The sequence below is a fragment of the Ovis canadensis genome, chromosome 5, assembly GCF_042477335.2.
Source record: "Ovis canadensis isolate MfBH-ARS-UI-01 breed Bighorn chromosome 5, ARS-UI_OviCan_v2, whole genome shotgun sequence".
Lineage (NCBI taxonomy): Eukaryota > Metazoa > Chordata > Mammalia > Artiodactyla > Bovidae > Ovis > Ovis canadensis.
In genome coordinates this window covers 54,902,575-54,974,663 of record NC_091249.1, presented here as the reverse complement: position 1 = coordinate 54,974,663, position 72,089 = coordinate 54,902,575, and the positions used below count along the sequence as shown (strand labels likewise).

At 37.7% G+C, this 72,089-nt stretch overlaps 4 protein-coding genes across 4 annotated transcripts; 1 reads left to right on the top strand and 3 right to left on the bottom strand.

Moving 5' to 3' along the window:
- The first annotated feature begins 21,277 nt into the window (after positions 1–21,277).
- Positions 21,278–22,249, top strand: LOC138441594 (olfactory receptor 2H1-like). The gene has a single exon (XM_069592715.1). The coding sequence runs from the start codon at positions 21,278–21,280 to the stop codon at positions 22,247–22,249; it is 972 nt and encodes a 323-aa protein (XP_069448816.1).
- A 15,229-nt stretch (positions 22,250–37,478) lies between these two features.
- LOC138441801 (olfactory receptor 2T11) lies at positions 37,479–38,414 on the bottom strand. The gene has a single exon (XM_069592865.1). The coding sequence runs from the start codon at positions 38,412–38,414 to the stop codon at positions 37,479–37,481; it is 936 nt and encodes a 311-aa protein (XP_069448966.1).
- Positions 38,415–39,502: 1,088 nt separating this feature from the next.
- On the bottom strand, positions 39,503–48,180 carry LOC138441593 (olfactory receptor 2T11-like). The gene is made up of 3 exons (XM_069592714.1): positions 47,301–48,180; positions 40,934–40,947; positions 39,503–39,619 (listed from the first exon to the last, which is right to left on the bottom strand). The coding sequence occupies exons 1-3, from the start codon at positions 48,178–48,180 to the stop codon at positions 39,503–39,505; spliced, it is 1,011 nt and encodes a 336-aa protein (XP_069448815.1).
- A 13,112-nt stretch (positions 48,181–61,292) lies between these two features.
- Positions 61,293–62,261, bottom strand: LOC138441592 (olfactory receptor 2T2). The gene has a single exon (XM_069592713.1). It carries the CDS (start codon positions 62,259–62,261, stop codon positions 61,293–61,295), a length of 969 nt encoding a protein of 322 aa, XP_069448814.1.
- Positions 62,262–72,089: the final 9,828 nt, after the last annotated feature.

Sequence of the window (72,089 nt, the reverse complement as noted above, 5' to 3'; positions counted from 1 at the left end):
TCCTTGCAGTCCAAGGGACCTCAACAGTCTTCTCTTCACATTTGTAGTCTGTTTATTGTTATATATTGATAAGGCACTTTAAAAATATATGTATATTTTATTGAAATATAGTTGACTTACAGTGTTTCAGGTGCAGAGTAAGGTGATTCAATTATACATATCAGTTCAGTTCAGTTCAGTCACTCAGTCGTGTCTGATTCTTTGCGACCCCATAAATCGCAGCACGCCAGGACTCCCTGTCCATCACCAACTCCCGGAGTTCACTCAGACTCATGTCCATCGAGTCTGTGATGCCATCCAGCCACCTCATCCTCTGTCATCCCCTTCTCCTCCTGCCCCCAATCCCTCCCAGCATCAGAGTCTTTTCCAGTGAGTCAACTCTTTGCATAAGGTGGCCAAAGTACTGGAGTTTCAGCTTTAGCATCATTCCTTCCAAAGAACAACCAGAACTGATCTTTAGAGTGAACTGGTTGGATCTCCTTGCAGTCCAAGGGACTCTCAAGAGTTTTCTCCAACACCACAGTTCAAAAGCATCAATTCTTCAGTGCTCAGCTTTCTTCACAGTCCAACTCTCACATCCATACATATATATGTATATTATTTTGAGATTATTTTCAGTAATAGGTTATTATAAAATATTAACTAAGGTTTCTCATGCTGTAAAGTAAACCTTTGTTGCTTGTTGCATATATATTTTTAAGTAAATATCTAGCATTTTATTCATACTAAGTCAAACATGTGGATTCAAAATGTCATAAATTTTTTAGTTAGGCAAAAATTCTTGAGTTTTAGAAAATGTATATATTACACACACACACACACACATATATATACAGAAACTTTTCTATTACACTTGATACAGGCTTGAGAAAGAACATCAAAATAAAGAGACAGATTGGAGAATGTAAGCAAAATGAAATGGGATTATTGAATATGAAATAGAAAATGTGAAATAAACTAAATAAAAGTAAAAGATCATCACATAATGCAGTTGTTTTTAAACATGAATACTCATTAGAAACATATCTGGAAGTCTGGAGAAAGAAGGCAATACTTGAGCATTTGTATTTTTCAAAAAATTCCAAGAGAATTCTGGTATGCATCTGGACTTTAAAAAGTGATTACAGGTTTTTCTATGAAATGGTAGTTTTGGTGATATAGAGTTCTATTATTTTTTTTTATTGACCAGCCTGGCGTGCTACAGTCCATGCAGTCACAAAGAGTCAGACACAACTGAGCAACTGAACTGAAATGAATCATGATATGACACTGTTAAGTAACAGTTACACAATCACAATAGTAATATATGTTTATCAGTTCTCACAATCAATAGCCAGATAAAACATAAAAGGTAATTACAATTGTAAGCCATAATGGGAACACAATTCAGTTCAGTTCAGTTCAGTTGCTCAGTCACATCTGACTCTTTGTGACCCCATGGACTGCAGCACGCCAGGCTTCCCTGTCCGTCACCAATTCCTGGAGCTTGCTCAAACTTGTGTCCGTTGAGTTGGTGATGCCATCCAACCATCTCATCTCTATAGTCCCCTTCTCCTCCTGCCTTCAATCTTTTCCAGCATCAGGGTCTTTTCCAATGAGTCATTTCTTCATATCAGGTGACCGAAGTATTGGAGCGTCAGCTTCAGCATCAGTCCTTCCAATGAATATTCATGACTGATTTCCTTTAGGATGGACTGGTTGGATCTCCTTGCAGTCCAAGGGACTCTCAAGAGTCTTCTCCAACACCACAGTTCAAAAGCATCAATTCTTCAGTGCTCAGCTTTCTTTATAGTCCAACTCTCACATCCATACATGACTACTGGAAAAACCACAGCTTTGACTAGACAGATCTTTGTCGGTAATGTCTCTGCTTTTAAATATGCTGTCTAGATTGATCATAGCTTTTCTTCCAAGAAGCAAGCATCTTTTAATTTTATGGCTGCAGTCACCATCCACAATGATTTTGGAGCCCAAGAAAAGAAAGTCTGTCACTGTTTCCATTGTTTCTCCATCTATTTGCCATGTAGTGATGGGACCAGATGCCATGATCTTAGTTTTTGGAATGTTGAGTTTTAAGTGAGCTTTTTCATTTTCTTGGCCACCTGATGCGAAGAGCTGACTCACTGGAAAAGACCCTGATGCTGGGAAAGATAAAGGGCAGGAGGAGAAGGGGACAACAGAGGATGAGATGGTTGGATAGCATCACCGACTCGATGGACATGGATTTGGGTGGACTCCGGGAGTTGGTGATGGACAGGGAAGCCTGGTGTACTGCGATTCATGGGGTTACAAAGAGTCAGACATGACTGAGTGACTGAACTGAACTTGCACTCTCTGCTTTCACTTTCATCAAGAGGCTCTTTAGTTTCTTTTCTCTTGTAAGGGTGGTGTCATCTGCATATCTGAGGTTATTGATATTTCTCCAAGTAATCTTGATTCAAGCTTATACTTCATCCAGCCAGCATTCCACACGATGTACTCTGTATATAAGTTAAATGATCAGGGTGACAATATACAGCCTTGATGTACTCCTTTCCCAACTTGGAACCAGTCCATGATTAACTGAACAATATAAAATAATTGCATACAATTTGGGAGGGTCAAACAGAGTTATGTGGTAAGTGGAAGTACATATATGCATATGTATTCCACCCAGGAAATCTATGTCTTTTGGTTGGTGCATTTAATCCATTTACATTTAAGATAATTATTGCTATTCATGATCCTATTGCCATTTTCTTAGTTTTTGGAGTTTTATTTTCTGTAGGTCTTTTCCTACCCTTGTGTTTCCTGCCTAGAGACATTGTTTTAGCTTCTGTTGTAAAGCTGGTTTGGTGGTGCTGAATTCTGTTAATCTTTGCTTGTCAGGAAAGCTGTTTATTTACCTATCACATCTGAAGGAGAGTCTTGCTGGGAAAAGTATTCTTTTTTGGAGGGTCTTCTCTTTCATCACTTTAAATATATCATGCCATTCCCTTGTGGCTTGTAGAGTTTCTGTCGAGAAATCAGCTGATAGCCTGTTGGAAGTTCCTTCTTATGTTGTCGCTTTTCCCTTGTTGCTTTTAATATTTTATCTCTGTATTTAATTTTTGTCAGTTTGATTACTATGTGTCTCAGTGTGCTCCTCCTTAGGTTTATCCTTTCTGGGACTCTCTGTGCTTTCTGGACTTGGTTAACTATTTCCTTTCCCATGTTTGGGAAGTTCTCAAGCTATTATCTTTTCGAATATTTTCTCAGGTCCTTTCTTTCTCTGTTATGTGAATATTGATGTGTTTAATGTTTTCCAAGCAGTCTCTTAGGCTGTCTTCATTTCTTTTTATTCTTTTTTTAATATTCTGTTCTGTGGCAGTGAGTTCCACCATTCTGTCCTCCAGGTCATTTATCTGTTCTGCCTCAGTTATTCTGCTATTGATTCCTCCCAGTGTATTATTAATCTCTGTTTGTTTTTCAGTTCTTCTAGGTCTTTGGTAAACATTTTGAGCATCTTCTTGATCTTTCCCTTCATTCTTTTTCCTAGATCCTGGATCATCTTCACTATCATTATTTTGAATTCTTTTTCTGGAAGGATGCCTATCTCCATTTAGTTGTTATTCTGGGATTTTATCTTGTCCCTTCATCTGGGGCATAACTTTATGCTTTATTGTTGTTATTAATTCTCTGCAATATGGTTTTTATTTTGGCCACTGTGAGCTGTGAGACTGCGCTTTTTCTTGCTTCTTCTGTCTGCCCTCTGATGGATGAGGCTAAGAGGCTTTGTAAACTTTCTGATGGGAGGGACTGGTGATAGGGAAAACTGAGTCTTGCTCTTGTGGTCAGGGCCTTGCTCAGTAAAGCTTTAATCCAATTATCTGCTGCTGGGTGGATTTTCACTCCCTTCCTGGTAGTTGTTTGACCTAAGTTGACCCAGCTGTGGGGTCTATGGGTTTTATGGTAGAGTTAGTGACAAACTCCAAGAGGGTTTATGCCAAGGTGTACCCTCCAGTGCCCCAGTTCCTGCAGTAAGCCCCCGCCAAGTTATGTCTCCACAGGAGACCCTCCAACACTAACAGGTAGTTTTGGTTCAGTCTCTTGTGGGGTCACTGTGCCTCTCCTTTAGATCTTGTTATGCATAAAATTTTGTTTGTTCCTTCCAAGACTGGGGTCTCTGTTTCCATCAGTCCTCTGGAAGGATAATCTAATCCTGCTGGCCCTCAAGGACAGATTCCTTAGGGGTTCCCAGTCCCTTTGTCAGATTTCCAGGCTGTGAAGTCTGATGTGGGGTTCAGAACCTTCACAATACTGTGAGAACTTCTTTGGTATTATTGTTCTCCAGTCTGTGGGTCACCTACTTGGCAGGTATGGGGTTTGATTTGATCATCATGTGCCCCTTCCACCATCTTGGTGAGGATTCTTCTTTGTATTTGGGCATGAGTATCTTTTTTTGGTGGGTTCCAGCATCCTCCTGTCAATGGTTGTTCTACAGCTAGTTGAAATTTTGGTGCTCTAGCAGGAGGAGATGAATGCACATTCTTCTACTCCTCCATGTTGAACAGGAATTGGTAAGACACTTTTAGAAATGCAATTGTCAATAACAAAGACACATAAGTAGATTTACATACATTACCAATTTATTTTCCAATTTTATTTCCATTCTAGCCCCATGGAAGGGGCAATCTTGCCTATCTCTGTGATAATTACATATTGAAATTGCTTTTAACCTGTACAATAAAAAGGGCATAATGAACAAATAGTTCCAACATCCTTCCATGAAGCAAGAGATGTACTTTTTAGAATAATTTTTTAAAAAGCTACATATATTGGAAATACTGAAGAATTTAAGGGAAAGAGAAATATAGGATAAGATTTAAAAAAAAAATTGAGGGAAACCATAGCACAAACCTAGCCTAAATATTAAGTCAAAAAATGGAAACATTTTGAAGTTTATAGATACAGATGCAGGAATTATTAAGCAATTCATCCAGGATAATTTGTAGAGGAGCTGAGGATCATGATGACTTCCATCCCAAATATGTACCCCTCCTCCCCCCACCCCCCACAAAAGCTGTTTAAGGAATAAAAAAGAAAAGAAAAAAAATTATCATGATGCTCAGGAGATAAACTGTAGTTATGCCTTCATATGACACAAAGAGTCTCAGAAACAATAGAGGAAAGAAAATAATACTACTACATATAAAAAAAGAATAAACAATTTCCTCATATTTAAGCAGAACCAAACTCACCAAAGAAATTAAAATAAGAAAAATAATGAAATGAGGAAGATAAAAGAAAAAGAATCATTAAATACCAAAAAAAGAGTCTAAATACAGTAAAAAATTTTTTTAAAATACCTTCAAAAGTAGTGGGAAAAATAAAAAATAACTAAACACCTGACTTTCAAAAATATTAAATTTAGAAAACATAGTAATAGGACTCAATAGAAGGAACACAGATGAGGAAATGTTTATCAAATGGAAGATAAAGTCTATAAATGTTCCCTGAATATTTTGAAAAAGGAAACACATATATATGTATATAATAAAAATAAGTAAACATAGATAATATATGTTATATATAAATAATGTATAAATTATATATAGATAACATGAGCTTCCTCCATGGCTCAGTGGTAAAGAATCCACCTGTACTGCAGGAGACACAAGAGACTTGGGTACGATCCCTGGTTCAGAAAGATCCCCTGGAGGAGGGCATGGCAACCCACTCCAGTATTCTTGCTGGGAGAATTCCATTGAATTTCATGGATGGAGGACTCTGGCAGGTAATAATCCATAGGTTCACAAAGAGTCAGACACCACTGAAGCTACTGACCACACATATACATAACATATATATTTACATGATATATATAATAAATGTTGAAGAAGCAGTAGTGTTGATCATCTCTCTCTTAAAAGAAAACTACACTAAAAATAATTCTGCTTATTTGTGTGACTTTTATTTGCAAATTTCTATGGTCTAAATATTTCCACCATGGTAAACTCAAGTTGCCAATGCAATATCACTGACTACAGAATTAGGAAAAGATGTATCAAGTTACATCTCACAAGAAAGTGCAATCTTTCTCTAGCACACTGATGAACAAATACTATACATCAAATTACATTTCCAAAACACACGAAACGAAGAAAGCTAACAGGACAGAATGATAGAAACTGATTTCCCTGAAATGTGTAAAGATACCCATCTTTCTGGACTGGGGGATTAAACACAAGTACTAAAAATTTCCACACCATATATATCATATTAAACTATACATATCATATTGCTTTTGTTCAGTTAATAAGTCCCATCCACTCTTTGCAACCCCATGGACTGCAGCATGCCTGGCTTCCCTGTCCTTCACTATCTCCCAGTTTGCTTAAATCCATATCCATTGAGTTGGTGATACTATTTAACCATTTCATCTTCTACCACCTGCTTTTCATTTTGCCTTCATTCGTTCCCAGGATCAGGGTCTTTTCTAACGAGTCAGCTTTTCACATTCAGGTGGCCAAAGTATTGGAGCTTCAACTTCAGCATCAATTCTTCCAATGAATATTAAGGGTTCCAATCGTAAAGAATTGGGATTGGCTGGTTTGATCTCTTTGCAGTCCAAGGGACCCTCAAGAGTCTTCAGTACCAGAATTTAAAAGCATCAATTCTTTAATGCTCAGTCTTCTTTATGGCCCAACTTTCACATCTGCACATGACTAGTGGAAAAGCTATAGGTTTGACTGTATGGACCTTTGTCGGCAAAGTGATATCTCTGCTTTTTAATACACTGTCTAGGTTTGTCATAGTTTTCCTTTCAAAGAGAAAGTGTCTTTTAATTTCATGGCTACAATCACCATCCACAGTAATTTTGGAACCCCCTCCCCACCCCCCCAAAAAATCTGTCACCATTTCCACTCTTTCCTCATTTACTTGCCATGAAGTGATGGGACCAGATGCCATGATCTTAGTTTTTTAAAATATTGCATTTCAAGCCATCATTTTCACTCTCCTCTTTCTCATTCATCAAGAGGCTTTTTAGTTCCTCTTCTCTTTCTGCCATTGGAGTCGTTTCATCTTCATATCTGAGGTTGCTGATATTTCTTCTGGCAGTTTTGATTCTAGGTTGTGATTCATCCAGCTTGCATTTTGTATGATGTACACTGTGTATAAGTTATATAAGCATAGATTTTATATATCCTTATGACTTTATCTTTGTATATTATAGTTTTCTAAGAATGTACTTATTTATTTTAGGTTATCTAATTTGTTGGGATATACCTATTCATAGCAGTCAATATAGTAAAAAATATGAATCTTTGCATCTTGTGGTATCAGTTGTAATGACTCCTCTTTAATTTGTGATTTTATTTAATGTATTTCCCCATTACTTCTTAATTTTTCTAGTCGGAAATGTTGTCAAATTTATTTGTCTTTTCAAATTTATTTGTCTTTATTTGTTCTTAATCTTTCAAAATATCTCTTTTATTTTTCTAATCTCTGTTTTATTTCTGTCTGATTTTTATTTCTTTCCATTAGTAGGGCTTAGTTACTTTTCTAGTTCCCTGAGGTGTAAAGTTAAGTTGCTGAATTAAATTCTCTCTTTTTATTCCTAACACAGTTGTATATTACTAAACATTTTCCAGGTTTCCTTCTACTTTTGATTCTAGTTTTATACCATTGTGGTTGAAAAATATACCTGGTGTAATTTCAATCTCTTAAATATGTAAGAGTTCTTTGCTGATCTAATGAACTATGTTTGAAAATGTTACATGTGTTTATGAGAAGAATGTGTATATTGTTGCTATTTTATGGAATGTTCTGTGTATGTCTATTAGTTTTATATAGTGTATGGCATAGTCCTAGTCTAAAGTTTCTTTGCTGATTTTCTTTCCTGATGATATTCACTTTTGAAAGTGGGTTACTGGAAATCCCTATAATTATTGCATTGCTGCCCATTTCTCCCTTAAGATTTGCTAATATTTGAACACTCCAATATTAAGTGCAGATATATTTATGAATGTTATGTCTTCTTGATGACTTAATCTTGTTTATCATTATATATCAGTTTAGTTCAGTCACTCAGTTGTGTCCGACTCTTTGTGCCCCCCAAAATTGCAGCACGCCAGGCCTCCCTGTCCATCACCAACTCCCGGAGCTCACTCAGACTCATGTCCATCGAGTCAGTGATGCCATCCAGCCATCTCATCCTCTGTCGTCCCCTTCTCCTCCTGCCCCCAATCCCTCCCAGCATCAGAGTCTTTTCCAATGAGTCAACACTTTGCACGAGGTGGCCAAAGTACTGGAGTTTCAGCTTTAACATCATCCTTTCCAAAGAAATCCCAGGGCTGATCTCCTTCAGAATGGACTGGTTGGATCTCCTTGCAGTCCAAGGGACTCTCAAGAGTCTTCTCCAACACCACAGTTCAAAAGCATCAATTCTTCGGTGCTCAGCCTTCTTCATAGTCCAACTTTCACATCCATACATGACCACAGGAAAAGCCATAGCCTTGACTAAATGGACCTTAGACGGCAAAGTAATGTCTCTGCTTTTGAATATACTATCTAGGTTGGTCATAACTTTTCTTCCAAGGAGTAAGCGTCTTTTAATTTCATGGCTGCAATCACCATCTGCAGTGATTTTGGAGTCCCCCAAAATAAAGTCTGACACTGTTTCCACTGTTTCCCCATCTATTTGCCAAGAAGTGATGGGACCAGATGCCATGATCTTTGTTTTCTGAATGTTGAGCTTTAAGCCAACTTTTTCATTCTCCACTTTCACTTTCATCAAGAGGCTTTATAGACCTTGTCTTTAGTTACCATTTTTGGATGAAAGCCTATTTTGTCGAAAGTGAGTAGAATTACTCTATCTTTTGAGTCTCAATTGTATGAGACATCTTTTTTTCCCCATCTATTAACGTTGAACCTTCATATATATTTAAAGTTGAAGTGAGTCTTTTATTTTATTTTATTTTTATTATTTATTTATTTTTTAATTTTTATTTTTACTTTATTTTACTTTACAATACTGTATTGGTTTTGCCATACATTGACATGAATCCACCACGAGTGTACATGAGTTCCCAAACATGAACCCCCCCTCCCACCTCCCACCCCATATCATCTCTCTGGATCATCCCCATGCACCAGCCCCAAGCATCCTGTATTCTGCATCGAACATAGACTGGCGATTCGTTTCTTACATGATAGTATACATGGTTCAATGCCATTCTCCCAAATCATCCCACCCTTTCCCTCTCCCTCAGAGTCCAAAAGTCCGCTCTACACATCTGTGTCTCTTTTGCTGTCTCACATACAGGGCCATCATTGCCATCTTTCTAAATTCCATATATATGTGTTAGTATACTGTATTGGTGTTTTTCTTTCTGGCTTACTTCACTCTGTATAATCGGCTCCAGTTTCATCCATCTCATTAGAACTGATTCAAATGTATTCTTTTTCATGGCCAAGTAATACTCCATTGTGTATATGTCCCACAGCTTTCTTATCCATTCATCTGCTGATGGACATCTAGGTTGTTTCCATGTCCTGGCTATTATAAACAGTGCTGTGATGAACATTGGGGTACACGTGTCTCTTTCAATTCTGGTTTCCTCAGTGTGTATGCCCAGCAGTGGGATTGCTAGGTCATAAGGCAGTTCTATGTGCAATTTTTTAAGGAATCTCCACACTGTTTTCCATAGTGGCTGTACTAGTTTGCATTCCCACCAACAGTGTAGGAGGGTTCCCTTTTCTCCAAACCCTCTCCAGCATTTATTGCTTGTAGACTTTTGGATCGCAGCCATTCTGACTGGTGCGATGTGGTACCTCATTGTGGTCTTGATTTGCATTTCTCTAATAATGTTGAGCATCTTTTCATGTATTTGTTAGCCATCTGTATGTCTTCTTTGGAGAAATGTCTATTTAGTTCTTTGGCCCATTTTTTGATTGGGTCATTTATTTTTCTGGAATTGAGCTGCATAAGTTGCTTGTATATTTTTGAGGTTAGTTGTTTGTCAGTTGCTTCATTTGCTATTATTTTCTCCCATTCTGAAGGCTGCCTTTTCACCTTGCTTATATTTTCCTTTGTTGTGCAGAAGCTTTTAATTTTAATTAGATCCCATTTGTTTATTTTTGCTTTTATTTAAGCAACATAGACTAGTTTCATTTTTTTTTTTCTCTAGTTTATCTATCCATTTAATGCCTTCTGTTTGGAGAATTCAATCAACTTATATGTAGTATAACTGTTGATAAGTAAGGACTTAATAATGATAACAACGTCTTGTGGTTTTCTAGGTGTCTTGTAGTTGCCATATTCTTTTCCTCCTCTATTGTTTCTTTCCTTTTAAAATTGATAATTTTCTGTAACGGTGCACTGATTCCGTTTGCTTTCCCTTTTGTAAATCGTTTGTAGATTTTTTTTTTTTTGGTGGTTACTATGAGGCTTATATAAATCATGTCATAGATATAACAATATGCCCTACACTGATAAATGGTCTATCAAAACTATGTTTCTCTCCAGCTTATTTTTAATTTTGCTATATTTATTAATGAATTATTTTACCTATAGTTAGTTTTAATACTCTTGTCCTTTAACCTTTATATTAGAGTTAAACTATTAATATATTACCATGTTAAAGTATTAATATTTGGATTTGACTATATTACCAGTACATTGAATTTTTCACATGCTTTCACGGCACAAATTAACTTTATTTAATAAGTATTTGAAAGACTGTTTTCATATTTTTTCTAAAGCAGTTGTAATGGTGATGAATTCCCTCTCTCTCTCTCTTTTTTTTTTTTGCCTGGGAATGTCTTCATCTCTTTTTCGTATATGAAGGACTGTTTTTCTGTGAATAATCTGCTTCATTAACAGCTTAGTTTGGTTTATTGCACTGAATATATCATCCCAATCTCTTCTGGTCTTTAAGAAACCCATTGATATTGGTAAGTAAACGTCTTTGTATGTTACAAACATTTTCTTATGTATCAATGAAAATTCACTCTTTGTCTTTGATTTTTAACAATTTTATTTTAACAAGGCTTGGAGAGAATCTCTTTATTTGATCTTAATTGGTAACCTATGAACATCATGAACTTGAATACTTATGTCCTTGCCATATTTGAGAGCTTTTAGCCATTATTATTTTTTAAAAATAAACTTTCTGTCCTTTTATCACTCTCTTCTCTTTCTAGAATTCAAATTATTCTCAGTTTCACCCTTTTAGTTGTAATTTATGCACCATAAGCTTTCTTTCAAAGAAGACAATGGCATCTCACTCCAGCACTCTTGACTGGAAAATCCCATGGACGGAGGAGCCTGGTAGGCTGCAGTCCATGGGGTCGCTAAGAGCCAGACATGACTGAGCGACTTCACTTTCACTTCACTTTTATGCATTAGAGAAGGAAATGGCAACCCACTCCAGTATTCTTGCCTGGAGAATCCCAGGGACAGTGGAGCCTGATGGGCTGCCATCTATGGGGTTGCACAGAGTCAGACACAACTGAAGTGGCTTAGCAGCAGCAGCAACAGCAACAGCAGCAGCAGCAGCAGCAGCAGCAGCAGCAGCAGCAGCAGCAGCAGCAGCAAGCTTTCTTTATAATTTTTTATTATTTTCTCATCTTTTAAAATTATTTTAGTTTGCTCTATTATAATGGATAATTTCAAAGTTCCTGTCTTCAATTTCAGCAATTTATTTCTTCTGCTTGACCACATCAGCTTTTGATGCTGTCTTTAGTATTTATCATTTCATGCATTATATTCTTCAATTCCAGAATATTTTAAAGACTTCTACTTCTTTTTAAAGTTTATTTGTTCATGTGTTGTTCCCTTATTTTGCTGAACTGTCTTTCTGTATTCTCTTGTAGAGCTTCTCTGTTGTCTCAGGTAGAGAATCTGCCTACCAATGCAGGAGACACAGGTTCAGTTCTTGGATTGGGAAGATCCCCTGGAGAAGGAAATGCAACCCACTCTAGTATTCTTGCCTGAGAAATCCCGTGGACAGAGAAGCCTGGTGGGCTACAGTCCATGGGCTTGCAAACAGTTGGACATGACTTAGCAACTGAGCATGCATGCAAGATATCTTATAACTCATTGAATTCCCTTATAGCAGGTGTTTTAAATTGTTTATCTGATAAGTCGAAGACCTCTGTGTCTTTCGGTTTGACTAACAAGATGATTATTGTGATCCTTTGTTGGTGTATGTTGCCTTAAACTTTTCATATTTCTTATTATTTTTATTTGATCCCTTTGCATTTAAAGTAACAGGTATCTCTTCTAGATTTTACTGCTTGTCTTAAGAGGGGAAACACTGTGTGATATACAGAGAGTCTGAAGTTTTCTCAACCTTCTATTGATATACCTGTTCCATGCTTCTTGCTCTATACTGGGGCAGAGCTCCTAAGCTTGTATGCCTTCTCTGGATCATGCAACTCACCAGTTTGAATTTTGGCAATCTCTCTTTTGTTTTCCCAAATATAACTCTAGAACTTGTGTTTGTAATATTTCCCTGGCCTCCAGATTTGATGAATACTCTTTGTACATTCACTGCTATCTGCCAAAGCCTGCTTATGCAATCCTTGTGAGTGCATACAGGAAGATGTCCACAAAGTGGGGGGAGGGGATATGTCGGTGAGGCGGTGTGTTGGCATGCCCATGGGCCAGGTATGGAAATTAATGGAAAGCACATTTCCAGTGGCTTGTGATTAGATTTCTCATTGGAATCTGTGATGTGGTTCATATCCATGTCTCTTTAATACCTTCTGCTATTCCTGTCTGTTGCTCTTCCACAGTTTCCAATCCCCAGTAACAGAGCACTTGATTTAGTTCTCTGAAAGAGGTGAGAAAAATGAACCCCTTTGTCCCGTTCCATATAACTGGTGAGGTTAGGTATTCACTGGCGCATTCTTTCTCCTCTGGGGATAAAATACCGAACAACAAAAAAAATTTCATGGATGGGCCACTTTGGGGATGGATAATATGGATAAGGTAAACTGTTCTTCTTACACACTCAAATGTGTGTGGATGATTGCACAAGAATGTTCTCCAGGGAATCCTAGAATGCAGCTAAGAGTTCCTGAGCCTAGTTCATTGGCCACATCAGGAATTATAGTCAGAACTGAGGTATGTCTGCCTATTACTCAATGTGTAAATGTGCAAGACCCTTCCAGAATCCCCTGGCATATGGATATGAAAAAAGTTTTATCAAAAATATTTTTGTCCATGGAAGTATGGTGTTTTTTTTTTTAAATGTGTGTGTGTTTCTTTGTTTGCTTATGGGGGTACAAAATCAAGGAGCCTCTTCTGTCAATATAATGTTGATGTCAGTCTTGGTTTTGTGATTCTTTTTTGTCATATCATATTTTTTCTTTTTAGGTGTTGTCTAAGTTTTACTTTTTCATGTGTTTCTATCTTAGCTATCAATATATTTTATTCAGAATTTGATTTTGAAATATGTTTTTTAACTTATTTCTTAGAATTTATTTTCGTATAGTTGATTTACAATGTTGTGTTAATTTCTGATGCATGGCAATGTGACTCAGTAATACATATATATTCTTTTTCATTTCTTTTCCATTAGGATTTTTAAAATTAATTAATTTTAATTGCAGGATAATTACTTTACAACATTGTGATGATGTTTGCCATATATCGACATGAATTGGCCACAGGAATACATGTGTCCCCCCCCATCTTGAACACCCTTCCTACCTCCCTCCCAACGCTTATCCCATTAGGATGTCCCAGAGCACAGGTTTTGTGTGCCTTACTTCAATCACTGAACTTGCACTGGTTGTCTATTTTACGTATGGCAATGCATACGTTTCAATGCTATTCTCTTAAACTGTCCTACTCTTGTCTTCTCCCACTGAGCCTGAAAGTCGTTCTTTATGTCTGTGTCTCCTTTGCTGCCCTGCATGTAGGATCATTGGTACCATTTTCCAGATTTCATATATATGTGTTAGTGTGTCTCTTTCAGTTCTGGTTTTCTTGGGGTATATGACCAGCAGTGGGATTGCTGGGTTGTATGGCAGTTCTAGTCCCAGTTTTTCAAGGAATCTCCACACAGTTCTCCATTATCAGTTTTCATCCCACCAACATTGTAAAAGGGTTCCCTTTTCTCCACACAATCGCTGTCATTTATTATTTGTAGTCTTTTTGTTGATGGCCATCCTGACCAGTATGAGATGATACCTCATTGTGGCTTTGATTTACATTTCTCTAATAATAAGTGAGGTTGAACATCATTTCATATATTTATTAGCAATCGGTATGTCTTTGGAGTAATGTTTGTTTAGGTCTTTTGCCCATTTTTGATTGGGTTGTTTATTTTTCTGGTATTGAGCTGCATGAGGTGCTTGTGAAAGTTAGTAGATGGAAAGAAACCTTAAAAATCAGAGGAGAAATAAATGAAAAAGAATTGAAGGAGACTATAGCAAAGATCAGTAAAACTAAAACCTGGTTCTTTGAGAAGATAATCAAAATAGACAAATTCTATTAGCCAGACTCATTAAAAGAAAAAAAGGGAGAAGACTCAAATCAATAAAATTAGAAATGAAAATGGAGGAACTGTGACAATACAGAAATTTTAACGATCATAAGAGACTACTGTGGGCAACTGTATGCCAAAACAACAACAACAACAACAACAAAAACGGACAACTTGGAAGAAATGGACAAATTCTTAGAAAAAGGTAACCTTCCAAAACTGAACCATGATGAAATAGAAAATTTGAACAGACCAGTCACAAGCATAGACATTGAAATGGTAATTAAAAAATCTTCCAACAAATAAAAGCCCAGGACCAGACGACTTCACAGGTGAATTCTACAAAAAGTTTAGAGAAGAGCTAACACCTTCCTACTCAAACTCTTCCAGAAAATTGCAGAGGAAGGAAAAGTCCCAAAGTTATTCTATGAGGCCACCATCACCCTGATACCAAAACCAGAGAAAGATGCCACAGAAAAAGAAAACTACAGGCCAATATCATTGATGAACATAGATGCAAAAATTCTCAACAAAATCCTAGCAAGCAGAATCCAACAACATATTAAAAAGATCATACATCATGATCAAGTGGGCTTTATTCCAGAGATGCAAGGATTCTTCAATATTTACAAATCAATCAATGTGATACACCATATTAACAAATTGAGAGATTAAAAACCATATGCTTATTTCAATAGATGCAGAGAAAGCCTTTGGCAAAATTCAACATCTACTTATGATAAAAACTCTCCAGAAAGTGACATAGAAGGAACATACCTCAACATAATAAAAACTATATACAACAAACCCAGAGCAAACATTATCCTCAATGGTAAAAGATTGAAAGCATTTCCTCTAAAATCAGGAACAAGACAAGAATGCTCACTCTCAATAGAATGCATTACTATTCAACATAGTTACGGAACTTCTGGCCACAGCAATCACAGAAGAAAAAGAAATAAAAGGAATCTTCTTTTCTTGGAAAAGAAGAAGTAAAACTCTCACCATTTGCCAACGACATAATCCTCTACATTTAAATATGTTTTAAAGAATTTCAGGTTTGTTAAACATATTACCATGCTTCATGCTGCTGCTGCTAAGTTGCTTCAGTCGTGTCTGACTCTGTGCAGCCCCACAGAGCTCCCACATCCCTGGGATTCTCCAGGCAAGAACACTGGAATGGGTTGCCATTTCTTTCTCCAGTGCATGACAGTGAAAAGTGAAAGTGAAGTCTCTCAGTCATGTCCGACTCTTCACGACCCCATGGACTGTAGCCTACCAGGCTCCTCCGTCCATGGGATTTTCCAGGCAAGAGTACTGGAGTGGGGTGCCATTGCCTTCTCTACCATGCTTCATGGAGTAACCATTAATGAACTGTTACACAGTCCTGTTTAGACTTATTTTGTTCATCAATGCATGCCTAAGATAAAACTGAGTTGTTTTCATCTTTTACTTTATTCTCAGTCCCTAAACTTTATTTTTTTCTTTTTTCTTGTGTAAATACTGCTTTGAATTATCTAATGTCCTCTAACTTTTAAATTATATAATAGTGTATACAATCAATTTTAGATTGATGAATAATTTTTGATGCTTCTTGATTTTCTCTTATCTCTAATGTTTCCTAATACTAGCATAGGGACAGGAAAAAAAAAAGTCATTTAGTAAAAATTTGTAAATAAGTAAACCAATGACTTTACATTTTAGCATATATAATTGATTGCCTGATAATGTTGTTGGGAGAGCAATTAAAAAGAGTTAATTGAAAATAGTTAAATTTCTACCTCATTTCATATGCTAAAACAAAGGATTTTTTTTTTTTTTTCAATTTTGTAGGCTTTTAAGACTTTTCTGGACTGTCAGCTGATTACCTGCAATGATTAAGCCTCAGGGACCTCCTGGGAAGTGCTGTTCCCTCTGTGCTGCTTATGCTTTATAGAAAGAAAGGTTCACTGTTTTGATCACATCTCCTGTTGACTACGGGCTTCCCTGGTGGCTACACAATGACATATATTTAATTGGAGAGTAGCTCAGAGTAGGGGAGGCTGATATCAAGGAAAGCAAGGAAGAGTTTCTGAATGGCTCTCAGGCAAGCTAACTTATGTTTTCCACATTCTGCCACTGATCTGTTTTCCAACCCAGGTACGTTACTTACATTTACCAAGTAGAATAGTTAAAAATAAAGAGAAATAATCAGGCTTACATATTAATAAATTCAAGAGTCATGATATGTCTTTGGACTTAAGGGAAACCTATACACATTTCTGTTGAATGTCATGGAACGTGATGTATTTTAAGATGAACAGATTATTACTGTACCCTTTCTAACCTCAAGGATACTATGTTTTCACTTATGTACAAAGTATATGTTAAAATACAACCACACACACAATTGAGATTTTAAAATGTTTTGTTACTGAAATTTTTTTGGACACTTTCATTTCCTGTGAATGTCACTCAGTCATATCCTATTCTTTGTGACCCCATGTATTATAAGTCCATGGACTTCTCCAGGCCAAAATACTGGAGTGGGTAGCCTTTCCTTCTCCAGGGGATATTTCCAACTGAGGAATCAAACTGGGGTCTCCTGCATTGAGAGAGATTCATTTCTTATATCACAAAAATAAATTTTACAACTCCCCCATATTAAAAGCTACAGAGTTGGTTTATTATTTAGCATAATTTAAAATAAATCCTAGATTTCAATGATTTCTTTAAACACTTTATATGTGATAATCTGAAACAGAGTCAGTCTTAAGAAATGTGTTGATTACCTATTCAAGCAAATATCTACATATAAAGCTATTTATTAGGTATGACGTGTCATCACAAAAAATTTTTAGCATCATAATCTGATTAAAATAGAGTGCTGAACAATAATCAATATTGTGGCTGCAAAAAACAAAGAGATTTATTTAGGGTCTTAAGAAATGTAATTCAGGAGACATATTTTAGCAAAACTGAGAGTATTCTGGGAAAAAGAAAGAGTCAGGGTCTAACAAAGGCAAAACCAAAAGTCTGTATTCTGACACAAGAAAAAATTATTTATCTAAATGGGATAGGCTATGATCAGTCATTTTAAGGTAAGGACCTGATGAGTATCTTGAGTTTCTGGCAGATGTTTTGGAAGTCTTTATTAGTATGTTCTAAAGGCCGAATTCCACTGAGGCAGAGACATACTTAAGTTACACTTCATCAGTGTCTTCTCAGGTTAATTTTGGAGAGCTCTCTTAACAGCAGGAGAATCCAACTCCATTTTAATTTCCCTTCAATTTCCTTTTTAAAAAATACTGAAAGAGAGATAAAGTATTCTCTTAACAGACTAGTTAATTTTTGGCAGTAATCATAACAACAGAGCATGAAACCCGCAACCATGATTGTAGCTGAACTCTTGGCAAATAAATACAGCAAAATCATCATTGTGCATCAATGAATTGAAAAAAGATTTTTTAGTAAAATGCTCTGATAATATGGCAACAAATTAGAAATAAACTTTATATATAAGGTTGACATTTAAAAATTAAACTAATTAAAGATTTGAATCTAAAAAAATTAAAAACTCAAGCAGTAAGGCAAAAGTATATGAAAAATTTTAAATAAACTATGAATAAATAAATTTAAAGATACTATGGGAAGTAATTTAGGATTTGCAGAAAATAGGGAGAAGAAAAAGATGAACTATAATAAGATATATTTAAATTTGTAGAATTTGTAATTTGAATCGTGCAAATGTATCAAAAGCTAAAAGCAGTGTGTCCCATTGCTTATTAATCAGAAAAATCAGAAAAAGGAAGCATATCAAGTTAAAACTGTCACAGACATTTTGATGAAGAAAAATTTGCATAAACAAACATATAAGTAACAAAAATGCAAGTTAAATTCATAATAGGGATTCATTTCTTTACTTGATCAATTATAAATAGGAAAAATGATGATCCTTACTGATTGTGAGAAAAGTAAAAATAAAAATTACCTTTTGTGATAGATCAGGGAAGAGCCTTCATAGAAAGCAATTTGAAACTATAGAAGACAATATTTTCTTAATGCAAATACATTCATAGAATAAAGGAATTTTTACATAGAGTGTTGTTTAGGTTATCAAAAATTTTAAAAGGTACATTTAAAATAAAATATTTTGTATAAACTTTGTTAGTAACATAAAATACTATGAATTATTAAACTATACTCAAGCAGATTATATTTCTAAAAGTATTTAGAGTCATGAGAATGTGTAAAAGGTATAATATTGAGCTATGCACATTTTAAGTATACTATATAGCAGATACAGTTTATATATTATATCTATATATCTATGTGCATTCTTTATTAAAATATATTCTTAAAGGAGGAAACCAAAGTTTTACAGAAAAATTCATATTTGATGGTGGGGTTAAAGGTGACTTTATTTTTGTTTTTGTTTCATACTTATATTGCTAAATTATCTGTATGTTAGCTGCTTATTCTTGCCTGACGTTTTGTGATCCCATGAACTGTAGCCCTCCAGACTCCTCTGTCCATGGTATTCTCCAGGTAGGAATACTAGAGTAGACTGAAGTGGATTTCCATTCTGTTCTCCAGGGAATCTTCCGGATCCAAGGATCAAATCCAGGTCTCCTGCAATGCAGGTGGATTCTTTACCAACTGAGTCACCAGGGATATATACTATACTGCTCATAAAATGTGTTTATATAGTAAAAAATAATCTTTAAAAATAATTCAAAGGAATTTGTAAATATATATATATACACACATATATATACACACACACACACACACACATATGCTGTTGCTGCTGCTAAGTCGCTTCAGTTGTGTCTGACTCTGTGCGACCCCATAGACGGCAGCCCACCAGGCTCCGCCATCCCTGGGATTCTCCAGGCAAGAACACTGGAGTGGGTTGCCATTTCCTTCTCCATATATACATATATATTTGACTTAATTTTTTTTAACGTAATGACAAATGAGCCCATGATATCATTTAAAAATAAATCCATATGAACTTGGTCATTCATTTCTAAACATCGAGTCTGACACATTTTGAGCCAAGTGAAGGTAAGTACATGAAAAAGACTCCAAATAATGAGAGAACTAAAGGAACAATACAGTCTGGTAAAGCAAATGGATATTTTATAGTTGATTCAGGAATCCTGCAGGAAGAAAACGAAATCAGTTCAGGACATGGTCATGGGAACTTAGCACAGAGAAGCTGAGTTCATCTGACATGTGTCACCACATCTAGTGTACAAGGCTTTAACATTCTGTCAGCCAGCTGGACTCCTTGTATAAACACACTTCCTCAGTACTCGACTGCTTTGTCTTCCTGTTTTCTCTGAGTAAAATGATTCTCTTCTGTTCTCATATCCTCCATTTTTATCCTTAATGACAATACTCTTGATTTTAAAATGATCATTTTTAGAATTATCTTTAAAATAGTTGAATACTACTTGTGATTTATTTGCTTGTTTTTTTTTCACGTGCTCTCTCTTCCATGGGCCTGCATTAAGGATTTCTTCTCTCTCCATTTGGGGCTTCCCTGGTGGCTCAGTTGATAAAGAACCTGCCTGCAACTCTAGGAAACCCGGGTGCGATCCCTGTGTCAGGAAGATCCCCTGGAGAAGGGAATGGCAACCCACTCCAGTATTCTTGCCTGGAGAATTCATGGACAGAGGAGGCTGGACAGGCTACAGTACATAGAGTCACAAAGAGTCTGATATCCCCATGCCATAGCACAGTGCCTGGCATGTGACAGGTTCTAAATAAATACACATAAACTTACTACTGAATAGTAGCAGACCTCTGTAATGATTCTCAGATTTTTGTATTGTTTGACCGCTAGCAAAATGTAAATTTACAGTCTAAATATCAATTCTATATACCTAACTGTATTTTTGTCTTTGATGCCTCTTACATTCTTGAAATTCTCTGAACTATTATAAAGTTCCTAGAAGAAAAAATTAATACCCCAAGACAATGATACCCAAAACTAATACCATACCTTTTTGCTAATTAGCATTAGCCCATGAATCACCTTTCTTTGCTTTCCTGTCCATGATGTAAAGCTTTAAAAATACATATTTTATAATTTTATTAGTTTGATTTTTCTATTATTTATTGTTATTAAAGATTTGTGTTATCCCCAAGTGATTATTGAAAATATTTTACAATTATTCATATAATTCAGAATTATTATATAATAATTGGTATAATTCATGTGATACACCTGGGGTAAGAGTTATTGTAGCTACTCATGAGATGAGAATATTGATGCATATTTTAAAATTATCTATTAAGTGAATTTAAATTGCTTTAGTTAAAAATGGTAAAACATTCAACTTAATTTTGCCTCATTTAAAAATTGGTATGGTTCCTATCCCAAATTTCTGTTCTTCAGACACTAAAAATTATTTATGTTCAGGGCATCACTATTTAGACCTCCATTTCATGTGTTCCTATTCATATCACCAAACTGCAAATTGTACCCTGATAAATTAGATAACTACATATTTCAAAGCAAAAGCTTGCTGTTCAACATGGCATGAACAATCTGGGAGGAAAATGTATGTGATCTAAGGTGATTATCTGAGGATGTCTGATGGAGATGTTATGATTACAGATTATGGGAATGAATCTCAGGGTTAGTTTTTAATGAATACTCCTTTCTTTGTTAAACTCAGCTTTGTATGCTATTGGTCTAAGGTATGAAAATCACCAATATGTCCCATTTCCCAAGACCCTATGGAAAACAAACTCTTTTCCTGTCTAGTTAACCTTTTCTCAAATCTATTCACATTTTTTTTCCTTAAAATTATGTCCAAAACTCTATGCCAAAAGCAACAGGAAGCACCAACAAGAGCTTCCCAGTGGGATTTGTACTTCTTGGCTACTCTGAAATTCCCCAGCTAGAAATGGTTCTCTTCTGGATAGTGATCTTCTTATACACCATGATCATTCTCTCCAATGTGACTATTATCTTGCTCTCATACATGAACCGTCAACTCTACACCCCCATGTACTTCTTTCTTAGCAATCTCTCTTTCTTGGATCTCTGTTTCACCACGACTGTTGTGCCCCAAATGTTGTTCAACTTGCGGGGGCCAGATAAGAGCATCACCTACCCAGGATGCATCATTCAGCTGGGCATGGTGCTCTGTGTTGGTGCCACACAGAGTGTCATGCTGGTGGTGATGGCTTTTGACCGCTATGTTGCTATCTGCCAGCCCTTGCGCTACACTATCATCATGCATCCTCAGTTCTGTTGGAAACTGGTGCTTACATCTTGGCTGTCTGGACTGATTGAATCTGTTACTCAAACACCTATCACATTCCAGCTGCCGTTTTGTGCCCACCACTGTCTGGATGACTTTCTCTGTCAGGTTCCTTCTCTCATAAGACTAACTTGTGGAGACACTTCCACTACTGAGTGGCAGATGACAATCTCTGCTGTTTTCTTTACCATCTTGCCAATGGGGTTGATCCTGACTTCTTATGGTTACATAGCTCAAACTTTGGGTAAAATCCAATCTGAGGAGGGAAGGCAGAAAGCCATTGCTACCTGCTCCTCCCACCTCACTGTGGTCTTCATGTTTTATGGGACAGTGGCCATGGTTTACACAGACCCTAAGAACCAGTTTGCTTCAAAACATGGCAAGTTTGTCGGTTTCTTCTTCACTGTGATCACACCATTGCTGAACCCTCTCATCTATACCCTGAGGAACAAAGAAGTGAAGAGCGTCTTGCAAAGACAGCTAAGGAAGGGCATCAGCATAAGAAAAAAAAAGAAACTGATCTTTTGAACCAGAATGTTCACAGTGCAGAAAATCATGACATCCACTCTACATGAGAGTCTTTGAATTATTACTAAAATTGGGTAGATTTACTTCAAAGACAATACTTTATGAGTTACTATTTATTCCTACAATTGGCATGTAATTTTTGTAAAAATATCTGTACAAAGTTAATATTTTATCCATCTATTTAGTGTTAAAATATATTTGTCTAAGGAGATACACCATTTGCAGAATGAAGTTTTGATGAATTTATTTTTCTTAAGCAATACATGCAGCATGAGCTAAACATTTTAAAATTATAAAAACAATAAATTATAAATTATCTTTCATATATATTTTAAAATTGAAAAAATGAAAAGAAATGTTTATCATGAATTCTTTTTAGACAAGTCTAAAGGGAGAAAAGTTTTTCTGGAGTTTCCTTAAGTTTTTTCTACACATCCAGTCTTCCTTTTTTAATATGACTATAAGGATGACACTTTGGGTATAAAGAAGAAATCTTACATGTACATATTTTGCTATATTTTCCTTTTATTTACAGTATAAGATGAAATCATAGTGAAATGCCTCTGAAGTGTCTGAATAGAGGTGTTTAGGTATTCTTTTCCTATGAAAGAGATGTATAAATTTAATTCATACTTATTTTATTCTTTTTGTAATTATTAATACAAATTGCTTAAATATTTAGTCATATCTATTCTTCCACCCATGTCAGATGTGCTGTGCTGTGCTTAGTTTCTCTGTCGTGTCTGACTCTTTGCAACCCCATGAACTGTAGCTTGCCAGGCTCCTCTGTCCATGGGATTCTCCAGGCAAGAATATTGGAGTGTTTCCATACCCTCCTCCAGGAGATCTTCCCAATCCAGGGACTGAACCCAGGTCTCCCACTTTGCAGGTGGATTCTTCACTGTCTGAACCACCATATCAGATAATGCTATTTAAATATAAAATGGCATATTTTAAAAAGTAATTTTCTCATGTATTCTCCAATAAAACAGAGAATCTTTCTTATAAAGTTGTACAAACATAACTCAGCCAAAATCCAGGTGAATTTTTGCAAATGGACGTTAAGTGTTAAATGGTGGTCTCAGCATTTTAGCACAATTAAGTTGAGTTGGTAATTTCCATTAAAGTGTATTGATCATTTTATAGGTACTTGTGCTATTAGGAATACCAAGGATAACACACAGTTACATGAAATTTTAAGACATCTATTTTCTGATTTATCAGTCTTTGCAATGTTCACAGTGATTCTCTAATGTCATTAGCAAATTAGGTGGAACAGACGGAGTACTAGTGAATAGTGGAATGCCTAACACACACATAAAAGGTGAAAGATAGACTCAGCTGAAAATGTTGATAAAGATGAGAGGGAAGGTTATGCTTATTTGTGATGCTGTTAATCAAATAGGAGTTTTCTTTTTAAACATTGTATGAAAAAGGTTGTTTCTTTCAAAAGCCTAAGAATATTTCATAGAAAGAAAAATTATAGAAAACACTTTTGTTGCACTGTCAACTGATTCAATAAAGTGGTAGTGGTTTCTGTGTTTATTTTTTTCTTGTTTCTCCTTTCATTCTTTCTTGTTTCCTTTCTATTCATTACTCTAATATACAATCAATTTCCTTTATAAAAATAAGTTTTTTTATTTATTCCTCTTCTTTCTATTTCAAAATTTTTCCTTCTTTAAGAATTATTCACTGTTAGTCTTGTTAGCTGTGAAAATTGATGCCTTGAAGTGCATTTCATCACTGTCCACATACAGAGTTTATATTTAAAATCACAAGGAGAAGATTCAGGGTTAAAATTTCTCAAGAGATAAAGTTTTATTATTTTGATTTTTTTCAGAAATAAACTTAGTAAGCAATATGTTTCAAGTGAACATCTTCAAATGATCTTTTTCTTCCTGAAAGGCTCAAACGATTGGAAACAAATTCTGAATGGAAAAAAAAAATAAAGAGACAACCCTGACACAATGCAGACTGACATATTTCACCTCCAAAAATAGAATACAAATAATTTTTAAGCATTCAAAAATATTAACCAAGGTAGACAGTTTTCTGAGTCATAAAAGCAATATGAAAATGTTAAAACACTGAAATCATACAGACTGTACTCTCTCAAATAATGAAATAAAATTGAAAATAAAAACAATATGTTTTTAAAATTAAGAGAAAAATCTATAAGTATAGGGAAATTAATATATATCTGAGTAAACTGAGATAAGAGGAGTCTCAAAGGAAAATGCCTAGAATAAAACTATCAGTCTTGTACATAAACAAAGCTCAACTATTTTTCAAGAGTAAGAGAAAACTTAGTTTCAAAACAGATTTTTCAGGAGATGGAGCCAAAATGAAGAAACAGGAGGACATGGAGTTCACCTCTCCCTGTAAGTACATCAATAATACATCAACAAATTAAACAGTTCTCACAGAGCACCTACTGAATGTTAGCAGAAGATCTCAGATACCTGAAATGACAAGCAAATCCCCACACATCTTGGTAGGACAAATTAAAGAAAAAAAAAAAAAAAAGGAAGCAACTATACCCTTGGGGGGAGCTGAAAGAGAGGAGAGGTTCCCTAACTCAGGGAAGCACCCTCACCTGTGGAGAGATCAGCTGGGACAGAGAGGTAGCGTTAGTGACTTGGAAGAGAACATAGCAACCTTAAAACCTACATGAATGGTCCATGCCTCAACCCTGAACACCCAGCCTGAATCTGTCTCTGCTGATGTGAAGGGGGCTGGATGCTGGAACACGGGATTTGGAAAGTGGGCCCAGGGAGGGGAAACTGTTAGCTGCAAAGAGATGGGAGTAAGGAGCTCCTAAACCAGAAATTTCATGGAAGAAGCTTGAGCAGCTACTAAAGAAGGGTGCCATTGTTGAGTGGTGTGCAAGGCGCAGGGCTGCCACTGTAGTCCCCTTCCCAAATTCTTGCCCCAGCCTCTGCTGGTATTAGGAGGGGTGCCAACCTGAGTAGGCTTTCTCACCCAGCTCACAACTGCTTCTTCCAGTCCCACAGGACCAGATGGGCTTGTGGACTTCACCCACCAATGCCTCCACCTCTGTCTACCTGTCTACCTGGGCAGGTGCCTGTGCTTCAGGCAGCTTCAGGAGCAGACATGTGTTGGAGGAGCACATGCAGAAGTGGGGTTGAAATCACACCTGAGCACTAGGGACTGTGCAACTAAGGAAGAAGAGCTGAAATCTCTGCTTATGGCTGCAGCAGCTACAGATTTACCCCCGTGTTGGCTCTGTAGACTCAGCACCTGTGGAACTTCTGAATGTATGAGTGCTCCCAAAGCTGAGATGGGCCTAGTTTTAGCATCTGTGGGCTTTGTGAGCATGTATGCACTCAGATAGAAGTAGATCAGAATCTGAGCTGCCTCCAGAGCTCCCACAGTGGTTCCAGGCGCACAATTACTGCAGTCCTAGGTCTTGATTTGGTGGATCTACAGTGGTAGCCTGGTGAAAACAGTGCCTTAGAGATACTAAGGTCAACTGCCAGAATATCCACAGATAAGGTGGGGCTAAGAGCAGTCCAAATAACACTGTAATAAGTGAGCCAGCACAATGGTTGAAAAGTGAAACCTGTAACACACTCACAGGTGATCAGCTCCAGGGGAGGAAAAATCAGTGGCTTCTCTCTCACTGGGAATGCTCCCATCCCACCTACCTCACATCACAGGTCAGAATTGCAGCAAAGAAACAGATCTAGGAGCCTCTTCTCCTACAACTAAGGAGCAGACCCTGCCTCTGACACTGCAGTAACAACCATGCAGCAACAGGGAGGCCCCATTTAACAACCAGTGCAGGCTCGGGTCACCAAAACTTTAGTCACATCTTCTATCAGGGTGGTAAAAATCACCATGCACTGAGGAAAGAGGGCTACTAAAAGTAGCCCTTGCACCAAATAGTATTAAGCACACAGAGACCATACAGAGATGCTCCAACATTAAAGTAGCCCTCGAAGAAAGTCTAAGGATCAGGAATCCAGAGGAAGAAGCCCCAGAGCATTTGGCTTTAAAGGGCAGTGGAGCCTGAGTGAGAGAGCTCCACAGGGCTGGAAGAAACAAAGACTCCACTCTTGGAGAGTGCACACAAAACCTCATGTGCATTGGGACACTGCACAAAGTACTTCCGCAGGAGCTGGGGTTAGCTATTACTAGGGGTCTGGGAAGTTCTCCTGAAGAGGTGGGGATTCACTGTAGCTCACTGTGAAAGTAAAGACGCTAGTGGAGGAGACCTCAGAGAATATTGATTGGTATGAGCTCTCTCAGAGGTCTTCATCTCAGCCTCAAGATCAAAAGCTTATAGGTTCCAGACCTGAAATGCCTCAGGCCAAACAACCAGCAAGATAGGAGCACAATCCCAGCCTCAGCAGACAGACTGCCTAAGGTCATACTGAGCTCACAGCTACCTCAAAACACCATTTAACATGGCCCTACCCATCAAAGGGACAAGACCCAGCTTCACCCATGAAAGGAAGGCACCAGTTCCTACTCCCAGACAGCCTGCAGAAGCCACTGGACCAGCTTCACTCATCAAGGGGCAGATATTCAGAAATAAGAGGAACCACAATCCTGCAGCCTGTGGAAAGAAAGCCACAAACACAGAAAGTTAGACACAATGAGATGACAGAGAAATATGTTGCAAATGAAGGAATGAGATAAACCCCCACAAAACAACTAAATGAAGAGGAGATAGGCAATCTGCTGGAATAAGAATTCAGAATAATAATAGTAGAGATGATCCAAAATCTCAGAAAAAAAAGATGGAGGCACAATTTAAGAAGCAAGAATAGCATTGACACATATACATTACCACATATAAAACAGATAGCCAGTGGGAGTTAGATGTATGATGCAGGAAACCCAAAACCAGTGGTTTGTGACAACCTAGAGGGGTGAGATGGGGAGAGAGGTGACAAGCGGGTCAAGAAGGAGGGGATATATGTATACCTAATGCAGATCCATGTTGATATATTGCAAAAAACCATCAGAATATTGTAAAGCAATTTTCTTTTAATTAAAAAAATTAACAAAGAATTATAATATTTAAATAACAAATAATCAGAACTGAACAGTACAACAATTGAAATTTAAAAATACACTAGAAGAAATCAAAGAGGAAATTGAAAAAAATACCTAGAAATAACTGACAATGAAAACATGATGATGCAAACTCTATGGGTTTCATCAAAAGCAGTTCTAAGAGGGAATTTTATAACAGTGCCATCTTACCTCGGTAAATAAGAAAAATTTCAAATAAACAATCTAACCTTACACCTAAAGCAACTAGAGAAAGAACAAACAATATCCAAAGTTAATAGAAGGAAAGAAATCATAAAAATCAGAGCATAAATAAATGAAATAGATACTGAGAAAACATATACAAGCTCCTGCATCCCTGTTGTTTGAAGTAAAAGGCTTTTGCTTTAGTCTCCCAGGCCTCCTCTGAGTCTAAATACGCCAGCCCAAGAGTTAATAATTAGGAAATGTGAAGATGTAGAAATAAAGAATACACACTGAGCTGCGATACTGGTAAAAATTTAGACTATATACCAGTCATAAAGCAGAAACACCAAATTCCCAGTTCCTTGAAAAATATAAAGGATTGAGGAACATTCCAAAGTTGTTTTTCAGAAGTAAAGCCCTAATAGATGAAAACTGTTGACCACAAGCATGTAGACTTCAGACCAATTGAAACCAGAAGATTAGTGATACTTAAAACTTTATCTTGAGGCCAACCAGTCAGAGAATTGTAAAAGATCTGATCGTGCATCCTGCAGCCCCTTCATTCATCTTGCCTCTGAAACCCATTTTCTGAAGGTCATTGGGAATTTTGAGTCTTTTGAGTCTTTTGAGCATGAGGTACCCATTCTTATGTGTGTGTGTGTGTGTGTGTGTGTGCTTAGTTACTCAGTCGTGTCAGACTCTGTGTGACTCCATGGACTGTAGCTTGCCAGGCTCCCCATGGGGATTCTCCAGGCAAGAATACTGGGGTGGGTTGCCATGCCCTCCTGCAGGGGATCTTCCTAAACCAGGGATTGAACTCAGGTCTCCCTCATTGCAGGGTGATTTTTTTTTTTTTTTACCATCTGAGCCACCAGGAAGTCCATTTCTTATTGTTTGGTACTCTGCATGAACTATGTACTTTTCTTCACCACAACCTGGTGTCAGAAGATTGACTTTACTGTGGATGAATGAGAGTACTCAAGTTCAGGTTCAGTAACAGTAACAGGCTCTATGGATTTTGTTTCCCATGTCTGATTCTCAGATAATTCATGTTGAGCTTAGTCTGTGACCATTCTTTGTACTTTTTAAATAGCAGAAACTCTGGACAGTAAATGTTCTTTTTGAAAAGGCAGACAACAAGAATTCTGATTTTATTTTTTAGTTTCTTGAATCCTCTTTTTTATTTTTTTGGTATTTTCACTTGAGTAATATGATATCTATTTGCATTTTGGATACATATCTTTTGCCACTAATCAAGAGTTGTTTTATTTATATTTTTTTTAGTGATCTCAACCTTGGATTTCAGAAGTCCCTTTCTACTCTAGTATTTATCTTTTCTTACTATTGTTAAATTTCTTGTGCTTTTGATTGTAATGCATTTTTATGTGCATGCTGTGTGTTTCCCTCACTGCAAAAATTAGTATTCTCCTCAAATACAAGCTGACTAAGAGTACAAACTACACAATTTTATTTCTATAATTTTCATCTAACAGGAAAAACTAAATTTTTGTGTTTAAAAATACATTTTTTATCTAGGGATACAACAGTAACTTTCAGAAATGATGACAATCAAATTGATTCGACAAAATAAGCAGTTGATATTCCTCAAAGTTGTCAATATTTCAGGAAGGGAACAGACTGAAGGAGACTCAGGGAAAATAACGACTAGATACTGTGTGGGATCCTGAATGAGGAAAAAAAAAACCAACAAAAACAATGGCAAGAGTCAAAACATGGGTGAAATATTAACTTCCTTGTTCTGACAACTTTTTATGGGTATATATTATGTTAATACTAGTAGAAGTTGGTTGAGAGTGCATGGAAACTTACTAACTTTACAACTTTTCTAAATGCCTAAAGATAGCTCAACAAGAGAGAGGCACAAGATGGTTATGGAGAGCTATTCATGTTTTCCATAGATGTGTGGGGACATTACATGAATGGTTTCATGATTGTTTTTTCTGTGATTAAGCAGTAAATTTTGGACACTTCTTTTTTTAAAAAAATTATTTATTTTAGTTGGAGGCTAATTACTTTTATGTGTTTTATTTATAGTATAAAAAAATAAAAGTCATTTTTAATGTGGTTGTCTCTCTAGGACCTCTGCTGCCTCTGTTATTAAGCAATAAGTGTAAGTTAGCTTACTGAAATCCCCATAAAATAGTTCTTAAAGGTACCTGGAAGCTTTCAAATTGATGCTTTCAAACTGTGGTGATGGAGAAGACTCTTGGGTCCCTTGGACAGGAAGGAGATCAAACCCATCAACTCAAAGGAAATCAACCCTGAATATTCATTGGAAGGACTGATGGTGAAGCTGAAGCTCTGATACTTTGGTCAACTGATGCAAAGAGCCAGTTCATTGGAAAAGACTCTGAGGCTAGGAAAGATTGAGGGCAGGAGGAGAAGGGGGCTGACAGAGGATGAGATGGTTGGATGGCTTCGTTGACTCAATGGACATGAGTTTGAACTCCAGAAGACAGTGAAGGGAAGCTTGGCTGTAGTCAATGGGGTTGCAAAGTGTTGGACATGATTGAGAAACTGAACAGCAAAAGGAACCTAGGCAGTCATATTGATGGGAACTTTTCTCATGTGTCCTGGAGTGTCAGGTTTAATTGAGCCTTACCTCTTCAACTTGATCAGACAACGAGGCTTTCCTCTGCATCTTAACTGAGCTTGTCTCCTTCCATTGTCCTGAGTGTCACAGGGCAGGAGGACACTTGAGGTAGAACTAACTCCAGAGGGTCATAACAAAAGCAGGAGGGCTCAGAGGAGCTACTCCACCTTCAAAGTCAGGAAGGGCGGCTGTGAGGAGATACCCCTCGTCCAAGGTAAGGAGTAGCAGCTGCACTTTGCTGGAGCAGCTGTGAAGAGATACCCCACGTCCAAGGTAAGAGAAACTCAAGTAAGACGGTAGATGTTGTGAGAGGAATCAGAGGGCAGACACACGAACCATACTCACAGAAAACTAGTCAATCTAATCACACAGACCATAGCCTTGCCTAATTAATGAAATTAAGCCATGCTGTGTGGGGCCACCCATGAAGGGCAGGTCATGGTGGAGAGGTCTGACAGAATGTGGTCCACTGGAGAAGAGAATGGCAAACCACTTCAGTGTTCTTGCCTTGAGAACCCCATGAACAGTATGAAAAGGCAAAATGATAGGATACTGAAAGAGAAAATCCCCAGGTCCGAAGGCACCTATTATATTACTGGAGATCAGTGGAGAACTAACTTCAGAAAGAATGATGGGATGGAGCCAAAGCAAAAACAATACCCAGTTGTGGATGTGACTAGTGATAGAAGCAAGGTCCGATGCTGTAAAGAGCAATGTTGCATAGGAACCTGGAATGTCAGGTCCATGAATCAAGGCAAATTGGAAGTAGTCAAACAGGAGATGGCAAGAGTGAACATCGACATTCTAGGAATCAGTGAACTAAAATGGACTGGAATCGGTGAATTTAACTCAGATAGCCATTATACCTACTACTGTGGCCAGGAATCCCTTAGAAGAAATGGAGTAGCCATCATGGTCAACAAAAGAGTCTGAAATGCAACATGAAAGAATGATCTCTGTTCATTTCCAAGGCAAACCGTTTAATATCATAGTAATCCAAGTCTATGCCCCAACAAGTAACACTGAGGAAGCTGAAGTTGAATGGTTCTATGAAGACCTACAAGACCTTTTAGAACCAACACCCAAAAAAGATGTCCCTTTCATTATAGGGGACTGGCATGCAAAAGTAAGAAGTCAAGAAACACGTGGAGTAACAGGCAAATTTGGCCTTGGAATGTGGAATGAAGCAGGGCAAAGACTAATAGAGTTTTGCCAAGAGAATGCAATGGTCATAGCAAACATCCTCTTCCAACAACACAAGAGAAGACTCTATACATGGACATCACCAGATGGTCAACACCGAAATCAGATTGATTATATTCTTTGCAGCCAAAGATGGAGAAACTCTATACAGTCAGCAAAAACAAGACTGGGAGCTGACTGTGGCTCAGATCGTGAACTCCTTATTGCCAAATTCAGACTTAAATTGAAGAAAGTAGGGAAACCACTAGACCATTCAGGTATGACCTAAATCAAATCCCTTATGATTATACAGTGGAAGTGAGAAATAGATTTAAGGGTCTAGATCTGATTGATAGAGAGCCTGATGAATGATGGAATGAGGTTCTTGACATTGTAAAGGAGACAGGGATCAAGACCATCCCCATGGAAAAGAAATGCAAAAAAGCAAAATGGCTGTCTGGGGAGGCCTTACAAATAGCTGTGAGTAGAAGAAAAGTGAAAAGAAAAGGAGAAAAGGAAAGATATAAGCATCTGAATGCAGAGTTCCAAAGAATAGCAAGGAGAGATAAGAAAGCCTTCCTCATGATCAATGCAAAGAAATAGAGGAAAACAACAGAATGGGAAAGACTAGAGATCTCTTCAAGAAAATTAGAGATACCAAGGGAACATTTCATGCAAAGATGGGCTCAATAAAGGACAGGAATGGTCTGGACATAATAGAAGCAGAAGATATTAAGAAGAGGTGGCAAGAATACACAGAAGATCTGTACAAAAAAGATCTTCACGACCAAGATAATCATGATGGTGTGATCACTCACCTAGAGCCAGACCTCCTGGAATGTGAAGTCAAGTGGGCCTTAGAAAGGATCGCTATTAACAAACTAGTGGAGGTGATGGAATTCCAGTTGTGCTATTTCAAATCCTGAAAGATGATGCTGTGAAAGTGCTACACTCAATATGCCAGCAAATTTGGAAAACTCAGCCATGGCCACAGGACCAGAAAAAGTCAGTTTTCATTCCAGTCCCAAAGAAAGGCAATGCCAAAGAATGCTCAAACTACCACACAATTGCACTCATCTCACATACTAGTAAGGTAATGCTCAAAATTCTCCAAGCCAGGCTTCAGCAGTACGTGAACCGTAAACTTCCAGATGTTCAAGCTGAATTTAGAAAAGACAGAGGAACCAGAGATCAAATTGCCAACATCTGCTGGATCATGGAAAAGCAAGAGAGTTCCAGAAAGACATCTATTTCTGTTTTATTGACTATGCCAAAGCCTTTGACTGTGTGGATCACAAGAAACTGTGGAAAATTCTGAAAGAGATGGGAATACTAGGCCACCTCACCTGCCTCTTGAGAAACTTGTATGCAGGTCAGGAAGCAACAGTTAGAACTGGACATGGTGACGCAGGATGCAGCATGCTTGGGGCTGGTGCATGGGGATGACCCAGAAAGATGTTATGGGGAGGGAGGTGGGAGGGGGGTTCATGTTTGGGAATGCATGTAAGAATTAAAGATTTTAAAATTTAAAAAATAAAAAACTAAAAAAAAAAAAAAAAAAAAGAACTGGACATGGAACAACAGACTGGTTCCAAATAGGAAAAGGAGTACGTCAAGGCTGTATATTGTCACCCTGCTTATGCACCGTGCATCTATGCAGACTATATGATGAGAAACGCTGGGCTGGAGGAAGAACAAGCTGGAATCAAGATTGCTGGGAGAACTGTCAATAACCTCAGATATGCAGATGACACCACCCTTATGGCAGAAAGTGAAGAAGAACTAAAGAACCTCTTGATGAAAGTGAAAGAGGAGAGTGGAAAAGTTGGCTTAAAGCTCAACATTCAGAAAACGAAGAACATGGCATCTGGTCCCATCACTTCATGGGAAATAGATGGGGAAACAGTGGAAACAGTGTCGGACTTTATTTTGGGGGGCTCCAAAGTCACTGCAGATGGTGATTGCAGCCATGAAATTAAAAGACCTTTACTCCTTGGAAGGAAAGTTATGACCAACCTAGATAGCAGATTCAAAAGCAGAGACATTACTTTGCCAATAAAGGTCCATCTAGTCAAGGCTATGATTTTTCCATTGGTCATGTATGGATGTGAGAGTTGGACTGTGAAGAAAGCTGACCACTGAAGAATTGATGCTTTTGAACTGTGGTGTTGGAGAAGACTCTTGAGAGTCCCTTGGACTGCACGGAGATCCAACTAGTCCATCCTAAAGGAGATCAGTCCTGGGTGTTCTTTGGAAGGACTGATTCTAAAGCTGAAACGCCAATACTTTGGCCACCTCATGCGAAAAGTTGACTCATTGGAAAGACTCTGATGCTGGGAGGGATTGGGGGCAGGAGGAGAAGGGGACGACAGAGGATGAGAAGGCTGGATGGCATCACCAACTGGATGGACATGAGTTTGGGGGAACACTGGGAGTTGGTGATGGACAGGAAGGCCTGGCGTGCTGTGATTCCAAGGGTCATAAAGAGTCGGACACAACTGAGTGACTGAACTGACTGAATTACCTCTTAAAACTGTCCTATACCCAAAACCCCAGAGTCTGGAAACCTGGATACTTTGGATATCAGCCTTATCCTTTGCCTCTGATTTCCTCGGCATCAGAGACATCAAATTGTGGATATCAATATTTGCTTATCCACTGTTATGCTTAAGTAAAAAAATATTAATTCATGACTAGATATTTTATAATCTTAAATGTCTATATTGCAAAGGGAAAAAAACATGAGCGACATTTTATAATTTTTGTCATGCAATATAATATGTATCAATTTAAAAACTGATAATGTTTCATGATGTCTTATTATACTTGATAGAATAATAAATAAGAAAATATACATTGAGCATTCAAGGAAATTTTTAAAGAAATCACTTGAAAATTAGTATAACCAAATAAGAAAACAAAAACACTTTCTTCCCTTGTGTTGAATCTGAACTGATCTACAGACTCAGTGCCATCCCCATCAAAATTCCATTGAAATTTTTCACAAAGATGGAAGCAATGTGTAATATTTGTACAGAACCTAAACAACCAAAGCAATCCTGAAATTTAAGAACAGAGCTGGAGATGTATTTTGGATTTCAAAGCTATACATTACAAAGCTGTATTAAATAAAACAATAAGACACTGGTATAGAAAGAGAAACAGACCAAAGGAATAGAATATATGTATGGGTTTATTGACTCATATATAAACCTATGCATATATGGTCAACTAATCTTTGACAGGGTTGCCTATCATAAGTAACAAGAAAAGGCAATTAATTCAATAAAACATGTCAGTAACACAATATACAAATACAAAACACAAATAAGTAAATAAATGTGTGAATGAATGAATGAATTGAGAAACAAAAACTAAGCCCCTATCTCACACAACTCACAAGAAAATATAAATGGTTTAAAGACTCAAACATAGGTACTATAACCATAAGACTACTAGAAGAAAATAGAAAAAATAACTACCTTGGCATTGATCTTGCAATCAATTTTGGATATGATATTAAAAGTACAGGCAAAAATGCAAAATTAAGAACTAAGACTGTATCAAACTAAAAAGTTTCTGCTTAGCAAAGTAAACAATCAGATATAAAAACAAATTATAGAACGGAAGAAAATATGTGAAAATCATGAAACTGATACAGTTGAATATTCAAAGTTTATATGGAGTTTATACAGTTCAATATAAGTTGCTCAGTTGTGTCCAACTCTTTGCAACTCCGTCGACTGTAGCCCACCTGGCTCCTCTGTTCATGGAGTTCTTCAGGCAAGAATACTGGAGTGGGCTGCCATTTGCTTTTCCAGCAGATCATCCTGACCCAGGGATCGAACCTGGGTCTCCTGCATTCCAGGAAGATTCTTTATCATCTGAGACACCAGGAAAGCACCCCCCCCCCCAAACCTAGTAGCAAAATATAAATGAATAAAGAAATTGTATAATTCAACATAAAATTTGGCAAAGTACGCAAATAGACCTTGTTCCAAAGAAGATATACGTTGGCCAACAGGGTTATGAAATGTGTACAATATTTGTCATCAGGAAAATGCAAATGGAAACCATATTGTAATACCAACTCATGCCTATTAAAAATAGCTTTTATAAAATTATCGACAGAATACAAATTGGTGAGAATGTCAAGTAAAGGTAGACACTGTTAGTATATGTTAATTGGTATAGCCATATGGAAAACAATATGGATGGTCCTCAACTTATTAAAAGAGACATTACTTTGCCAACAAAGGTCCATCTAGTCAAGGCTATGGTTTTTCCTGTGGTCATGTATGGATGTGAGAGTTGGACTGTGAAGAAAGCTGAGCACCAAAGAATTGATGCTTTTGAACTGTGGTGTTGGAGAAGACTCTTGAGAGTCCCTTGGACTGCAAGGAGATCCAAGCAGGCCATTCTGAAAGAGATCAGCCCTGGGATTTCTTTGGAAGGAATGATGCTAAAGCTGAAATTCCGGTACTTTGGTCACCTCATGCGAAGAGTTGACTCATTGGAAAAGACTCTGATGCTGGGAGGGATTGGGGGCAGGAGGAGAAGGAGACAACAGAGGATGAGATGGCTGGATGGCATCACTGATTCGATGGATGTGAGTCTGAGTGTACTCCGGGAGTTGGTGATGGACAGGGAGGCCTGACATGCTGCAATTCATGGGGGCTCAAAGAATTGGACACGACTGAGCGACTGAACTGAACTGAATGAGAAAACCATGCCATGGATAAGTTTAAGAGGACATAAATCAAAATAAAAATAGATTAAAACTACTGATATTCAAGCTGGTTTTAGAAAAGGTAGAGGAAACAGAGATCAAATTGCCAACATCCGCTGGATCATGGAAAAAGCAAGAGAGTTCCAGAAAAACATCTATTTCTGCTTTATTGACTATGCCAAAGCCTTTGACTATGTGGATCACAATAAACTGTGGAAAATCCTGAAGGAGATGGGAATACCAGGCCACCTGATCTGCCTGTTGAGAAACCTGTATGCAGGTCAGGAAGCAACAGTTAGAACTGGACATGGAACAACAGGCGGGTTCCAAATAGGAAAAGGAATACGTCAAGGCTGTATATTGTCACCCTGCTTATTTAACTTCTATGCAGAGCACATGATGAGAAACGCTGGGCTGGGGGAAGCACAAGTGGAATCAAGATTGCTGGGAGAACTATCAATAACCTCAGATATTCAGATGACACCACCCTTAAGGCAGAAAGTGAAGAAGAACTCAAGGGCTTCTTTATGAAAGTGAAAGAGGAGTTTAAAAAGTTGGCTAAAAGCTCAAAATTCAGAAAACTAAGATCATGGCATCACTTCATGGCAAATAGATGGGGAAAAGTGGAAACAGTGGCTGATTTTATTTTTGTGGGCTCCAAAATCACTGCAGATGGTGATTGAAGCCGTGAAATTAAAAGAAGTTTACTCCTTGGAAGGAAAGTTATGACCAATCTAGACAGCATATTAAAAAGCAGATACATTACTTTGCCAACAAAGGTCTATCTAGTCAAGGCTATGGTTTTTCCAGTGGTGATGTGTGGATGTGAGGGTTGGACTATAAAGAAAGCTGAGCACTGTAGAATTGATGCTTTTGAACTGTGATGTTGGAGAAGACTCTTGTGAGTCCCTTGGACTGCAAGGAGGTCCAACCAGTCCATCCTAAAGGAGATCAGTCCTGGGTGTTCATTGGAAGGACTGATATTGAAGCTGAAACTCCAATACTTTGGCCACTTGAAGTGAAGAGCTGACTCATTGGAAAAGACCCTGATGCTGGGAAAGATCGAGGACAGGAGAACAAGGGGGCAACAGAGGATGAGATGGTTGGCTGGCATCACCAACTCAATAGACATGGGTTTGGGTGGACTCTGGGAGTTGGTGATGGACAGGGAGGCCTTGCATGCTGTGGCTCATGGGGTTGCAAAGAGTCGGACATGACTGAGCGACTGAACTGAACTGAATAATACATTATTTTGACAGTTAGCCAAATAGACTCTGAATAACTAATGAAATATTTTGGGTTCCTTTCACCTAAAAGGAAGAAACCAGGCTAGGTAAATCCTCTTAAATTGTCACCTCTAAAAAAAATATTTAATAGCCACAGATAGTCTCTGTGAAACAAAACACACTGAGGATATTATTGGGAAAACCTATTCCGAGATTATTGAATCTCTAAGCATCACTTGTGAGTACCTTCTATGTGGATAAGCATTGTGCAAATATCCTTTTAAATGCTCCCATGACATCCTTGTTTCTGAGGCTGTAGATAAGAGGATTGAGCATGGGTGTGACAATGGTATAGAAAGCTGATACTACCTTGTCTTGCTCAGGAGTGTGAAATGACTTGGGCAGCACATAAGTGTAGAAGGCAGCCCCATAGAAAATGCTGACTACAGTCAAGTGGGAAGAACAAGTGGTAAAGGCCTTTTTCCGGCCTTCAGCAGAGTGCATGCGGTGGACAGTGAGCAAAATGAGGGAGTAGGAGGCTGAGATAATACAGATGGGGATGAGCAACATGAGCACACAGCAGATGTACATCAAGGTTTCATACAAGGATGTGTCAGCACAGGCCAATTTGAGAACAGCAGGGATCTCACAGAAGAAATGATTGATGATGGGGGATCCACAGTAGGGGACATTCATGGTGATAGGGGTGAGCAGAAAGCCATCCAGGGACCCACCAAACCAGGCACCAGCAGCCAGAAGGAGACACACTCTGCGGTTCATCAACAGGGGGTACCTAAGAGGGTTGCAGACAGCCACATAGCGGTCATAGGCCATGAGGCCCAACAGGAAGAACTCTGATCCAATCATGGTCAAGTAGAGGAAGATCTGGATGCCACAGGCCACAAAGGAAATGGTCTTCTGTATGGAAACCATGTCTACCAGGAGCTTTGGGACGGTAGTACAAATGAAAAGGGTGTCCATGATGGACAGTTGGCTGAGCAGAAAGTACATGGGGGTGTGGAGGTGGGAGTCCATGTGAATCAAGAATATCATGATCAAATTTGCAGTTACAGCCACCACAAAAATAGCCAAAATAACTGCAAAGACAATGCCTGTAGCTTTACTGTTTACTAGAAGCCCCAGGAGGATAAAGTCAGAGGAAGCAGTTCTATTCTCCATTGACATGTCTGTTGACAGCTCCAGGGAAAAGGGAGCCACAAATGCGATGGAAAACAAAAGACAGAAAACACTTCCAAGAAGCTAGAAACTCACAATGGAGATAATATCTCAGAAGCTACTGGTTCAGATAAGATTTTCCAAGTCATAAAACTAGAGAAAAACAAGCAGACAAAGAGACATTATAAATTAGGAACTATAGATCTATTTTTTTCTTTCTGGAGCACAACCCTTTTTATATTGTGCTGCAATACATAAGTAATGCAAATTGCATAATAAAGCTGGCTTTTGCTATATTTAGATTGGAATTTTAAATATCACTATCTGCCCTATTTATTCTGCATTGGTGGCCTTCAGAATCTTGTTCAGCCAATAGTAGGCTTAATTAAATAAAATTGGTTATTTGGATTGCCAAAGATGGGCAGAATGAATAGCTGATTAAGTGAAGGATATAAAGGAGAAGACATGTCCTGTGTCTACTCTCAGCAACGCTTTCCGACACTTCAGATAACCAGATGTGTGGGGTTTTCCCCACTTGTGAAGCAACCAGCAAATTTCCAGACACTAGATTGGCATATTGCAACTTAATTCAGTTCTCACACTATCTGCCTAGATAGAGCCCAATATCCCATAGCTTCAGTCCTCTAAGACTGACCCCACTTCAGAAACCAATTGCTAGTACATGTCATCACCTGTGCTACTAATCTCCTGGCTATATATTGGAGTTCCCTATGACTCTCTCCAAGAGTGCAATTAAATTTTCTAGAGTGTTTCATAGAACTCAGGAAAACATTTTACTTAACTGACTAGTGTATAACTCAGGAACAACAGAAGTGGAAGATAGACAGGGGAATATGTAGGAAGCTTCCATCATTTGTGCTTGCATGCTAAGTTGCTTCAATAGTGTCTCTTTGCGCCACGAGGGACTGAAGCCCACCAGGCTACTCTATCCATAGGATTCTCTATGCAAGAATACTGGAGTGTGTTGCCATGCCCTTCTCCAGGGGCTCATTCCGACCCAGGGATTGAACCTGTGTCTCCTGCATTGCAGGTGAAATCTTTACTGCTGAGCTACTGCAGAAGCCTGCCTCCATTAGTCACTGGTGATTAATAAAATCTCTCCGCTTTTTTTCCCCTTGGAGATCTAAGAGGTAGGAATTTAGAAGTTCCAAACCATTGAAGGTATGGTTAGTTTCCTGGTAGCCAGCTCCCACCTGTAGGGCTTTCCATAAGTAACGTCATTAACATAAATTCAGGCGTTGCTAGAAGGGCTTCCTTATGAATAAGATACCTGAGGAAGCCTCATTTCATTTAGGAAATTTGGAGGAATTTAGGATCTCTGCCAAGGAATTCAGACAAAGACCAAATATATTTCTTATTATATACCATAATATCACAAAATGTTAGAAAAACTTGCTTGGGCATTATGAGTAAAATGTTAAAGCTGTTTTCTAAGTTTTTTTCGGTAGCTTTGCCATCATCTACGTGTTCTTTCTTGTCTGTTTTTATTCTGATCTCAGTAGAGCACCATGATTTTGAGAAATTTACATCAGACAGGTAACTTAAACCTCAAAACTCTGTTGAGGAGCTTCACATGCCACTTTAAGGCTCATTGTGTTGTGACAATTTCATCCTCTGAAGTCATTTTTTTCTGCCTCCAATGCATTTGCTCTGGTGCTACAGCTCCTATGACCTCCTTGCTGATCCTTTGTCCTCACTTTGTGGGAGTTTCCCAGCCCAAGTCCTTTGCTTCTGCCCTAACCCTGGCTTGTTTCTCACTCTCATAACTGTATGTGGTCATCTCCTCAGGTTTTTCCTCAAAATCCACTTCTCAAAAGGATCTATTCTGTAGGACTTGATGACTTTCTATTTTTCATTGTCCTTAACACAATCTGTCATACATAATCATTTTATTGTGGGTTTCTGTCCTGCCCACTAGACAGTAAGATGAATATGGACATGGATATTTGCTTATTTTGCTTACTGTGCACTTTCAAAATATAAAATAATGTCTAAGATCTGGTAACTTTGCTGAATATTTAAATGAATGATTATTTAGCATATGCACTCCTTAAAATGCAATTTTGGTCTTTTAATGATTCATTTTTAGTAGAATTTCTTTAAAATTCACCTCAGTATGTTCTATAGAATATGTCAAAATAAAATTATAGTCCAGGTCTTTCTGTTTATCTTAAGTCTAAAATAACATCATAAGATAGGATTCACTCACACTTTCTAATTAAAAAAAAACTTAGTAATAAGAAACAGAACTACATTACAATCCAAGATCAATACAAATATTACATCTTAATGAAGTTTTATGTAAACAAATTTGAAACAATCACTGTGAATTAAAAGCATCATTCTTTTAGAAAATGAAACTCACCTCTTTTTCTTTTGAATCTGATTTTTTGGTGACAGCTATTCATTCATTATGTATCAATTATTGAGTAAAAGACAAATTTAACTTCAGATGTTATTATTCATACAGTGATTGTTTTGTAGAAGTTAATATAGTTTGAACTCACCCTATGTTCCACAACTAAAAACACAGAAAATCATTATGCATTATTCTTAGCAACAGGTTTCCATCTAGTATCAGAAAAATTGTGCAGTAAATGCTAGTGTTAATTTGGTATCTTATTAAAATAGTAAGTCTGTAATAGATTAACTTGTGTGCATGCATGCTAAGTCACTTTAGTTGTGTCTGACTCTTTGTGACCTTATGAACTATAGCCCACCAGGCTCCTCTGTCCTTGAGATTCTCCAGGTAAGAACACTAGAGCGTGTTGCCATGCCCTCCTCTGGGGATCATCCCAACCCAGGGATCGAACCTGTGTCTCCCATGTCTCCTGCATTGGCAAGTGAGTTCTTTACCACTAGTGCCACCTGGGAAGCCCCATAGATTAATTTAGTGTTAAACAAAGCCTATCTTGAAAGGCAGAATAATGTTCCCACCCCAATTCAAAGAACCCTCCGTCCTAATCCCCAGCCTATAAATATCTTCCCTACTTGGCAAAAGAGACTTTGCAATTGTGATTCAGTTACATATGATGAGATGAGATTACTCTGGAATGTCCCATTGTGCCCAATCTATATTCCAGGGCCCTTATAAGAGGGAGACAGGAAAGAGGAGGCAGGGATAAGAAGATGAGATGTGACATTATGAACAAAGGTCCAAGTAATACAAATGCTGGTTTTGAAAATGAAGGGAACTATGAGGCAAGGATTTGGGTGACCTCTAGAATCTGAAAATGGAATCTCCTGAGAAACTTTCAGAAAGAAGTATAGCCCTCCTGACATCTTAATTTTAGCCCAGCATGACCAGTTTTAGAGTTGCAGTCTTCAGAATGGCAAGACAGTCAATTTGTGTTATTTTAAGGCACTGAATTTGCTCTATTTGAGTAGTAGCCACAAGAAATTATTATATATAATTTTACCAGATTTTAAACATAAGTATAACATGAGGGAGTCATATTGCTAATAATAAAATACCCAGCATCCATCTATGCCAGGCATCTTTTTTTGCATGCTTTCATGTTTAATGTAGTTCCTCTTCACAGTGCCTCTGTGGGGCAAATTAGTGTAATTATTACCATCTTATTGTTGGAGAAAGTGAGGCATAAAGAATAAGTAGTGGAGATGGGTCCTGGCTCAAATCTAAGGCTTTGTTTTCCATATGCTCCACAGCTACACTCAACTGGCCCCTAAATGCATAGTATCCTTTTAATCATCAGTAACTTCAACCAGCTTAAAAAAAATGTCAGAAGAATACCAACAGCAAGACCATAATCACAATCAAGAAAAACTTGAATTTCTGGGCAAAACTTGTTGACAAATTACAAAATAACATAATGAAGTTAAATATTTCCAGATTTTCAAAATTCTAACTCCTGGGCAATCTCTAGTCATCACATACCTGTGGCTTTCTAATGATGTCCAGGGGGAAAAAGGTCCTCACCAAATGGATGCTGAGAAAGATCCTGCAAACATCAGATCCACAAATCACAAATCTCACTGCTGAGCACACACAGCCAATGACAGCTTCTTATCTCCAAGCAGACCTAGTAATGTCCCATCCAAAAGTCCCGCTGTCAGGCTGTCATCAGTGTAACCACCATTACAAATACAGCTCAGTAAAGATTGTCCCAGATTTCCTTTTGAATACAGAGTTGAATTAAATCTTCTGTTAATGTGTATCAGAGGAAAGTAGCAGAGTTCACTTAAGGATAAAGAACCCCTGAGGACAAGACTATTACATGAAGTTGAGTAAAGAATAAATAATAAAACCATTAAAAAATATTGCATAGAGTTATGAACCCACTTTGGAGTAGGAAATGGAAACCCACTCCAATATTTTTGCCTGGAGAATCCCATGGACAGAGAAGCCTGGTGGACTTCAGTCTATAGAGTTGCAAAGAGGTGGACACGACTGAGTGACTGAGCACAAACACATGCACGTGAATCCATTTTAAATCCTTGTGAAATAAACGGAAATGTCTTCAGAATTATCCTGTCAGTGATATACAAATCTAAAATCACAAACTTGCAAGCATTTTAAAATTATATTTATCCTCTTCTACTATATTTTCCTACATACAGGTGCTCCCAAATGGGGAGCAGACATAACATTTTAAATTGCATGTTTCAAAAGACTCTGTCAAATGTGAACCCTGCGATTAGACTTCTATGTTTTATGGTTATGTGCAATTTTTGTTGAAACACAGTACATCATTGTCTTAAAGCAAAGCCTCCCTCCAGGCAGTGGTACTTTGAAAGTTCACTGACTTGTGAATCTAGGACAAGCGGTTACATCAGACCAGATGTTTCCACTACAATTATTCCCTGCTGGAGCTGGATCAGACTTATTATTTAAGAATGTCATTTGAAAAGTAAATGTGTTCCCAAGCTTCTTTTCCAGCCAGGTTGTCCCCTCTGTATTTTCCTGGGTGATTTTAGAAAAACAAATCCCACCACTTTTTCCCCTGAATATGTATGATGAGTCACTGAATCTGTTGTGCCGTATTTCTTTAACTATGAGGCTATGAGATATGATGAAATGTTAAGCTGTTAATCTGATTGTACTTAGGTGTGTACTGCATGCTCAAAGTGAAAAAGTTGGAGCATAAGATTAATCTGCTCTAACTCTTCTTGTTTGTACAGGCTTAAAGAGGCTTCCTCAACAAGATTGATGTTGGAGAGCACTGGTTGCATTCTCTTCTGCTGCACGGGACACGGGCTATAGAAATGGAGTTGGAACTGCCAATCATACTCAAATTGAACCTCTATTTGAGAGTTAGATTGTTTCAACACTGAGTATCTAGAGAGTACTATCATATATTGCTGGTGAGAATGTAAGTAGGTATTATTTTTGTTAGAGAGAGCAGCAAACCAATATCTGGACTTTAAAAATAACATATACTTTCTACTCCTAGCAAATTTTATATAGAAATTAAGACGACCCAGAGGGATGGTACGGGGAGGGAGGCGGGTGGAGGGGGGTTCAGGATGGGTAACATGTGTATACCTGTGGTGGATTCATGTTGATGTATGGCAAAACCAATACAATATTGTAAAGTAATTAACCTCCAATTAAAATAAATAAATTTAAAGAAATAAGTGAGCAATTTTATATAAATATTCATCTTGGTGTTTTTTGTATTACTAAGAAAGCAGAATCAGCTTAAGCATCTGCTCTTGGATGCTTATTAAATTATTTAGTTTTTGGAATTAGTAACAAGATTCCAAGCATCCTTTAGGATATGAGGTAGACCAAAAATCATTATGGTATGACAGTTTCACTGCATTCTTAAGTGAAAAATCCAGCAGTTAGAAACCTCTATGTTTTTTATATATAATATAAATATCTTACCATAATATATATAACATTTTTGTATGTGTCCAACAGCAGATGCTATTATGTATATATTTTTCCTCACTTTGATAAAAAAATGTCTTACACATATAACCTATAATATATATGTGATAAGGATATATATATCACTAGTTTTCACTTTCATGCATTGGAGAAGGAAATGGCAACCCACTCCAGTGTTCTTGTCTGGAGAATCCCAGGGACAGGGGAGCCTGGGGGGCTACCGTCTATGGCGTTGCACAGAGTCGGACACGACTGAAGCGACTTAGTAGCAGCAGCAGTATACATGTAGTAAAGAGCTATATACAAAAACATATATACATATATTTTAATGTGCATATATATGTGCACATATAAGTATGTGAATGTATATATGTATACACACACACACACATATATATATACACACACACAATTATGAAGTAAAAGTTTCACTGATGGTTGAGTCTCAAGAACATCAGTTTGTCTTCACTACATTTTCCGTTTTCCTACATCATAGATTATGTGTGTAAAAGTAATTTAATTTCAAGTTAAAGAATAAGCCTCCTATTCACAACTTTGGCAATAAATACCTATAATTTTCCATTTCTCAATCTTTCAGTATCGATAGGGTCACTAAGATGTATCAAATTTACCCCAGAATCCTGCTTAAATTGGATCCTGCATTCTAAAACAGAATTCATCTGATTCCTTTTGACTCTTAAGCTTCCATACTACAAGATGTCACCTGAAGTATGTGCTTCTGGCCTTAAAATATGCACTTTAGTCTCTGCACGTTAAATTTGAAGGGACTCACTAATATACATACATCAAAATAATCAGAAAATGTGAACTTGCAAACATATAACTTAGTAGAAAAGTAAAATAACTTTTTATCAAAGAGAGGAGAAATATATACAAAATAATTCCCGTAAGTGATAGATTAATACATTGGTATAAACAACTCTGGTTTGATAGTTTCAATTTCCCAGGTTTCTATAATCACTTCAAACCCTGTCAGTTTACCTTTTGTTCCTGATCATTATGTAAAACCTGTACTTAATTGCCTTGGGTGAAAATCCAAAACCTGCCATTTATTAGACATATGACAGTGGGAAAGTCCCTCCTCAAATTTGCAACTAGCCAAAAGTACATCAGAGCAGCCCCTGCCCTCAGGGTTACTGGGAGGGTTTTGTGTAATGGTCTCATAACAGCACCTGATAATGTTATGGAAATGTTTAGACTCTCCCTTCACTCAAAATAAAGAACTCTCTAATTTGGCAATTGTGGAAACAGAACAGGCTCCAGAATGAGAAGATAGTATTAACTTTTGAATTTGAAAGTGGCCAGTATGTATGACCTTTAATCTTTTTAGCCTAATTTTCCCTGTATTTAAAGCAAACATGATAGTAAACATAATCATATAATTTTTGGATTATAAGTATAAATTTATAAAAACATTTATTTTTCAATTAAAATAGCACTAGAAAAGTTCTCTGTCTTAAGACTAAGACCATTGAAGTCATGCACTGCATACGTTGCTATCTTGTTGTTAAATATAATCAATTACAAAGATTGTTATAATCTTTCAGATTACAAAGGACCATTGTTTACAGGGAGTCCTGACTTCGTTCAACTCTATATTCATTTTTGTCTCTTGAAATTTTCCCACAGTATTTCCAGGGATGCAAGGAAACAGCTCTCTGTCGCAGCTTCATCAGTTCTATTAGTTGAGCTGTAGATGAAGTCCAAAGACATGGACTTAACTATGTTCTAACCTGTTTCCTCATTTTATCTTCCTAAGGTTATTGGCTGCTGATTAAAACCACTGCCCATTGCAGGTAAACACTATGGAAATTCAGGGAAAGGATAACTTTTGATAATGCCAGCTCATATATACAATCATTAGCCTTGTTCTAACATGTAAGTTTTCAGTCAATATGGAAAAAAATGCAAGTTTCTATCTCTATACCTGAGTAAATGCCTACCTGTGATACCTACTTCTAATTGGCTCCAAAGGAAGACAGATATCTATGACAAATCCAGCAAAAACCAATGATGTTTCTTAGCAGGAGTCATAGCTCTAAAATGCTTCAATAGAAATGATATCTGAACTGGTGGTTCAGTTAATTTTATGCCCATATCCCTCACCTGTAGAAAGACCCCAGGTAGGGAGTCTGACTGCCTCTCAGCACGGAACATCAGGTCCTTGGTAGACCAGACTAGCTGGCACACAACAGAAGCTGAACATAGATTTTATCTGCATGTTACTCCCGGAGGGATATGTTTTCCCCAGGTCATTATCAGGATTAACAAGCGTCCAGGTTTGTATTGTGCCATATGCCTCCCTGCTTTTGGAAATTGTCTATCAAAGAATAGCAAGTTTTAGCACAAAATCACAAGACCAGAAGTCAGAAAATTAGGTTATAAATTTCTCTATCTCCCATGAGGCTAATTCCTTCTCAAAATAACTTGGCAGAACTTTGTGAAGATCAAAGTCAAATAATGTAGTTAAATGTGTTTTGAAAAATGGAAACAGTTTTCCCTTCATGTTTACCCCATGTTTAAGAACAGTATCTGACATTTTGCACGTATGCAATTGTTTTTTTTAATTAATTTTAAATTGTTACAATTTATCACTTTCAATCTCAAGCTAATACATTATATTTTTAAATTTAATTTTATTTTATATTAGAGTATATTTGATTTACAATGCTGTGTTAGTTTCAAGTATACAGCAAACAGTTATACACATATCCATTCTTTTTCAGATTCTTTTCCCTTATAGGTTATTATAGAATATTGAGTAGGGTTCCCTGTGATATATAGTAGGTCCTCATTAATTATCTATTTTATGTATAGTAGTGTGCATACGGGGCTTTCGTGCTGGCTCAGCAGTAAAGAATCCACCTGCAATGCAGGAACCATAAGAGACAGGGGTTCGATTCCTGAATTGTGCAGATCCCCTAGAGAAGGACATGGCAACCCACTCCAGTATACTTGCCTGGAGAATCCCATGGACAGAGGAGCCTGGCAGCTACAGTCCATAGGTTCGAAAAGAGGATTGAGCGTGAGTGTGACAACGGTATAGAAAGCTGATACTACCTTGTCTTGCTCAGGAGTGTGAAATGACTTGGGCAGCACATAAGTGTAGAAGGCAGCCCCATAGAAAATGCTGACTACAGTCAAGTGGGAAGAACAAGTGGTAAAGGCCTTTTTCCGGCCTTCAGCAGAGCGCATGCGGTAGACAGTCAGCAAAATGAGGGAGTAGGAGGCTGAGATAATACAGATGGGGATGAGCAACACGAGCACACAGCAGATGTACATCAAGGTTTCATACAAGGATGTGTCAGCACAGGCCAATTTGAGAACAGCAGGGATCTCACAGAAGAAATGATCGATGATGCGGGATCCACAGTAGGGGACATTCATGGTGATAGGGGTGAGCAGAAAGCCATCCAGGGACCCACCAAACCAGGCACCAGCAGCCAGAAGGAGACACACTCTGCGGTTCATCAACAGGGGGTACCTAAGAGGGTTGCAGACAGCCACATAGCGGTCATAAGCCATGAGGCCCAACAGGAAGAACTCTGTTCCCATCATGGTTAAGTACAGGAAGAGCTGGATGCCACAGGCCACAAAGGAAATGGTCTTCTCATTAGAAACCATGTTGACTAGAAGCTTTGGGACTGTAGTACAAATGAAAAGGGTGTCCATGATAGACAGTTGGCTGAGCAGAAAGTACATGGGGGTGTGGAGATGAGAGTCTCTGTGAATCAAGAATATCATGACCAGATTTGCAGTTACGGCCACCACAAAAATAGCCAAAATAACTGCAAAGACAATCCCTGTGAATTTACTGTTGACCAGAAGCCCCAGGAGGATAAAGTCAGAGGTTGAATTTGTATTCTTCACTGACATCATCTGTGACAGTGCCGAACAGCAGGAAGCCGCAAATACTAGAGGGAAAAAAGAGAGAAAACACTTCCTATAATGGAGAAACTCACAATGGAGATGACATCTTAGAGGCCACGGTTCAGATAAAATTTTCCAGTCATAATGCTAGAGAAAATCAGACCCAGAGATGTCTTAAATCAGTAGCTAGAGATATGTTGCTTCTTTTTGGAGAACAACTTATTTTATACTGTGCTCATATATATGCTATAAAACATAGTTTATGCATAACAAAATTTGTGTTTGTTCATATCTAGAGTTTTAATTATATCTGCCCTATTTATTCTACATTTTTAGCCTTCAGAATCTTGTTTGTCTCATAGTTGGGTTAAATGAACACTGTGTCAACTGCAAATTGGCACTGGTCATGGGCACTTGTGCTTCCCTGGTGGCTCAGACAGTAATCTGCCTTCAGTGCAATAGACCCGGGTTTGATCCCTGGGTTGGGAAATTCCATGAAGAAGGGAATGGCTACCCACTCCAGTACTCTTGCCTGGAGAGAATTCCATGGACAGAGAACCCTGGTGGGATGCAGTCCATGGGGTCAGAAAGAGTCAGACAGAACTGAGCAACAATGACACACACAGGCACTTGCCTTCCACCTCTGTAAGGACTAAATCATGTGCTACTGCTGGTGCTGTTGTTGATCTCCAACATCCCCTGAAGTAGTTCAGGGTAGAGAGCAGAAATGACGCGCTCTGTGCTCTGGGAAAACTGGCAGGACAAGTCTTCACATAGTCAGATATTCTCAGGAACTGATTTTATGAGCCCAATTCTTGCGTCTCCTCATATCTAGAAAAGCACTAAAATTCTGGATAATGATTCTCAGGACTAGGAAAAGCTTCAGAGACCAGTAGAAACTTTCTACAAAAAATATGTGCTTGATTGCATTTGCTTAATTGCACTCCCCTCTTAACCAAAATCATATATATATACTATCCTTTCCCTCTACCTTTTGGAGCAGTTTCTTAGAGTTATCTGAGGTGCTATCTCCCAGGTGGCAGTCCTTATTTCACCCCAATAAAACTTACCTTGCAATTCTCACATTATGCATTTTGTTTTTCAGTTGACAGCTAGTTAGAGAAAAGAATAATTGAATCATTGCTTATTTGGATGTTTAAAGGTGAGCAGAATGAAAACCTTGAGTTGTGACCAGAGTAAAGGAAATTTTATGGAATTCTCCAGGCAAGGATACTGGAGTGGGTTGCCATGCCCCTCTCCAGGGCATCTTCCCAATCCAGGGATAGAACCTACATTTCTTATGTCTCCTGCATCGGCAGTGGGTTCTTTATCACTAGCACCATCTGGGAAGCCATATGCAGAGTACATAATGGGAAATACCACTTAGGTATAAAATTGTTAGAGAAACTAAAATGGAGAAATCTTATTCAGGCTTCAGAAGAAATTGAGCAGGTCCTGACCTTGCTTCAGACCTGCCGGGACACTGACTGGATTCCCTGCCAGTTCAGAAGCTCAGCAAGTCAAGAGGAGTTTTAGATAAGAAAGGGAGTGCATCTTAGAATGGCTCCTGGAGGTCTGGCCAACTGCCTGGGGCATAATGAAATCCTGTAGATAAAACAAACAGCATTGTAAAAAGCAAAAGTTTAAAGTAAAATCATAACTGCATGCTTGCACACAAACTGATGATGATATAATTTTTTGGCATAGGATTATATGAGGGAACCCCTAAATCTGAAATTTGGAATCTTGCCCCTGCTGAGGTCACACCGCCCAGGATCTCTCTACTGGGACTCCAGATTGCTGTCAACAATGGATTTCCCTACACTGTTTTAATCTGAATGTTGGTCTGCCAAATTTGGTGGTATATATGCTCTTACTCTTTTCTTTTATTTCTATTTATCTTTTCTTTTAATGATTATATATTGAAATTAAGTCAAATAATCCTCTATTAAATATTGAAATTATTTATCATGTGTGATGAATGGCTTCTTTTGTTAACAAATCCTTGGATCCTAAAACAAAAGTAAAACTTTCAGCAAAACATAAATTGGCACTATGAGCAGGATTTGTGAAATAAAAGGAAAAAGAAAGAGGTTAAGACTATTCAACATTTTTTTCCTTGATGGGAAAGTTTGCCTTACTGCTCATGAGTTACTGAATGGGGCATATTCACTGGACTATGTCAGAATTGGGGCCCCAAATTAAAGTGGGCCACACTTTCAGAAGTTATTCAGTGTTTGCCACTTGTGCCAACTAAGGAAGAATAAGAATGTATTGCCATGCTGTGTTGGAGAGATTAGATCCTCCTCTCTGCTACAGTAAGGTTCAGTTCAGTACAGTTCAGTTGCTCAGTCGTGTCCAACTCTTTGCGACCCCACGAATCGCAGCACGCCAGGCTTCCTTGTCCATCACCAACTCCCGGAGTTCACTCAGACTCACGTCCATCGAGTCAGTGATGCCATCCAGCCATCTCATCCTCTGTCATCCCCTTCTCCTCCTGCCCCCAATCCCTCCCAGCATCAGAGTCTTTTCCAATGAGTCAACTCTTTGCATGAGTACTGGAGTTTCAGCTTCAGCATTATTCCTTTCAAAGAAATCCCAGGGCTGATCTTTCTTGTCACACTCAAGAAAAAATTGAATTTCTGGTCAAAAGATGTTAAGAAAGTTACAAAATAACAAAATGAAGTTAATTATTTTCAGAAATTCTTTTTTTTAAATTTTTATTTGAAGATAATTGCTTTACAATATTCTGCTGGTTTCTGCCATACATCAACCCCTATGGCAGAGCATACATGTTGAGCATCTTTTCAGCCACAGGTATACATGTGTCCCCTCACTCTTCCACTCCATCCCATCCCTCTAGGTTGTCACAGAACCCTGAGTTGAGCTTTCTGTGTCACATAGAAATTCCCACTGACTATCTATTTTACCTATGGTAACGTATATATTTCCATGCTACTCTCTACTCATTTCACCCTCTTCCTTCCACACTGTGTTCACAAGTCTGTTCTCTATGTTTGTGTCTCCATTGCTGCCCTGCAGATAGGTTCATCAGTACCATCTTTCTAGATTACATGCACATGCATTAATATACAATATTTATCTTTCTCTTTCTGACTTTAATTCACTCTCTAAAATAGGCTCTAGGTTCATCTACCTCATTAGGACTGACTCAAATGTGTCCTTTCTTAAAGCTGAGTAACATTTCATTCCTCTGGAGAAGGAAATGACAACCCACTCCTGTATTCTTGCCTGGGAAATCCCAAGGACAGAGAAACCTGGAGAGCTACAATCCATGGAATCACAAAGAGTTGGGCACAACTGAGCGACTAAGCAACAACATTCTATTATATGTATGTAACACAATTTCTGTATCCATTCATCTGTTGATGGACATCTAGGTGACTTCCATGTCCTACCTACTGTAAAAAGTGCTGCAGCAGACACTGGTGTACACACATCTCTTTCAATTATGATTTTTTCAGGATATATGCTCAGTAGTGGGATTGCTTGGTCATATGGTAATTCCATTCCTAGTTTTTAAAGAAATCATCATACTGTTCTCTGTAGTGGTTGAATCACTTTTTATTTCCACCAGGAGTACAAGAGGGTTCCCCTTTTTCCACATCCTCTCCAGCATTTATTATTTGTAGGTTTTTAAATGATGCCCATTCTGACCAGTATGAAGTAATACCTCATTGTAGTTTTGACTTGCATTTCTCTAAAAATGAATGATATTGAGCATCTTTTCATGTCTTTCTTGGCCATCTGTATGTTTTCTTGTAGAAATGCCTGTTTAAGTCTTATGCCCATTTTTTGATTGGGTTGTTTGTTTTTCTGGTATTTTGCTGCATGAGCTGCTTGCATATTTTGAAAATTAATCCTTTGTCAATTGTTTCATTTTCAATTATTTTCTCTCATTCTGAGGGCTGTTTTTTAACCTTGCTTATTGTTTCCTTTGATGTATAAAATCTTTTAAGTTTAATTAAGTCCCATTTGTTTACTTCTGTTTTTATTTTCATTACTCTAGGAGGTGGGTCAAAGAGGATCCTGCTGTGATATAATGCCAAAAAGTGTACTTCCTATGTTTTACTCTAAGAGCTTTATAGTTTCTGGCCTTACATTTAAATCTTTCATTTATTTTGAGTTTATTTTTGTGTATGATGTTAGAACCTGTTCTAGTTTCATTTTTTTTTTTTACACATAGTTGATCCATTTTCCCAGCACCAATTGTCAAATAGGCTATCTTTTCTTCATTGTATATTTTTGCCTAGTTTGTTAAAGACGGGTGTCCATGGGTGTGTGGATTTATCTCTGGACTTTCTATTTGGTTCCATTGATCTATATTTCTGTTTTTGTGCTAGTACAAAATACTGTCTTGATGATTGTAGCTTTGTAGTGTAGTCTGAAGTTAAGAAGGTTGATTCTTCCAGTTCCATTTTTCTTCTTCAAGATTGCTTTGGCTATCTGGGATCTTTTGTGTTTACATACCAATTGTGAAATTATTTATTCTAGTTCTTGAAAAATACCATTGGTAATTCGATAGGGATTGCATTGAATCTGTAGATTGCTTTGGGTAGTATAGTCATTTTCACTATATTGATTCTTCTAATCCAATAACGTGGTATATGATACACCTAAAAACAAATCCAAGAATATGGTATATTATATACCTAGAAACAAAAATACTGAGAAACAAATGATAATGAAAACACAACCACCCAAAACCTATGGGATGAAGTAAAAGCAATTCTAAGAGAGAAATGTTTTTTCAATCAAAAAAAAATAATTTTTTAATTGAAGGATAATTTTTTTACAGAATTTTCTGTTTTCTATCAAACATAACATGAATCTGCTGTAGATGGGCATATGTCCCGTCCATAAGAGGGAAGTTTATAGTAATACAAACATGCCTCAAGAAACAAGAGAGATATCAAATAAAGAACCTAACCTTATACTAGAAAGAGAACACAATGGTGAATGGGATTGTTCCCTTAACTTCTCCTTCTGATTTTTCATTGTTGGTGTATAGGAATGCACGTGTTTTCTGTGTGCTAATTTTATATCCTATGACTTTATTATATTCATTGGTTAGCTCTAGTAATTTTCTGGTGGAATCTTTAAGGCTTTCTGTATATAGTATCATGTCATCTGCAAATAGTGAAGATTTACTTCTACTTTTCTGATTTGGATTCCTTGTATTTCTTTTTCTACTCTGATTGCCATAGCTAGGATCCCTGTGAATAAGACTTCCAAGACTATGATGAATAATAGTGGTGAGAGTTGTTCCTCTTGTCTTATTCCTGATCTTAGAGGAAATATTTTCAGTTTTTTAACATTGAAAATAAGGCTTGCTATGGATTTGTTGTATATGGCCTTCATGATGTTGAGGTAGATTCCTCCTATGTCCACTTTCTGAAGAGTTTTTATCATAAATGGGTGTTGAATTTTGTCAAAAGATTTGTCTACATCTATTGATATGATATATATATATATAGAAGAAAAATCATAAAAGGAGAAATTTGCAGTAGCACAGTAATAGTAGGGGACTTTAACATCCTACTTATGCTAGTGGACACATCATCCTGGCAGAAAATGAAAAATTAATAAGGAAGTATAAGCCTTAAATCACACATTATACCAGATGAACCTAATTGATATCTTCAGAACATTCCATCAACAAACAGCAGAACATAGTTTTTTTCTGTTGTGCACAGAACATTCTCCAGGACAGATCACATCTTGAGTCACAAATCAACCTCAATAAATTTAAACAAATTGGAATTGTATAAACCATCTTTTCTAACCACAACACTATGAAACTAGCTATTAATTACAGGGGGAAAAATGAAAACTGTAAAAAATACAAACACCTGGAGGCTAAACAACACACTTTAAATAACCAACAGGTCACTGAAGACAGCAAAAGGAAATAAAAAAAATACCTAGAAACAAATGACAATGAAAATGTGACCATTCAAAACTTATGGGATTAAGTAAAAACACTTTTAAGAGGGAAGTTTACAGCAATACAAGCCTACCTGAAGAAATAAGAGAGATGTCAAATAAAGAATCTAACCTTATGCTTAAGGCTACTAGAAAAAGTGAAAGGCTATTGCTGAACCAGGAAAGATGCTGGGATTCTTGGCCTCCAGGGGAGAAGAATTCAATCCAGGGCCAGAGATGAGGCTTGATTGCTCAGAGCTCTTGTGTAATAAAGTTTTATTAAAGTATAAAAGGGATAGAGAAAGCTTCTGACAGACATCAGAAGGGGGCAGAAAGAGTGTCCCCTCACTAGTGTTCCAAATGGAGTTATATATATTTTAATTAGTTATTCAGTTCAGTTCAGTTCAGTCTCTCAGTTGTGTCTGACTCTTTGCGACCCCATGAATCGCAGCCCGCCAGGCCTCCCTGTCCATCACCAACTCCCGGAGTTCACTCAGATTCACGTCCATCGAGTCAGTGATGCTATCCAGCCATCTCTTCCTCTGCTGTCCCCTTCTCCTCCTGCCCCTAATCCCTCCCAGCATCAAAGTCTTTGCAATGAGTCAATATGGAGAAGCTGGAAGGCTTTAAGCAAATACTGAAAATGTATTTGCTCCACTCATGACGAAGGTTGGAAGCTGGGACGAGCATAACAAAGGGTTATGAGTGTTCACTGAGTGCCCAAGGCTGGGAACGGATGATGAAGGGTCAATACGCCTCGCCTTGAGGCATTCGAAGGCTTCCTTCTGACCACCTGTATCTGAGAGCAAGGACTGTTGTTTCATGATAAGACTCCCTTTAGAGTTTCGCCAAAGCTATGTTATGGCTTGGACGGTGGGAACTGTATTTTATGCTTGAATGCTTTAATGTTTATCTAGAATGGCTATGTGCAAGTCAGCCTTATGCTCTATTCCCTGAAAATTATAAAACTACACAATTGGATAATAAACTTTGTCAGTCCATTAGAGGCTGTCCCTGAGTGTCCTTTCCAGAGTGCGGTTCTCCGAGCCTTACAAGTCAACTCTTTGCATGAGGTGGCCAAAGTACTGGAGTTTCAGCTTCAGCATCATTCCTTTGAAAGAAATCCCAGGGCTGATCTCCTTCAGAATGGACTGGTTGGATCTCCTTGCAGGCCAAGGGACTCTCAAGAGTCTTCAAAAGCATCAATTTTTTGGCACTCAGCCTTCTTCACAGTCCAACTCTCACATCTACACATGACCACTGGAAGAACCATAGCCTTGGCTAGATGGACCTTAGTCGGCAAAGTAATGTCTCTGCTTTTGAATGTGCTATCCAGGTTGGTCATAACTTTTCTTCCAAGGAGTAGGCGCCTTTTAATTTCATGGCTTCAATCACCATCTGCAGTGATTTTGGAGCCCAAAAAAATAAAGTCTGACACTGTTACACTGTTTCCCCATCTATTTGCCATGAAGAGATGGGAACAGATGCCATGGTCTTCGTTTTCTGAATGTTGAGCTTTAAGCCAACTGTTTTACTCTCCACTTTCACTTTCATCAAGAGGCTTTCTAGTTCTTCACTTTCTGACATAAGGGTGGTGTCATCTGCTTATCTGAGGTTATTGATATTTCTCCCAGCAATCTTGATTCCAGCTTGTGCTTCTTCCAGTCCAGCGTTTCACATGATGTACTCTGCATATAAGTTAAATAAGCAGGGTGACAATATACACCCTTGACACACTCCTTTTCCTATTTGGAACCAATCTGTTGTTCCATGTCCAGTTCTAACTGTTGCTTCCTGACCTGCATACAGATCTGTCAAGAGGCAGGTCAGGTGGTCTGGTATTCTCATCTCTTTCAGAATTTTCCACAATTTATTGTGATCCACATAGTCAAAGGCTTTGGCATAGTCAATCAAGCAAAATAGATGTTTCTCTGGAACACTCTTGCTTTTTCCATTATCCAGTGGATGTTGGCAATTTGATCTCTGGTTCCTCTGCCTTTTCTAAAACCAGCTTGAACATCAGGAAGTTCGCAGTTCATGTACTGCTGAAGCCTGGCTTGGAGAATTTTGAGCATTACTTTACTAGCATGTGAGATGAGTGCAATTGTGCAGTAGTTTGAGCATTCTTTGGCGTTGCCTTTCTTTGGGATTGGAATGAAAACTGACCTTTTCCAGTCCTGTGGCCCCTGCTGAGTTTTCCAAATTTGCTGACATATTGAGTCCAGCACTTACACAGCATCATCTTTCAGGATTTGAAATAGCTCTACTGGAATTCCATCACCTCCACTAGCTTTGTTCGTAGTGATGCTTTCTAAGGCCCACTTGACTTCACATTCCAGGATGTCTGGCTGTAGAGGAGTGATCACACCATCGTGATTATCTGGGTCGTGAAGATCTTTTTTGTACACTTCTTCTGTGTATTCTTGCCACCTCTTCTTATTATCTTCTGCTTCTGTTAGGTCCAGACCATTTCTGTCCTTTATCGAGTCCATCTTTGCATGAAATGTTCTCTTGGTTTCTCTAATTTTCTTGAAGAGATCTCTAGTCTTTCCCATTCTGTTGTTTTCCTCTATTTCTTTGCATTGATTGCTGAAGAAGGCTTTCTCATCTCTTCTTGCTATTCTTTGGAACTCTGCATTCAGATGCTTATATCTTTCCTTTTCTCCTTTGCTTTTCACCTGTCTTCTTTTCACAGCTATTTGTAAGGCCTCCCCAGACAACCATTTTGCTTTTTTGCATTTCTTTTCCATGGAGATGGTCTTGATCCCTGTCTCCTGTACAATGTCAGGAACCTCATTCCACAGTTCATCAGGCAGTCTATCTATCAGATCTAGGCCCTTAAATCTATTTCTCACTTCCACTGTATAATCATAAGGGATTTGATTTAGGTCATACCTGAATGGTATGACCTCTAGCTTCCAAGAGGAGCCACCCTGCACCCGAGGCCAGGGGCGGCGGCCAGGAGGAACAACCCCATGTCCAAGGAGCAGTGGCTGTGCGGTTGCAGAAGGGCCTAGAAGAGCCATCCCACTTTGAAGGTCAGGAAGGGTGGCGATGAGGAGATACACCTCATCTAAGGTAAGGAGCGGTGGCTGCGCTTTGCTGGAGCAGCCGTGAAGAGATACCACACGCCCAAGGTAAGACAACCCCAAGTAAGATGGTAGGTGTTGCAAGAGGGCATCAGAGGGCAGACACACTGAAACCATACTCACAGAAAACTAGTCAATCTAATCACACTAGGACCACAGCCTTGTCTAACTCATTGAAACTAAGCCATACCCATGGGGCAACCCAAGACAGATGGGTCATGGTGGAGAGGTCTGACTGAATGTGGTCCACTGGAGAAGGGAATGGCAAACCACTTCAGTATTCTTGCCTTGAGAACCCCATGAACAGTATGAAAAGGCAAAATGATAGGATACTGAAAGAGGAACTCCCCAGGTCAGTAGGTGCCCAATATGATACTGGAGATCAGTGGAGAAATAAGTCCAGAAAAAATGAAGGGATTGATCCAAAGCAAAAACAATACCCAGCTGTGGATGTGACTGGTGATAGAAGCAATATTCGATGCTGTAAAGAGCAATATTGCATAGGAACCTGGAATGTCGTGTCCATGAATCAAGGCAAATTGGAAGTGGTCAAACAAGAGATGGCAAGAGTGAACGTCGACACTCTAGGAATCAGCAAACTAGAATGGACTGGAATGGGTGAATTTAGCTCAGATGACCATTATATCTACTACTGTGGGCAGGAATTCCTCAGAAGAAATGGATTAGCCATCATGGTCAACAAAAGAGGCCGAAATGCAGTACTTGGATGCAATCTCAAAAACGATAGAATGAAGTCTGTTCATCTCCAAGGCAAACCATTTGATATCACGGTAATCCAAGTCTATGCCCCAACTAGTAACACTGAAGAAGCTGAAGTTGAATGGTTCTATGAAGACCTACAAGACCTTTTAGAACTAACACCCCCAAAAGATGTCCTTTTCATTATAGAGGATTGGAATGCAAAAGTAGGAAGTCAAGAAACACGTGGAGTAACAGGGAAATTTGGCCTTGGAATGTGGAATGAAGCAGGCAAAGACTAATAGAGTTTTTCCAAGAAAATGCACTGGTCATAGCAAACACCCTCTTCCAACGACACAAAAGAAGACTCTACACATGGACATCACCAGATGGTCAACACTGAAATCAGACTGATTATATTCTTTGCAGCCAAAGATGGAGAAGCTCTATACAGTCAACAAAAACAAGACTAGGAGCTGACTGTGGCTCAGATCATGAACTCCTTATTGCCAAATTCAGACTTAAATTGAAGAAAGTAGGGAAAACTGCTAATTAGTTATTACAGTGAATCAAAAGAATGTCTGGAGGTTGTAAAGAACTTACTAGACCCACTCCCATAATCTACATTTTAAAATAACAGGATTAGCCAGAAGGCTTTTTCCAGAAACTGTCCTCAAGCAAGATACATTATTGTTATCTAATCTTAAGGAACGTAGAGGAAAAAAAAGTGTCATTTTCTCCTCCTTGAGAATTCCAGACCCTTCTCTCCTTGGGGACCCCCAGACTTCTTATCAACCTGCTTAGGAATTGACTTTCTCAAAACAAGAACAAGAACAAGAACAACAAAACCCTAAAGCTCAAATTTAGTAGAAGAAAGGAAATCATAAAGATCAGAGTAGAAACAAATGAAAAAGAGATGGAGACATTAGCAACACTCAATAAAACTAAAGATTAGTTCTTTGAGAAGATAAATAAAATTTATAAATCACTAGTCAGACTCATCAAGAAAAAAAGGGAGAAGACTCAAATCATTTAGACTCAAATAAGTGGAACAATAGACTGGTTCCAAATAGGAAAAGGAGTACGTCAAGGCTGTATATTGTCATGCTGCTTATTTAACTTCTATGCAGAGTACATCATGAGAAACACTGGGCTGGAAGAAGCACAGCTGGAATCAAGATTGCCAGGAGAAATACCAATAACCTTAGATATGCAGATGACACCACCCTTATGGCAGAAAGTGAAGGGGAACTAAAAAGCATCTTGATGAAAATTAAAAAGGAGAGTGAAAAAGTTGGCTTAAAACTCAACATTCGGAAAACAAAGATCATGGCATCTGGTCCCATCACTTCATGGGAAATAGATGGGGAAACAGTGGAAACAGTGTCAGACTTTATTTTGGGGGGCTCCAAAATCACTGCAGATGGTGATTGCAGCCATGAAATTAAAAGACGCTTGCTCCTTGAAAGGAAAGTTATGACCAACCTAGACAGCATATTCAAAAGCAGAGACATTACTTTGCCAACAAAGATCTGTCTAGTCAAGGCTATGATTTTTCCAGTGGTCATGCATGGATGTGAGAGTTGGACTGTGAAGAAAGCTGAGCGCTGAAGAATTGATGCTTTTGAAGTGTGGTGTTGGAGAAGACTCTTGAGAGTCCCTTGGACTGCAAGGAGATCCAAGCAGGCCATTCTGAAAGAGATCAGCCCTGGGATTTCTTTGGAAGGAGTGATGCTGAAGCTGAAACTCCAGTACTTTGGCCACCTCATGCGAAGAGTTGACTCATTGGAAAAGACTCTGATGCTGGGAGGGATTGGGGGCAGGAGAAGAAGGGGACGACCGAGGATGAGATGGATGGATGGCATCACCGACTCGATGGATGTGAGTTTGTATGAACTCTGGGAGATGGTGATGGACAGGAGGCCTGGTGTGCTGCAATTCATGGGGTTGCAAAGAGTCGGACATGACTGAGTGACTGAACTGAACTGAACTGAAGCTTTATTCAATATATTGATTCTTTCAATCCAAGAATAGTAATTTGTTCATCTCTATCATCTTTGATTTCTTTCATTAGTGTTTTATTAGTTTTTCTACTTGAAGAGATTCATCCATTTAAGCCTTTCTTCCATCTCTTTTCTATTTGTTTATTTGTTTCAGCATAAGATCAAATTTGGGAGAATCTTCCAAGGCAAAATGAACCCTGGATTAGCATATTAATGAGATGAGATTTACTTACATGAACATCTATGAAGGATACAGTTTTCACTTTGCATTGGCACTAACAATGACATACAGTAACCTATTCTTAATCTTTGTCAATTAAAAAATCACCCAAAAAATGATCCCAGCACATTCTAAGCTTTTGATTGCAAAACAAGATAAACACCAGGTGAATGAAAATTTGTTTGTCATATTTTAGTGCCTTACACATAAGAAGGAAGTTAAAATTAAGTAGGTAAATGGATGGACAGTCCTTAGTGACTGTGGTGTTTTAAAATAAACATTCTATTGTATCAGGATCCTGTATCTATTAAACTTCTCAAATAAGCAAAAGATAATTAATAGAGAAAATAGTACCAGTCTACTAGATGAAAACTTTTACAATAGGAAAATTGACCAAGGGAGCTGTTTTAACTAACAAAGATCTTGATTTATTCATGTTTTGTTTCATAAGTCATTTTATTAGGGAATAAATGGAAGTTACTACAGGATTATAGCAATGTCTATCAATAATAATAGAATTTAAATCTAATCAATCAGAAATATTTAGTGATTTCCAGACACATAATGAACTCTACATGAATAAAGTTATGATAACAGTTTAAATTTAGAGATTAGAGAACACAGACATTTATAAAATATAACAAAGAATACTGAACCCCAAACCCAATTGAATTATTGTTACAGAAGTTTTCTAAAAAGAGGTGCCACATAGACTATAGTCATCAGAAAATATTTAATTTGTACTGAACTTTTGACTTTAAATCAACAAGGACATGAAAATTATTCCTCGCATTTTCTATTCAAAAGTTTGTCAGAAATACAGACACAAAAGACACATGAAAATATATAACATAAAAATATTCATTCAGGACTTTCAAAGGGATGTTTGGACTGACTGGAATGATTTATAATGCTACGTGAAGAAAATGCTCTCTGAGAGATGTCTGTCAGTGAATTCAGACAAGTGAATTGGCTGTTGCTGAGATACTGGCTGTGTTCAGCTATAGTTCTTCAGTGTTGGTGTCAAAAGAATTATTTTGCCTGGTATAATTCAGGATTGTGAAAATGATAGTGAATATTTTTCAGAACCAACAACATATTTTTTTAGAATTACTGTGTGCCAGTAACCACAGTACCAAGAAAGTTTGTACCCAGCTCCTTCTAGTATTTCTTGGATACATCTCCTGCTCTGACTTTCTGGGAGTATGTACATCTCCCCTGTATTCTCCTTAGAGCTGTAGCCACATCTTTATTTCTCAAGCTGTAGATGAGTGGGTTGAGCATTGGAGTGAGTATGGTGTAGAAGGCAGATACAACCTTGTCTTTCTCTGGTGTGTGATATGATTGGGGCAGCACATTGGTGTAGAAGGCTGCCCCATAGAAAATGATCACCACCACAATATGGGATGAACAGGTAGCAAAGGCTTTGCGCCGGCCCTCAGCAGAGTTCATCCGATGCACTGTGAGCAGGATGCGTGTGTAGGAAACAGAGATGATGGATATAGGGATGAGAAGCATCAGCACGCAGCAGGCATACATCAGGGTCTGGTAGAGTGATGTGTCAATACAGGACAGCTTCAGTACTGCTGGGATCTCACAGAAAAAGTGATTGATCTCTCGGGACCCACAGTAAGGGAAGCTCATGGTAAAGGGAGTCAGCATGAACCCATCCAAGGAGCCACCAACCCAGGAACCCACCACCATAAACAAGCAAATCCTGCGGTTCATGAGGAGAGGATATCGAAGAGGGTTGCACACAGCCACATACCTGTCATAGGCCATGAGGCCCAGCAAGAAGAATTCCCCTCCAATCAGGGTCAGGTAGAGGAAGATCTGAAGTGCACAGCCCAGAAAGGAGATGGTCTTTTCCTTGGACAAGAGGTCTTGCAACATCTTGGGGACAGTGATGCAGATGTAGACAGTGTCCATGATGGACAGTTGGCTAAGCAGGAAGTACATGGGCGTGTGGAGGTGGGAGTCTGTGTGAATGAGCAGAATCATGACCATGTTGGCCGTTACAGCCACCAGAAAGATGGAGAAGACCACTGCAAAGATAAACCCAGGGAATGTGGGATGTGTGATGAGGCCCAAGAGGATGAAGTCAGTGGAATTTTGAAGAACCATCTCCATGTTTACATCACATAATAGCTCCTAGAACTGCAAAGACAGGAAGTTGTTAGGTTAATTAATAATTCAAAATTTAGGGAATTTGAATTTAATTCAAATTTTATTTAATTTCATGGATAGTATGTCAGAAGCAGAGTGAGATAAAGGAAAGAACATCAGTTCAGAATCATGCTGAATCCCAGTTTTGGCATTAATTGTCTACGTAACAGTGGACAGAAAAATTAATCTATAAACTAACTCAGTTTCATCACTTGTGAAAAGTTATCATAGGTCAATATCTCTGTAGGCTGATATAAGATATAAATGTAATAATTTATACAGTATTGTTTTCAAATTTATCTTTATTTTGAACTATCTTCTGTATATCTTTTATAATCTTATTTTAGAATGAAAATTTCTTCAGTTTGATAACTGTGCCTTACCCTTCATATTGCCTTGCAATCAATATGTATGGGTAGATTAAATTTAAATTGTACTCTGCCATTTAATATTGCATTGTTAACATCATGGACATCCATTTGTGATTTCATAAACTGATAAAGAATAAGCATGAAGCCAATAAATTTAGATAATTTGGCTGCTATTGTAATTAAGCTGCTTTGTGAATGGTTGGAACATCAGGAATTAACAAGGCAGTACTACTAACTTTAATTAATGGTCAATATCTGTGGTGTATGGTTAGATGTTATTTTGCCAAGGAAGTTCATGTTTTAGGCACAGGTCATTTTAAGTACTTGGATCCATTTTTTTTCTCACAGAATAATTTAGGGTCGTAAATATCAAATGAGTACCACCTTATATGTATTCTGCAAGCAAGGCTTTGGATTCTTCGTCATTGTGGTCTTTCTGATTGACACCACTGAGTGGACTGAGATTCTATGACTTAGAATGGCCTCATATCATTTCATAGTGACCTAAGCAACTTTTTAATTATTGTTCAGCTAAACATGAACAGTTTTTCTGACATTCTGAAATTATGAAAATTTTATATTGTCCTAGGAATTCATTACTACTTGCTTTGTTTTTTATTTTTAATTCCTTAACAATTATATTTCTACATTGTTATCTATCCTCTGTGTTTATAAGTAAAGGCAACTCTAGATGGAAATGAGATTCCTGAATTTAGAGGAAAAAAACTCAGTTGAATTAGGTGGAATGAACTCTTGCATGTTTTATTCTTGAGAGATGTAAGAGTGCACTTCTTAGATATATTCAAGAACATTTTATTACTACCATTGTTTTATAGTATACATTTCTGTAGTGTACATCTCTTCATTTTAGTGACAGAATTACTGAAGAAGTATATTTCTATAAAATATACTAGTTACTAATACTTTATCTGGATTTTTAAATAAATATATAGTCTTTGAGGTATTAAGAATGAATTAATCTTTATGCTGAAGCAGAACTATTAGGAACAATACTGAGACTTTTTCTGAGTGTTCGTTAAAGATGTAATTACACTATAGACTAGGTAAGTGAGCAAAATTTCAGAGGAAGAAGGTAAAAAGCAATTTTATGTTGGCCTGTGTTGAAATTTAATATACCTTTTCAACTGAGAAGGAGAAAAACAAATGCCTGGGTAAACCAGCATAAACCTTAGCTAAATATCAAATATCAGCTTTCAATAAGTTTGATAAAAGTCAGCTACTTCTGCCTTTTTAAATATGTGAAAGATTTACTTGTGAAAGCCACAGCTCTGAATCATAGACACAGAAATTAAATTCAAGATATTAGAATTAAAACTGTGTTTATGGAGCTCTGCAATAACTGGTTGGGATAAAAATATTCATGCAGGCAGACAATAACTTTATCTTGATCAACAATCCTTTTTTTCACTTAAACACATTGTAGATTATACGTGGACTACTGACAGTATCAAATCCACTCTTAATCATCACTTTGAAAATACACTGAAAAACTGAGATAGCCAAATAATCTGAAAATTGCCCAGGAAAAGCTGCTTTGCATCAAAATATGGGTCAGAGAAATTTAGTTCACACATACACTCAGATTGGAGTCTACAGAATATTCAAAATGGTAAATCATTCTCATTGCCTCAGAACTCTTTGATTAAGGAATGCAAATTTTTCAAACTTCAGATCCTTTCTTAGAGTAGATCCTAGAATGTTAAAATATATTAATAAAACTGAAGGAGCAGAAAGATATGTTGTAAACTAACTTTATTTCTAAAACAATCAGTTTCAGTGACTAAAAGAACCTCAATTTGGATCCAAGCTGCTTCTCTGTGTATATGTGAGTGTGTGTGTGTGTGTGTGTGTGTGTGTGTGTGTAAGAGAGAATACTTAAGAGTAGGGAATAGATCCTGTTAGAGGAATAGAATACTAAGAGGCTTAGCACAAAGGTGTATGTGTTACTTTTGTCAGTGAATCAAATATATAAAACAAATGTGACACACTATCAAAATATGTTTTCAGCATTGCACTGTGGAATATTTGACATGGCAACATCTACATTGTGAGCACAATGACATGTCATGATTTAATCTATTTGCATCAGTTCCCAGTATCTAATTTTAACATTAGTGTTAACACTACTGACTACTTTTTAATGTAATGCGTGATTTGATTTTCACGTACAAGATACTGGATTCCATTCCCCATTAGGTAACCTTTCTACCACTATCATCATTATTCCCTAGTCTCAAGTTTTCTACCATTTCCTTCTTTAATTACAATCCTTCTAAAAATTAGAAGAAAAAAAATGAAACCTTGTATCTGCATGGCTCCAGGTTCAGGCTCTTCTCTTGTTCAAGACAGAGAATACCCCACCTCCAGAACTGACATAAATATCATCTAGTATAGATACATAACCCACCTGGTATGGCAGAGGCTAGGGTATGGGAAGATCCAGCCAAGGTAAGAAGAGCGCTGTAGTGGAGACTCTGGATCTCTGCCATGGGGAAGGATGGGTAAGTTTTGCAAGAGGCCTTGATTTTTTTCTCTGATATGCCATGTGGAGAGTAAAGGTAAGGAGATGAAAGAGGGTTCCTGTGCAAGGTGCTAGGTGGTAGAGGCGGAATGTTTCAGGACAATAAGCCTGAAATTATTCTGAGAGAAGCCACAGAAGTCTGGACACAGTTCAGATCCTTGCAACATCTTGTAAAAAGAGGCCTTCAAGTGAAATCAGGGAGAAGGACTACTGAAGATAAGGAGGTCTTGGACCAATCCTTTCTGATTCACTGTATGTACAATTGACAGGGAGAAGGTCTGATTCCAGATAGTTTAGTTTTCATATCAAAGACATGCTGAGACTTTTGCTATCTCTAATAACTGACTAGTCCAGGGAGGGGCAGTCTCTCCACAGCTAGAAAGTTAAGATGTCAAAACATCATAAGATACAGAAGATTTAAATATGTACATATAGTTAATCATAAAGTGTTAGTTTTAATACCAGGTGCCAACTTACCTAAAGCGTACTGTTAAGGGTATACCCTGATGCTGGGAAAGATTGAAGGCAGAAGGAGAAGGGGACGACAAGGTTTGAGATGGCTGGATGTGACCACTGACTCGATGGACATGAGTTTGAGTATGCTCCAGGAGTTGGTGATGGACAAGGAAGCCTGGCGTGCTGCAGTCCATGGGGTCTCAAAAGAGTTGGACACAACTGAGTGACTGAACTGAACTGACTGAAAGGTGTGGTCAGTGGTCTGGAAACAATAAGTACAGCTGGCTTCCTGGAATATTCCATGAAGGGTCTAAATGTAAAGCTGTCAGATGCCAGGACAGCTACTTATTTTGATTAATAGAGATACATCCTTTTGAGTAGTGGTGTCAGTTTGTGCAGAGGTAAACAGAAATCAAAGGATCAGGCACAAGGGACATCTACTCTCTACTCTGCTAGTGCTATAGGGGAGTAAAGAATTAGAGGAAAGAAACAGCTGCACAAGATCAGAAATGACAGAGGAACATAAAAACCTGATACCTTCAGCTCTAAATGTAACATGCTCATTATTGCGTGATGCGATCTAAGTTTCTGACATGTAGACATAATCCTATTCTGCTTCTGTGATTTAGTCCAGTGGTCTCTGATAGGACCATGGTAAAATCTTTTAAGGGAATTTCTTTAAGAAATGCTGCTTGTCTATTAAAAAAATAGATTTTATCTTCTGAGCACTATGAGAGCATATGACCATGCCTATGGAGTAAAGAAGGGAGAAGGGAGCTTAGAAAATAATAACAATAAAAAGAAATAATTCAATATATTTTAATCTCCCTCTAAGGATGCAAAAACCTCTACCCACACCTTTTTCCATACAAAAAGGTTAACTCTTGCCTTAAAAATATTCAGAGGGGGAAAAGAAAGGAAAACATATTCAGAGGGTAGTCCATACTTTTCATTAGTAATACATACCTTAGACATTAAAGTCTAAAAATTACTCATCATGAATACTAAGCTAGATCTTTCAACCATCAGCTTTTTTTACATGCCCTTTCTCTCTTTAGTAAATTCATTCAAGCACCCATAAACTAATACTAGATTCCCCTATGCTTCCTATTGTATGCTAAAGTATCCCTTTTCTGAGAACTGAATGTACAAATTTATCCTTCTTAAACCTGCAGATAGTTTCTAATAGTCTTAGAGTGACGCCTAAAGAAAACATTATAGTGTATGGGAAATGTTCTATTTGGTTTCCATGAAACTATTAAGTCTTACCTCAGAGCAATTGAGTCCAGACCTTAGTTAGGCAACACTGAAATGGCAGCCTTTTAAAATACTTGGATATGAAGGTGGGGCTAAGATAACAGTAAACATTTAATTAATATTAGATTTCAGCATCTTGCAGGAGAAATCCCTAGGTTAGTAATTAATCTATATTTACTGGGCTCACCTTGTGCATAAGAGGAAGATCAGCCAAAGTCCAATCCAGTCTATTCTTTTCCAAAGCAAAAGTTATAATTGCTTCTTGAGATTTTTTTTTCATAAAACTACTTATCTAACCCTGGCATCTGTTAAGAATAAAAAAAGCATGTAATGTAGAGATGAAAGTAAAGATCATTCTAAAGTTAAAACTTCTGTTGTGATCTCCCCATTTTCATTTCTAATTTTATTGATTTGATTTTTCTCCCTTTGTTTCTTGATGAGTCTGGCTAATGTTTTATCAATTTTATTTATCCTCTCAAAGAACCAGCTTTTGGCTTTGTTGATTTTTGCTATGGTCTCTTTTGTTTCTTTTGCATTTATTTCTGCCCTAATTTTTAAGATTTCTTTCCTTCTACTAACCCTGGGGTTCTTCAATCCATCCTTTTCTAGTTGCTTTAGGTGTAGAGTTAGGTTCTTTATTTGACTTTTTTCTTGTTTCTTGAGGTATGCCTGTATTGCTATGAACCTTCCCCTTGGCACTGCTTTTACAGTGTCTCACAGGTTTGGGGTTGTTGTGTTTTCATTTTCATTCATTTCTATGCATATTTTGATTTCTTTTTTGATTTCTTTCATGATTTGTTGGTTATTCAGCAGCGTGTTGTTCAGCCTCCATGTGTTGGAATTTTTACTAGTTTCTCTCCTGTAATTGAGATCTAATCTTACTGCATTGTGGTCAGAAAAGATGCTTGGAATGATTTCAATTTTTTTTTTTTATTTAGCAGGGCTAGATTTATCACATGTAAAATTTTCCAGCCATTTAGAATGCTATTCAATAACTAGCTAATGCTTCTTAAAGAATAGTTTATATCACTTATCAAAAAATATAAAAGTCCTTTAATTAGAAATAGAATTATTTGAATATCCTTTTCCTTCCAGTGTGATGTAGCTCAATACAGAGCCACCAATGGTTTACAACCAGGTATTACAACGAGGTATTGATGTTCCCCGGAGAAGGCGATGGCACCCCACTCCAGTACTCTTGCCTGGAAAATCCCAAGGACGGAGGAAGAGCCTGGTAGGCTGCAGTCCATGGGGTTGCTAAGAGTCGGACATGACTGAGTGACTTCACTTTCACTTTTCACTTTCATGCATTGGGGAAGGAACTAGTAACCCACTCTAGTGTTCTTGCCTGGAGAATGCCAGGGAGGGGGAGCCTGGTGGGCTGCCATCTATGGGGTTCCACAGAGTCGGACACGACTGACGCGACCTAGCAGCAGCAGCAGCATTAATGTCCCCGGAGAAGGAAATGGCAACCCACTCTAGTATTCTTGCCTGGAGAATCCTGTGGACAGAGGCACTTGGTGAGCTGCTGTCCATGGGGTTTTACAGAGTTGGACACGACTGAAGCGACGCAGCAGCAGCAGCAGCAGCAGCAGCAGCAGCAGCAGCATTGATACCCTCAACACTAAATGGGTCTGATAATACCTGAGCAGGTATAGCCACCAGGAAATTGATTTGGCAGTCAACAGCCACCTCAATTTACCCCAATGACTACCATTTTTTTTTTTTTAATGTCCATGTCAGGAAAATGGTTGAGAAATGCTGCTATAACAAGTTGGTCTTCTATTATTATTACCAAGTTTACAAAGGAAAATAACACAGCTTCTGAACATGACAATTTGTGTTGGTAAAGTATCAGAGTCTAAATTATTTATATATGATAGATATTTTGTAACTTCTCAAGGTTTTCTTTCTTTTTTCTTGCTCATCTTTCTCTTTTAGCTCTTTTCCTACTAATACCCTTCATCTCCTTTAGCCTTTTCCAGTAACAATCCTTAATAGAACTATATTATAAGATAGTAATTCTTTTTTTAATTTTTTAAATATACATTTATTTATTTTAATTGGGGGCTAATTACTTTACAATATTGTATTGGTTTTGCCATACATCAACATGAATCTGCCACAGGTATACACATGTTCTCTTAAATTCTAGATGTTTTGTTTAATCTCAGATAATTTTGTTTGCCCACCCATTCCAAAGTGCTACCTGGCATTTAGAGTGAATTCTTGGACAAAATTCCAGTATTTATCATGATAAGACCTAAATTCATATATTTTTAGGAAGCTCTTTCTAAATTTCTAAAGCATTTAGTTCTCTGCTGATGTTCTTGAAAGACAGAGGCACATATCAGGTTACTTAACTGGAACTTCATACATAAAGAAAAAAGTGTGAAGACACTGAGAGACCTGGGGGGGAAAAATTCCAAAGCTGCCAGAATATTTAATCTAAACAATGACTCATAAATCACATAATTCACCCATCTTCTGGTGACAATGATTAAATACAAAGCCTTAGAAGATATGCTAAATATCCATGAAACTAGAATAAGGATTCCTCGATTGCAACCGCAGTTCTACCATTTCCCATATGTCTTTGGGAATGGAATTCTGTTCTCAGGGTTTGTTTTTCCATCTATTAAATGAAAAGGTGTGGCACAATCACCTCTAAGGTTACTTCAGACTCAAATTTTCTATGATGCAGAATTCAAGTAACATTTCCTTCTTTTCCTTTTTAATTCTCATTACTTTATTATGTTTACTTCATCTGAAATAATCCCTCACTATAACCAAAATAGACAATATTATCTATTGTTTACAAATAAGACAGTGAAGAAAATAATGTTTAGAGTATTTCTATTTCTCTTGAGATTATGGAATATGCTCTGTGATATCTCTAAACAAAGACTGGGAGTTACTAAAATATAAGTCTATACTCTAAGTAAAAAAATGTTAATGCAAATATCAAAGAAGCAGTCATAAGCAGATGACTAAACTTACACAGAGCACACGTGAAGGATCAAGCATGTAAGACAGAAAGAATGCCCAATCAGGCTGAGAATGAGGTCTCTGCTTCTCTGCTTAGAGATGCAAACAACTTTCTCTAAATTTACCTTACTCACTGTGGAACAGTAGATTCTCAATGCTGGGGAAAATCCATCTATTTTATTTTACTTTTAAATTTCTTCAGACTATAACTTTCTTTTTTTATTTACATTTTCATTTTATAATGGATCATAGTTGAATAACAACATTGTGTTAATTTCAGTGATTCAAAAAAGTGATTCAGTAATATTGAATACATATACATGTATCCTTTTTTGAACTCTTAGACTAAAAATTATGTTGAAATAGCAGAACCAAAGAGGCCTATTGAGCACACAATTAAGAAAGTACTATTAGATTTGTCTACATTTTCCATTATGCAAACCTTCTGGCTACAGTTAAGTACATCTAACCAAGACAAACACATCTATGTTAAGTAGTTTCTATTAAAATTCTCTTTATATTAAAACCTCATCTTCTCTTTCATTTTATTGCTAACACACTTCAGAAGCCCATTTTAAAAGTCCCTGAAATCCCCAAGCCCCTAGTTATCCTAGTAATCTAGAATAATTAAAATCCCATGATTCACTAGAGAAGAATAGCATCACTACCAAGAGCAATGAAAGCTGGAGCATAGTCAATAAAACAAAAAGTTGGGAATAGATAAAGTGCAAGAGCAAGGAAGAGAGAGAGAAAAAAAGAGAGGAATATGTTTGGGAAGTAAGAATTGTTAGGAATGGAAGAGGGAGCAGTATAAATTGGGGAAGATAAATAATTTGTAGAAAAAAAGGAGAAGAAAAGCAAAAATTGAGGAAAAGAAGATCTTTTGCCTTGGATATGCTAACACTACTGTAGAGGGGAGAAACTGGACTGATGTTGAAAACAAATGCATTGTAAGATATGTGACATTTATTTTATTCATTCAGTTTATATCATCTGAGTGACAACTACAAGTGTCTCTAAGCTGGAAAGTGTCAGGCAAGAGTAATCTCCTCGGTTCTGTCTCATCTCAACAAAAACTTGAAGCAATGGACATTAAAGCCCTTGGCGCATCACAGCTCTTGGACAGACCGTGTTATAGCTCTTGGGTTTTGAACAGACGGTGTTCTAGCTCTTAGACAGATCAGTGTTAACAGCTCCGTGTTACAGCTCAATTTTATTTAGAAAATAGCAGGAAAATTCATCCTCAAGGTGAAACAAAGATGAGAAAAGAAGAGAGGGCCCCAGCCCTTTGGCTCCTCTTTTTGTCTGTTTTTCCCTCCCCTGGGCCTGCCCTATGTAAATTGGGCTAGCCAGGAGTGCTGTTTGTCCTAACTGAGGTCCTCACTCTGGTCCTCTGACCTTCCTTTGTTCTATTTTCGTGGGCTTTTCCCTTCCTTGTCTTTTAGCCCCGCCATTCTGGACTTCCTATTCTAACTACCTAACAAAAGAAAAGTAAATATTCTCTGGCCCCTTTTAATTCACTATGTGGAAAAAGAGAGGGATCAACCCCTACACAGGTGGCTATAGAGTTCCCTCCCAAGAGGCGTTCTTCATATAGGGTGGTCTTGCTTGTTTTCTTCAGCTTCTGAAGTCAGGTAGAATTTAGTGTGAAGTGAGGTTAGGATATCTATCCTCTCATGATACACTAGAGGCAATGACCATTGTTTTTGAGAGAGTTAATTTAGGTAGATTGATAAGGAATCAGAGGCCCTCAAGGAGAAAGGGGTCCAGGGCCTTCCAGGAGGAGAAAGGGACCCGGGGCTCTCAAGGAGGAGAAAAGGAAAAATTTTTTTTTTCTACATTCTTTCCTCTTAATCACACAAAATGCTTTTTCTTTAAGCCCGGAGCTAATGGCTCAAGAGTATGTTTTCCCTTAAACTCTGTACTAAAGACTGTATAACAACAATGCATCTTACTCAAGGACATGTTTCTTCTTTTTAACAAGAATCTTCTGACTAATCTTGTTATCTTAAGACATTTGTTTCAAGAGTGGGTCTGTTAAGATCTTTCTATTATTAGTTCTAATCTTGTTAATTTAAGGTGTCTGTTGTGGGAGTCAGTCTGGTAAAAGTATATAAGGCCTTGATAAGACTAGCAAGGGGAGCACACTCCATCCCCCTTCTAATGTCTATGTCAGAA

Bases quoted from the DNA above. Each gene is read 5' to 3' on its own strand.
- LOC138441592 (XM_069592713.1), bottom strand. From the start codon at position 62,261: ATGGAGATGGTTCTTCAAAATTCCACTGACTTCATCCTCTTGGGCCTC.
- LOC138441801 (XM_069592865.1), bottom strand. From the start codon at position 38,414: ATGTCAATGGAGAATAGAACTGCTTCCTCTGACTTTATCCTCCTGGGG.
- LOC138441593 (XM_069592714.1), bottom strand. From the start codon at position 48,180: ATGTCAGTGAAGAATACAAATTCAACCTCTGACTTTATCCTCCTGGGG.
- LOC138441594 (XM_069592715.1), top strand. From the start codon at position 21,278: ATGCCAAAAGCAACAGGAAGCACCAACAAGAGCTTCCCAGTGGGATTT.